The sequence below is a fragment of the Liolophura sinensis genome, chromosome 1 (assembly GCF_032854445.1).
Source record: "Liolophura sinensis isolate JHLJ2023 chromosome 1, CUHK_Ljap_v2, whole genome shotgun sequence".
Classification (NCBI taxonomy): Eukaryota; Metazoa; Mollusca; class Polyplacophora; order Chitonida; family Chitonidae; genus Liolophura; species Liolophura sinensis.
This window is the reverse complement of record NC_088295.1, coordinates 83,284,617-83,337,743: the sequence shown is the minus strand read 5'-3', so window position 1 is coordinate 83,337,743 and position 53,127 is coordinate 83,284,617. Positions and strand designations below refer to the sequence as shown.

Here is a 53,127-nt window from a genome sequence, read left to right as displayed (position 1 = left end):
AACAGTAGTGCAAAAATGTGCTTACTTTAACCATTCCGAAAGTGTCAGCTATGGTGATGAAGTACATGTATGTTATTCAAAATAAACGAACATGCGCAGAATGATGTTTGTGTGAAGGCCTAAATACCCTTTATAGGAGCGCATGCATTTTTTGACAATATATTATGACTGACTTAGCTATGGATCGTCAATTCATGTACTTTCCTGTACATTGCTGTATATGTATAATTGCTGTGTACTTGTAATTTGCTGTACATATGTAATGTTGTATATGTGACATTGCTGTAATACCTGAGAACATGACTTACCTAACATAAGTTATAAGCATCCACAAAATAAATATAATTTCATCGTCATCAAATTCGCATTTTCGCATATTCTGTATATATATATCGTGTGGTAAACAGTCCGACATGAAATATCTTTATTATATTGTATTCCTGCATAAACCAGGATTCTGCTGGTAGACTAAGCATCCCCGAGGCATTGTCCCTTTTTATCTTATTAATATTATTTTAGGTCAGATGTCATCGCAACACAGCATACTGAGTAACCCTAGACCAATGTCGCACGATATGGCTGAAATATTGCCGATGTGGCGTTAAGCCATAATCATTCATTCATTCCTAGACCAATGACATCTAATAAAACTTCAGTGCTGTTTTTTTTTTTCCTAATTCTTCTTAAGCCATGGTGCCAGAGGGAGTGTAATCTGTTATGACTTACTCAGTTCGGATAAGTCATACTTAGGACTGAGGTAAATTGATATGAGGCCGTATTTCACCTGTTACATGTGACCATTTGTCAGCTATCGCACTGTCGTCGCTGCTCTGGTTTTTTATCACTGTTCTATACGTCTTTAATTATATTTAACAATCTCTAATAACAAGATGACGTCAATATATAAGTGAACTACACAAAGCAGTTCGCATTGCAGTAAAACATATGGTTTTCTATTATAACGTTGCGACACTTGAGTATTACGTATCTGTTTTCAGCACACATACACCGAAAAGTGAGACTTGCTACACGAAAGAGCAAACATTTATTTATTGATTTATTTGATTGTTGTTTTACGCCGTACTGAAGAATATTTCGCTTATACGACGGCGGCCACCTTTATGTTAGGAGGAAACACTGGCATAGTCCGGGGAAAACACACGACCATCCGAATGTTGTTTACCACGTACGACCTGAAATGAAGCAAGCATGAGCTGGACTTGAACTCACAGCGACCGCAGTGGTGAGGGCCTCCTGAGTCACTGCGCCGCATCTATAATATATAGAAGCCCTTTACCGAGACATAAACTGAAAAGCACGAGTTCCTGGATAAAAACAACGCCTAAGAGATTCTTACATGAAGCTGAAGCCGGAACAGCGTGAGCTGAAGTCAAACAGGCGACCTGATTGGCCAAGGGCTTGACACCAGCAGGGAGCCATGTCAGCAACCGTGACTCCTTTCCATGACCGAATTTGTGAATTTTTGGCCCCAAACTCAATCATTCCCTTTGGTGATTGTTATTTTTACTTGTTCGGAGTGCTTGTCGTCTCTGCATCACTATTTTTTCTTCGTGGCGTCCAGACTTACAGAACATTGCTGTAAACAGCTGCAGGCCGAGAATATTGTAAGGTATCTTTGTTTTCCGTCGTGGGTACCAGCAGTCAAAGACTGGCGTGTGATTAACCAAAGACTACATCTGAAAGCATTGACAAGATATTCTATCATCATTATCATAATAATTATCATTTTCCAGGTCTTCTGATTTTCGCTTTGTACATGACAGTTTCCTATACCCCAGTCGCTCGTTTGTACAGAGTATACCATTTGATATGCTTACATGCGCGATATCTGCTGGTCAATCAGATGGGCGACAATGAGCTTTTATCTGTGGAAACCATCTAACCGGGCCTGTTAGCCTCCCTGTGTGGCAAGGTTTATCTTAATTACCGCGTTATGCCCAAGATTTAAGACTGTCAAACAAAGCGGAAATCGAAGTTCGCGCTTTGAAACTTACCCTGGAGTAAAGATGATGAATTGTCACGAATTCCCATACAAACGTAGAAGTCATTGGGAATCTCCGCTAATGATTTGAAACCTAAGATTAATCATTTATTGCCATGCAGCAAGAGAGGAACAGAGCAATATTGAATAACAGGCCACCTTCAAATCCGATTAGCCAGCCGTGCTTACTTAGCTTTGTTATAACAACATATGCAGAAGTGATTTTAAACTTACCATTTATTTACCCCTTTGTTAAATTATATTTAATGTCTTCACTTTTAATTTTATGTTTTGGTCCTCAGTGAAGACGCGTTTATTTGTAATCGTGATGTCATTTTAGTGAAGAGACGTGAGTTTGGTGCCAGATACCTCTACACTGTATACTGGATGAACATCACTCCCAAAACTACAGCTGATTCCTTCAGAGGTAAATTCATTTTGACTGATGTAGGTGGTTCTAATTCATTATTGACGGAAAACGCACGGTTCTAGACACTATAGTCTATTTCTTTTAGCGAGTCGCCTAGATTCAGGTTTCTGTAAAATCACCCATACTCGCTGCCAACATTGCCTTTGGTCAGTGACACGTAACAACGCAAGCTCTGGACATGAATATGTTGGAAGTAGTGAGAACTAAAAACCCTCTGGCACAAGCAAAATTAGGTAAATAAATGCTGAAATGTTAATCACAATTTATTACACTTCATTGGTCTAGAATTACTCAATTGTTGTGTTGTCATCACATTTGATAACATGAAACCATCGCAAAGACTACACGCCGAAAACATGTTTTTTTTTATCTCATCTTTCCGGTCTTTAGACGGTTCCCTTCTTAAGGCTAAGTCCTTGTTTTCATTTTGTTGGCATCAAACAGACATCTCATCATAAGAAATTCATCATAGGAAATATCAATATCACTCAGTGTCTTTCACTTTCACAGTAATCCCTTATTCGCCACACAAATTACACGTGACTTTTAGCTGCACCATCTCAAAATTACCAGACCTGTTTTCAACAAATTATCATTTCCTTTTCATAGATTTAAATTCCAGAAAAGTTGATTACAACTCTCATTTGACATGGAATCACTTGACAATTTCGCGAAGTTTTCTTAACAGCTAATCGGATCTGTGCTGTTTAACTTATTCTGATAATTCCTTCCAGGGACGCTAGGACGAGCCTGTGTACATAGCCATTCAAACCGATATTTCTTTTCAATTATTAATGGTTTTAGTGTGAAATATAAAATTTACTTTTACTAAAATTACATGATTCAATATCAGAATCATATATCATGTTATATTTTTTGTTATTTCATTGGAAGAATTTTAACGTTAGCCATGTGAAATATGTCATCATGCCCCACGGTCTTTTGTTCGCTATAGAAACGCGTGACTTGTTTGTCACGTGGTCAACGCTAAACAATTCTTTGTAGCAACTCAAGGCTGGCAGGTAGATAGAGGGATCAGCAGATCACAAAGAGATAAAAAATACAGAAAATCGGTGGGGTTCGAACCTGCATGGGGAAGATAAATAATTCATGTACAGGGTTCCTACCAATTACATCACGCACCCAGCCAGTGGTATCGAAGTGGCGTTTAGCTAAATTCATCCATTCATTCATTCACACATACATACGTTTCAGCTTTGAGGCATCCGTTACAGAGATGCTAGGAGTGTCAGGGCAGCGTAGTCACCCAGTGACCTTTCACCAATACGGTCGCTGTGAGTTCAAGTCCAGCTCATGCTGCCTTCCTCTCTGTCAAAAACCTGTGGATCATCGTGAGTTTACCCTGGGCTCTGTCCGGCTGCCTAGGGCGATAATGTTGGCCGCTGTAGTGTAAGTGAAATATTCTTGAGTATGACGTAAAACCAACAAACCAAATAAATAAATAAATAAATAAATAAATAAATAAAAGTTTAAATTTAAATAGATAAATACAGACTCTCGTTTCCTTTCAAAAACGACATGTTACAAATCAAGCAATTTATGTTTTTGCATTTTTCAGCCTAAAAACCCATCTTGGACCAAAAAGACTTTCAGTCAGTCAAAGATTATCCTAAGTTGTGCTTGCATGCTATACAGTGATTATATATCGACGCTGGGAGTACAGAGGGTCGCTGTGGGCATTACAAGACCCTGGACATAATCCAACAAAAGTGATCATTAAAGTTCACACAAATAAAAATAAAGAATAACCGTAACTACAAATGTACTGTTGTAAAGACTTATTTTCTAGAAACATTTTGGCTCAAAACAGTTGTTGAAGGCAAGTGCAACAGTTGTTCAAAGGCGCCACTCTTTAATGTCGGTTTTGGGCTATCATTAACCAAACAAAATTATTTGATTGATTAATAAAATTACGATCACAATAAAATCATATTACAATCTGTAAAAACTACATGTATATATAATTTTAAAGGAAGATTTTTTGCAAAAGTAGAAGTAGTCAGCAGATCCCATTGATGCGTTAAAGATCTACGTCTAATACCCGATGCCATCATATCCAGTATGTATGGTGTACAACACATCATGTTAAAGCAATGAAAGGTCCATCTTTGAATTATGCACAATCAGATGCATATTTACTTAGGATAGTGCTATAGATCTCCCACGCCATGACAATAAGGAATAATTAATGGTTGGTATGTTTGGCAAAATTGAAGAACCATGGCTTGAAAACGCGAGGCGACACAATTAGCATTGTTTTATGACGTAGACTGAGATCGACAATGTTAGTATAGACTGTAGTATATGCTTACACCATACGCAAGACTTTCTGGGATGTTGTCAATCATGAATGGGTAATTAACAGCACCCATACATCAAAGACATACGTCATTGTGCGAAGAAGACTACCATAGAAATAAATTAATATAAAGCTGACGTAGGTCATTAACACGGAGTGTTAACTTTACAATGCACATAGGTTAGATGGTGTCTCTGTTATGCCATTCTAAATGATAGCGTGACCAGGAGTCTGAGGTAATATTGCTCTGCTTCTGATCTGTATGTCCCTGATGCCATTTCTTACTATACATCTACTCAAAGAGAATTGTCTAAGCTCCCCAATGTCACCTGAATAATCGAGTGCCTCCATCCTCTTATTTCATATCGTTCCTACACTTAAGCGTGTAGTCACAGTTCCCTTCTTGTTCAGTCAATGGACTCAAAATTACCATCACGTGAGTGGGTGGATTCCACTGTGTTATTCAGATGGTGCATCGCTCACGAGTGTCTCTCTATTCCCACTCCTATTACAGGCCCATATATTTCTGTCTTCCCGTCTAAAATTAATTTCAATCTTGAACAGTACCATTTATGCCGAACCATTACCAGTCCATGTGGCAGAACTTCTGCCTGGTGACCGAAAAAGGAAAGTAAACACTGGAGATGTTTGAAGAAAGTATCTAAAATATTCTTAAACCATAGTCACTTGGAATGGGCCGATAGAGGAAAATGGAATACTACAATATATGGTGCCCTAGAATAGTAAATGTCTCAATCGCCATCTTGAATGTCACGAAAGCGGCATGCCCGCCTCTCGTTCATTGGTGACATTTGACACTTGATCGAATTTTTCAAATCGAACACCAGTATACACCTGGGCGGCTTGGCGTCTTATTCGCCTGGAATAAGCGTTAATTAGTCTTGGACGGACTGGACACTGGTCACACCCTTTATTAAGCCTTATTTAACAACGTTGTGCAGCAACACTCGGCTACCCTCGTACGGGCTAGCAACTTGGATGGCTTTTGATTGGCCATAAATAAAGACTACAATTTCCCTCCACTTTCTGTTACACTGAATGTGTACTGATAATAGATGAGGTCAGTATTGAGAACCTGGGGACATTTGGGCAGGTATGTAGGCCGGGTAGCCAAAATAGGTTTTATGGACATGAATGGCGTCACATTTGAACATAACAACCTGTTCTTTTAAAGATATCTATATCAACATGTACTGTATAATTCAAACATTATTAAATCTGGGATACTCGCCTTATTAAACAATATGCATGTTGTTGTATATAGAATATTTATCATTATGATCTTATTTGGCCAAGTGATGCATTTTCATGTCTTCAAGTTGTATTTCCCGCAAAAACAGTAGTCTTCATTTATCGCCAATCAAAAGCCGTGCAAGCAACTAACCCCTACGAGCGTAGTCGAGTGTTGTCGAGTTTTGCCGCACAACACTGTTAAGTAGGCTCGACAGCCTGGTGTGAGCAGTGTCCAGACCGTCCGGGACCGATAAACGCTTATTCCAGGCGAATAAGACGCCGAGGATGGTCATGAAGTAAGGATAAACATTTCTGGAGCTGTCCAGATGCGTACTTGTGTTCGATTTGAAAAATTCGGTGAAGTATCACCGATGAACGAGAGGCGGGTATATCGCTTTCGTGACATTCAAGATCGCGAGTGAGACACCTTTGGATTATTATACTTTCCTAGGGCACCATATATTGTAGTATTTTCTTTTGCTCTACTGATCGGTTCCAAGTTCCAAGTTTATTTTTTGCCTGTCATAGCACGTTGTAATGATTCGTTCGTTCCAAAAAATTATATGGAACACTAAAGTTCCAGAATTGTCACCAGTGAATCATTTCCTGATGTCTGCTAGAACTGCTTGAGAAACGGAGGCTGATTATTGGGCTAGACTATTTAGTCCTTTGCCATTGTCTCAACGAATCATTCATTCTCATCGTTCACAATGGCTCGTGTAAGATTTGTGGACTGTGCAGACAGCTGGCCATTCATTTTGACAGGTTGCGTGGACGGTTTGGCTGCGGTACACCGCGGTGAATGACGAAGTTCTCTATCAGAGTTTGGACTCTGACGTCTTTCCACATCTTTTATTGCCGACAATTAAAGTGGTTAGATGACGGATTGCCCGTTCCGTAAATGAAAAACGCAAATCTCCTGAGGGTCGATTGTCAAGTTATCTTTAGACATGTCTGCTGCGCAATGCTTTCCATCGAGGTCTTCTTTAATCCAGATGTTTTGGGGTTTGCCTTACCAGAGTGACTACCGGCTTTATGTAACTTTCTGACAGATTCCAGCACCATTCGGACATGTTAAGATTTGACACGTCCGAGTTTTCAGACAGAGAACACCAGCGTAAGGCCGTGACCATCACTCAAAAACGAGACTGTGCAGCTAGTGCCGATTCTTTTATTTTTATTTTTATTTATTTATTTATTTATTTGATTGGTGTTTTACGCCGTATTCAAGAATATTTCACTTATACGACGGCGGCTAGTACGGTTGGAGGAAACCGGGCAGAGCCCCAGAGGAAACCCACGACCAGACCTTCTCACTTACAGCCGGAGAGGAAGCCAGCATGAGCTGGACTTGAACTCACAGCGACCACATTGGTGAAAGGCTCCTGGGCATTTACGCTGCGCTAGCGAGCTAAATAGCTGAGTCACAGAGGCCCCTGTAATCTGTGTGGAAATACTTCAGCTCATTCTGGCTCCCTCCCCGGCCGAACGTGGGAGGCCTACCAACAACCTGCTGGTCATCGATTGTATAAATGAAATATTCTTGAGTATGGCGTAAAGCACCAATTAATTAAAAAAATAAATTATGTATGTATATGATAGTTGTATATGATGTCAAAAACTCTCCCAGAAAACATATACTGACGAAGTTCCCCACGTATGACGTACATATATCCCCTCCATACTGGTAGAAGACAATGACCTTCCGTTGACGTTTGACTGTGCAAACGGTCACATAAGTGTCACTGACCGATTATTGTCACGAGAACAGTAAAAGACGGGCGACACACGTTAAGAACAAACGAAGTCATCAGCTGGCTGCCATTATTCTCTGTGATGTTGCGAACCCCGTCTATAAACATTGTATTATATATTTACAAAAAATTTTATTTGTCATTGTCTGACCTACATTTTTCTCTTCGTGTACGTTGTAGCCTGTACTGTTATTCATTCAAGTGTTTGAGAGCAGTCGAATTTACTTCTGTTCACTGTGAAGGATTGTGCTGGGTTAGGAGATATCGGCTTTCACGCCATTCGACATTCGTCGTTTGTACTTCAATTTCTGTACAGAGCAACGTGAGCTTGTGATTCGTTACCTACTATTTTTGGAGACGTTATTTTGGAGCTTGTATAGCTCATTGTCTCTTTGTACGATTACGTACATTTCATTCCAGTTTACCCTGAAAATGACTTTTCGTATATTTCCCAGGAGTGAAACATACATCAACAGGTCGGCATCACGGACGCTACTGTCCATTTGGGGAATAAACCATTTATCGAACTATCATCCCTAGATTGAGGAATTTATCTTAACTGTAGATTCTATATTTACTTAGGCTGACTCGCCTTTGGAAGCCGGAATATTCCATCAGGATTTGGACATAATATATGTATTGAACTTGATAAAGCGTTTTCGTGTTGCTTTGTTTGTCTTTTGCAAGTTTCTCATCTTTACTCTCCAATAGTGGTACCTTACAGTGATGTTAGACGAACCAGTTAAGTTTATCTAAGAACCATCCCTGATATCTGAACTCCACATCCACGAGAAACCGGGAATCAAATTCTTACAGTGTAAGGAACTTTATTTCACTTTCTTGGTGTCTTGCACTGTAAAATCACGGTATTATAGCTAAGATTTACACCAAAATGTCAGTTTGTTCAGATGTGAAGGTATAGAAATGCATAAATCTATGGGTTTTCGCTTCATCCAAAAATCGACAAAGTAACAGTAAGCTGAAGCCTATTTATAATGAAATGTCATTTCTATTTATGAGCAATTTTCTTGCAGATTTTTCGACGAAAGCGACGTAGTCTGGGTAGGATATTAATTGAGATTTACCATCATCACAAAGAAAGTCTGATTCCAATAACGCTGTGGTATTTCTGGGAAGTGGAAATCAAACGGAAATTTCAAGCCATTGGCACAATAGTTCAAAGACTTATGCAACATGAAATTAATCATTTTTTGCCCGTGGGCTGGTTAATAATGACTTTATACTGCCTAAGTACATTCCAGTCAACAAAAACTTAAGGATACAGCGTGCTGTATCCGCAAAAAATTGTCTGCGTCAAATGTCCTTCAAGATTATTTCGGTGTGGGAAAATGATTGATTCTGAAAACTCTGTCTCTGCAAAATGCACTGGTAATTCATCATACTAACTTTCGAATTGCTCTTAAGTGTTTCTAGTTTATTTTCTTATCAAACTGCTTAATATGATCTTGTACCCGGTATGGAAAATCGCAGCTCCGGCTTCACAGTTAGATCAAGTCACTAATAAATAAGCCGAGTAACTTGGAAGAAATTCACTCTGACAATCTCAATATTTCGACATCCTCAGGTGAAATGTGCCAAGTGAAGCCCGTGTAAGTGTGGCTTTATATACATGTATACAGTAGGCTCCGAGAAATGCATCATAAACAAACTTGTGTAATAAGGTAAGACTGGTAATAAACATTTATAGTGTTGTTATGATGTCAATAGGACAGATTTGGCAGCATATGCACCCATGGATGGATTATAGTCATGGCTGTATAATGTATAGCGTGACATAACAAGCATCAGTTAACAGTTAATTGTCATTAAAATACGTAATAAACACTGAAAGATCATTGACAGCTTGCAGTTTGGTTACAACAAGCTAATGTACATGCTCATATAAGCATGCCGCAGGTTATAGATGAATCTTTGCTGTGTTCAAGAATTCAACAAGGCAGCTTTCAGTCTCCTCTGTGTAGTCGGAGGAATATCCTGATAGACGATGTCGCTTCTATATTGTAGGTCTTTAATGTTAACCATTTAGGGGATTTTCTTTGCGAGTGATAATTTTAACAGGTCTGTTCAGTTGGTCCTTTATCTTTGAAATGTATCTGCGGAAAATTAACCCAAATGAATGGGATGTCATCTCTGGGCATATCTAGGGGAGAGGAAATCTGTTGAGTAAACATAGATTGTCACATAAAGATTGGGAAAATCTATTGAAAGAATTGAGGCTGCTGTGTATCTAATGTGCTCTGGTGATGAGAGCTCTGATACAGGCAACTGCTGTGGATCATGGTTGAATCTGTTCGTCGAAACAGACATTCATATACCAACTGTCAAACCAAGATGGACTTTCCATGTCAATAATTCCAAGGTTATTTCCCAAAGCGACGTTTAACACAAACCACCAAAGAACTAAGAAAGTATTTTAAGTACGACATTAGGATGGAATTATGCAAAGAGAAGCAGTTTTCTTTGATGTTGGAAAGACGCAAAGAATTTTCTACACAAATGAATGAAGTCACAATTCAAACCGTGTACCATGCTAGTATAAAGAAGTGGTCGATAATAACGCATCCATCTCAGTTGCACTTTGATTGCAATTGTTCATATATCAAACGTGGCAAAACAGGGATGTAACCCTGACAAACTTGTGTTAGCAGTAATGACTTCTGACGTTGATTAAATCGTCGCACGATATCTACTAGGCGAGATATGTACACACCATATGCAGGACCATTCGGTATATTGCTGTCCAAGTAAGGATAATTTACATCGTCCAAATTGAAACTAAGCCTTTTGTTGTAAAGTCTGCGAGAAAGGAAACCGTTTTGTTCTTTGTACAAATGTAGGTCTAGATAAGATATACCATCTGGAGAGTCTACGGTTTCCTTCGAATCCAGCGAAGGTGGGTAAATATCTTTCACAGCCTTTGCTATATATGGATATATACCGTTTAGAACGCACATGATGAGGGCTACCCTTTAAGAGTTTCTGCAGATAATCACATTCATGTGAGAACAGTCACAGGTCATCCAACTCTCGCAGTTGATATACTGTCCGGATCGGGTTGGTTTGTTGTTGATAAATTATAGTCAAATTTGATGTCGAAGAAATCAATATCATAATCAGTAGTGAATTTCACAAATGTGATTCTAAGCTGGGTATGAAAAGAATTTAATGTACAGAGAACTCCAGGGAAATGACATGGCTTGGCTAAAACGAGGGTGTCATCTATATATTTCATGCGGAATTTTGTTGAGCTCTTCTGGAAAAGTTGGTGAACAATAGTCTTTACCATTCCGGTCATAATTACGTTTGCCAAGACCACGACAAGAGGTGATCCCATGGAAACACCGGCCGTTTGTTGATGAAGCATTGAATGAGAAGACAGATTTGGTGCCCGGATCCATAATTAGCTTCTCCAGGGTTAATTTGCGGGTGCTGTTCGTAATTGTTTGCAAACACAGTCTAGAATCACGCTGAGAGCTTTACGGAGCAAACAGTTTGTGAATAGTGATTCTATATCGGATGACATGAATCTGATTTTAGAATTTGCCATTTATTAGCATATTTAAGATCCAAACACACAGTGGCTGCACAATTAGCCGGTTCTGTGACCATATCCTAATTTGTACAAGGCCAGTATGTCAAGGACACTCGACCAGTGAGGTCGCAGGTTTGAATACAAGCCCGCTGGTTCGTCATCACTGCTACGTCCGGACTTTTGTAAGTTAACTGATCAGATGCAATAGGTCACTACCTACCACTGTCTGCCGTTTTTTGCTAAAACCATCGGCAGTGGAAGTCTATGACGGCAAGTCTATGGTGCCAGTCGGAAAATGTACCGTATCTCGTTATCATCCTCTATTCTATATCCTCTTCTAATCTGACACTGTGAGCTATTCAGTGTTCATTTTAAAACTACCAAGCACATTAGTAATTGTCCGTAAATTGAAAAGTTCGAGAAATAAGAGAGCTTACCAAGTTAACAATGTTTCTGCGTTCTGTATACAATATCTAAAAGGCCCTTTGTACCAACCCATTAGACCATGGAGACACAAAGGGATGATTTTTAACCAGTTTATCACACAGTTAAATCACAATGGGTTGCCTGTACAGTACCTGGAGAACATTTAGGCTAAACGACATCAGACGTATGGACTGGTATTAGAATTGGATATGTTACTTCAAGTCGTAGAGTATCATGCTCAGAAAGTGTGCGGTGGCCAAGTTCTACTCAACCTAGTGGAATGTAGTGCATGAAGTTCTTCCACCGATTGACTTCCGGCTGAAGGAATGGTTTTATGTGTATGGAAGAGATGAACCACTTGGCGTGTCTCTCGCTTGTGTATGATCTACGACAAAGTTTCACTAAATCTTCTGTTTTTAACCATCTTAATGGTTGAATAGTGCAATATTCAAAGAATTATTCCGTGGCTTGACTTCATATTTTTTAGATTAGTTTCACCTCTATGAATAATTGACTGGTATTGGTTTGACCAGCTCACACCCTATAACACTGCTCCCACAGGCATCATTAAGTGTTTAGCCTGTATAAGTAGGGTAAGCTTGAATCAATGCATAGGGCGGCATAAAGCCCCAAGTAAAGAAAGGAATAAACAAGTGTTGGCCTTGGGCTTAAGCCAGCCTGAATACCAACACCGTCGCCTCCATTATCTACCATATCACAAGGAATCCTCATTCTTCGCCATTTTAGCTACACTGTCTTAAACATGGAAACACAGTTACTATATTGCACACCATCAAAGAAGTATAAACTGTGAAGTAAGTAAGTAAACTTGGACAATAACAAAATAAACTGCAAATACTGCATAGCTGCAATGTTGACAAGGCGTCTCTGCTACACAGTACTGACACTAGTCAAGTGATTGGTAAATAGTTTCTTTGAGCCATCTTGCCATTCATCAAACAAATCTGAAAATAACTTAAGCTCGGCCCATTTACACCTCAAGGTTTCACGCAAAGCAGATGCAAAGGAGTTATCGTTGTTGATAGGAATTTTGGAGTACAGCACCAAGCAATTCGATCTGCAACAGATTGGCTCTATGGAAGTAATGCCAGCAATCTCAAGAGCTCTTTCCTAAGGTTCAGTATGAACAGACATTGCACTTACATTTAAGTGGTATCAAGTCATGGTGCACTTACATTTAAGTGGTATCAAGTCATGGTGCACTTACATGTAAATGGTATCAAGTCATGTTACAATAAAGCCTTGACTGAGGCAAACTAACCAGAGACCGTATTTCCCCGGTTGTCTGTGACCATTTGCCGGCTATCATACTGTCGTCGCTTCTCTGTGTTAACTCTCCATGCTGTACGCCTTTAATTATACGGAATGTCTGGAAAGCAAATGGGACTCACTGTTTAAGGGCATAATAACATTAGTGATTATTAAGTGAAAGATCAGGCAATTTATCACCACTTTTTAAAATAGTTTTCGCAAAAAGAATATGAAAGCTATCTCTAAGCTATAATTAGACTTGCTAGCCGATTCGATCTTGGCAGGGTAAGGGTGGTCACATCAATGGCAGGCTTTGGGTCCGGGATGTCTAATGCGTTCAGGGAGAGTACTCGGAATAGACGGAGTTGGTCTCACATCCTTCCCATCTTCTGGATATAATGGCCCTCATGGGTTATGGTGGTTGAGCACTCGGGCTTTGGGAGACTAGTACTGCATGGCCTCAGGGAGCGGTCATTAACTCATGAGCTAGTGATTTCTAGCATTGAGGTACATGGATGCTGATATAAGTTAAAGAATAAGCACGAATGGAAGGCTTGCTGAAAACCATTTCTAAAAGTGAATATTTTGAAATTAACTGACTCTAATGAAGTCGATTGTATCAATTCTGCGGTGGAGCTTATGGGCACATGCTGACACTTATTTCATCAAAATACACCATTTAATGTCGGAAGAGCTAGAATGCATTTGTAATTATTAAACGAGTAAATGACAAGGAATTTCACCCAAATGTAGAAATAAACGAGCAAAAAATTAGTTTTCCATCACATCAGCATTACCAAGCATAAAAAATTCAAGCAATTAAATGGTTTTTATTTAGTGAAAATAAATAAGTACAGGTAGTTTAGGATATAGATTTCAACTGCCCTTGCATTAACGAATGCTATTTTGGCGGGTGGGTAATCTTTTTTAGATCCTTTTCAGATCTAGCATTAATTTTCATGTTCGGGATGTCTGGAGATAATGGAAAAGTGGCATCGACTGTGTGAATTCACACATTAGAAATTCAATACGAAAATTCTTTATCGCCAAGAATATCCTCAACAACCAGTGATTAGCGCAACCTCTATACAGCAAACCCTACATAAACTCTCCCAGTATACATCAACCCCTGCATAAGTAACATCCTGACTATAACATCCACTGTATTCAGCAACACTTCCATACAGCAAGTTCTGTATACAGCAAGTTTTGTATACAGCAAGTTCTGTATACAGCAAGGCTTCTATACAAAAAACCCTGCACACGACAACGCCTGTATACAACAACCGATGTCACTTACCATTTTCGATACACAGCGTGGACTATTTCTCTGTGGTACATGGCGGCAAATCACTAAGTTCTCTACCACAGGCTAGACAAAGGCGTCAAATAATGTTTTATCGCTAGCAATTATGGTGGTTAGCTGACGAACAGTCCGTTTTGTAAATGGAAAACGCAAATCTCCCGAGGGTTGATTGTTGTGTTAGATGTGTCTGCTGCGGAGTGCTCTACGTCAGTAATTGTTCCAGTTCAGAGGTTTGGGTTTGCCTAAACAGCGTGGTTACGGGCTTTATGTAACTCACTGACAAACTAACAGCACCACTAGGACATGTTAGGATTTGACACGGCCAAGTTCTCAGTTAGAGAACGCTAGTGTTAAGCGTTCACTCATAGACACACTGTGGCGCTAATTATAATATATATTATTATTACTTTCTTAACTAGAATTAGGTGTATATACTCGGAAAGTAATAATTACATAACTACTGAATAACTAAATGAAAAAAGGTTTTTGGCATGACACAAATTCTGATTTTAGGCAGAACTGTCTGTGGAATCTGTACAAGGCACATGTAGACGTAGTTCACCATTTCACGCAGACAAACTACAGAAGCAGAAAAACGGTGAAACGCCGCCAAGGTAAAAGATTACACTCACTAAGGACAGTAACTACAAATACAGGAAAAGCACTAAAGTCCCACTAAAGTACTTCATATGGCGCAATGCTTGGCTACAAGTGGATAGACATAGGCCTAGATGCTTTAAATTAAGCTTAGTCTGCTGATACAAAAATATGACAAGCCTTTAATAACACAGAAAGCAAGTTGTGCCAATGTTAATCTTAAAAGTGAAACAATATTGATGCTTTTCCTGTTACGTGGTATCAAATATCCAGATATACGTTCTGTTATGGAAAATGCAGAAATCAGATATCGAATTTTATTGTTCGTGTTTTCTTTGAGAACGAGTTTATCGCTGCTAACGCCACTGCGCCAGAATGTATGGCTCTATCAGATTGCACCTGGATAATAGGGAGCAAAACTCTGTCATCGGCAGTTCAGATTATGAAAGCACTGGTTCCTTGCGACTGCCAGGCCTTTGACCTATAATGTCGAGGCTTAGAATTCAACTTTCAGCGACTTCGACAAGTCCACTGGTTGTCGACATTGTTTAGCATTTAGCATTAATTTGTAAAACATCTTGTCACTCGGATATCACAAATCATAAATATTGCTTCCATGACAATCCAGGCCTTGTGCCTCCTGAACTTTATGCCGGAGAAGCAAATTGTTTGTTTATAATAGACAAAATCCCTTTACCCTGGCATAAACCGGAAAGCACGAGTTCCTGTTGAAGGAAGTGCCTAGTCAGCGAAAACAGGTATGTGGTAAAATTGTATGAATGGTTTTAACAGCATGTTCTCGTCACAATATGGTTGAAATATGACCAATTTGGTGTTAAACCCCAATCATTCATTCATCCATCCAAACGTAAAACTTACAACTCGCTCTCAAAGAGTACTTTTTTCATTAATTGCAAAACGCTTCAACAAACTGATAGCAGGACCGTATTTGGCTCACTGTGGTTATCCACAGGAGTTGGTGTCACCACTGAATCCTTACTCAGGGTACATTTGACTACCTACATTTAACAAATAAAGGTTGACATTTTTATTTATTTATTTCATTGTCACACGTAACATCTGTGAAAGACAACAAGTCTCCAGCAAACCGCATATATATCGACACAAGGGAGCACCAACCGCTTCTTGCCAACATGGCCGCAAAATATAAAAGAACGGAAGTCTTAAAAATCCTCTGTCTGGAAATGAGATTGAACTCATATCTCTTTGGTTAGCACGGCGCAATGACCCAGAAGCCTCTCGCCAATGCAATGTCTGTGAGTTTAATTCCAGTTCATGTTGGCTTCCTCTCCGGCCGTGCGTGGAAAGGTTTGGCAGGAACCTGTGGATAGTCCTGGGTTTCCCCCAGGTCTCTGTCCGGTTTCCTCCCACCATAATCCTAGCCAGCTTCCTATAAGTGAAATATTCTTGAGTACGGCGTAAAATACCAAAAGAATTAATAGATAAGTAAATCTCGAGTGGCGCAACCATAACTGAAAAAAAAGTTTCAGGCTGTAATACCCACGCTCGTTGTTTGGTATGTATATAAAGTCAAGCTGGTAAGCCACTTAGCCCAGCTTACTGTAAGATTATTGTAACAACGCTGGTGGATTTTCAAATAATCATACCGTCAAAAGACGTGTAACGTTTTGTCTGCGAGTATATATACAGTCAATCTGAGAACATAAATCAGATATTTTCCGCATAGCCTCAGAGGATACTTTCCCTTATTTAACAGCAAACAAAGTATGGGTAAGTTTGTCACCCGTAAACACCTTCCTTTTTCTGCATTACTTTTCTGCAATATCGGAGACAAACCAGGTTATTTAAAGAACATCCCTAATCTCTTTGGCGGCCATCTAAATTTTTATAGTCTTTTGACCTTTAATTCATTTCTAACTTTCTTTCACAAATAAATTTGCGATATCGTAACTAACATTTTCAACGTAATGTCTCTCATATGTGAATGTGAAAGTAATGCACGAACCTCCCGTTTTGCTCTTCATCTAAAATACAAAGTAACAGAAAACTTAAATTTATACCTTTACGAAATGTCATTCCCATTTACGAGGAATTATCTTGCAGACTTTTAGATGAAAGCGACGTAGTTTGGGTGGGTTATTATTTGAGATTTGTCATCACCACAAAGAAAACCTGATTCCATAGACCCTGTGGTAATTCTGCTAAGATAGAATCAAACAGAAAATTTAAGCCACAGGCACAATAGTTCAAAGACGTACGTAAGTATCTTATTGTCCCGCGTATAGGTCATTACAATGACTTTAAACATTGTCAAAGCAGTTCCGAGACGGCTTTAGCATACATAAGTCTGAATCCGTGCAAAACTGTCTTCAATAATATTTTGCTCTTAGAAAATACATTCTTTGGGCTAAATGTACTGGTTATTCATCAAATATTGACATTCAAATTGCTCTTAAGTGGCTCAACCAATTTATTTTCTTATCAAAGGTCATATGGGAAACGGGAGGTCTGTCTTCATACATATATCAAGCAATGGATATAGAAAGACGGAGGTTTTTCCCACTTAATGCTAGGTGAATCCACCACGTAAAAGTATGTTGATGGCTCTTGGTCATTGGCGTGGTTTATTCGAATCTAACTACAGCTGGCTTCATCATCGACAGGAGCTTTATAAGGTATCTGGCATGGTGAGATGCAATGGTTTCCCAGGGATCTACCGGTTTTCCTCCACCTGTATATCTTGTTATCGCGTATCATTTCGCTCGATCTCTCCAACCTTTCCGGCCTTCGAGGAATACATTTTGTTTTATTCAGTGTTGCCTCGTCAGTGGTTTTCTGAAAGAGATAAATATGACAGGCATTGTCTTGCTGTTCCTGTGCGTATTTAAAGTTGACCTTTTCAAATGCGTCTTAGGCTTTCACCACCAGCCCTCGACGCTGCTCAAGGCGTGCACACTCAACAATGGCGTCAACTTTTCTATGCAATAACTCAAAAGCCCTTTGTGCTACTCCATACATGTCTTAAGACAAGAAGGTTATGTAAGTTTGGTTTTCATCCATTTTATCATTTAATCTTAATGGCATGTTAACATTTATTCCGTGTAACAAAGACTTTTTGTTCTTACGCAGCGTAAGAAGTGTGTTGTGCAATTTTTCAAGACAGATTCAATCCACTGGACTCCTATTGCTCTGACCAATGCACACAAAAATGATACTGATACCGCCGGCATCTGTGTATGTAACATCAGAAGTCCGTTACCTAGAAGTATGCAACTTTCCTACAGCTAGCCCTCTACGGCACAGTACACATGTTACGTCAGCCGTAGAAGCTCAGCTTCCTGGTGTAGAAATATGTCAATCTCTTAAGTGGAAATCGTGAGCTGAATCATGAAAAATCTGATCATGAACAGCTGCCACAAGAACTGGCCACACCTTGAAACCGACTCCATACTTAAAAACCACGATTTCGATAATCATTGTTTTTATGAACCCACTGAAAATTTTATATTTCCAAGCAGCTCTAAAACAATTACTATCAATTGTTGTCCTATTACAAAACCCTCCATTGTCGTAATCTTTTAAAGTTTATTTCAACAAAACCGCCTTTGGACCCCACCATGCATCAGCCGTTTCTCAAACGTTAGCTGCGCGATAGACAGATGAAAGCACATGGAAGCGCACATACGTCAGATAATGTCTTAAAGAAAAGTGTAAAGTGCCGTGGAGATTAGCTATAGGGAAGTTGCTTACTTCTAGGTAACGGGCTTCTGGTAATATGTTTTTAAGTAGGTAAGCTTTAATAAACACTAAAAGCGACGTAAAACCCCAAGCAAGAAACCGACAAACAAACCATGTCCAGGAGCTTCAGCAACCTATACATCAACACCGACGCTGACATGATCTACCCTATTAAAGCAAGTTTGTCTTGGTTACCATAGCCACAGTATGGTTAACATATAAACTTATTTGAAACATTACTCTCCATTAACGAAGTATAAAATCTCAAGGCCACATTTTTGGAAAACCATGGCAAAATCGTAAGACAACCATAAAAAGAATATCAAACTGCAAATAATCCATTGCTTCAACGTTGCCTGGAAAGAAAAATCGCTGCTATAATGTAGCCATAATTGTACCTTTAATTATCAGCATGGCACCTTGCTCATATCGTCAATAGATTTTGCAAAACAAAATGAAAGCAATCTCCTTTAATTAGACTTAATAGCCGATCAGGTGTTGTCTGTGTAACGGTGGCTACATCAGTGTTCGGTTGACAGCAGTCTGTCTGTCTGGCCCATTGGACCCGGGCTATTTTCTCTCCTTGAATGAGAGAGCCTTGGCCAAGACGAGTCTTCCTCCTCTTGGAATAATGGTTTTATAGAATAAACTCGTCTTGTGCCACGGCAATGCTAAATGCATCTTGGACAACTTGATTAGTAGTATATAGCCTTAAGGAGTGGTCATTAACTCACGAACTTGTGATTCCTGTGACTGATGCATATATATGCAGAAAACAGATGTAAAGTCAGTCAAGCCTCATACTCAGCCTAACAACCAAGGAATCAGGCAGTCAGGTAGATTTCCTAATTAGGTAGGTAATTGGACTGCCAGGCAGACAGATAGAGACAGCCAGGAAAATAGGCAGCCAGGGGTCAACCTAGCAGGCAGACAGACAGGTAATCAGGAAGTTAGACTGCCAGGTGGTCAGGAGGACAGGCAGGTAGATAGACAGACAGACAGACAGACAGACAGACATAGAGACAGAGGCAGACAGCCCGGCAGCCAGGCAGCCAATATGCCTAGCAGGGAGACAGCAAGGCAGCCAATCGACTTAGCAGGCAGGCAGGTAACCAGGAACTTACACAGACAAGCAGCCAGTTCGACAGCCAGCCAGGCAGACAGAGGCAGTCTTGCAGCCAATCAACCTAGCAGGCAGGCAGGGAGGTAGGTATGAAGTTAGACAGCCAGGCAAACAAGCAGACAGGTAACCAGAGAGTTAGACACCAAGACAAACAGGAAGACAGCCAGGTAGACAGACAGGCAAACAGGTAGTCAGGGAGTAAGACAGCAAGACAAAGAGGAAGACAGCCAGGCAGACAGGTAGCCAGGGAGTTAGACAGACGGGTAGACAGCCAGGTAGACAGGCAGACAGGTAGCCAGGCAGAAAGGTAGCCAGGGAGTTAGACAGACGGGTAGACAGCTAGGTAGACAGCTAGGTAGACAGGCAGACAGGTATCCAGGCAGGTAGCCAGGCAGGTAGATAGGCAGACAGGTAGCCAGGGAGTTAGACAGGAAGACAGGTAGCCAGGCAGTTAAACAGACGGGTAGGCAGCCAGGTAGGCAGCCAGGTAGACAGGCAGACAGGGAGTAAGACAGCAAGACAAAGAGGAAGACAGCCAGGTAAACAGGTAGACAGGCAGACAGGTAGCCAGGCAGGTAGATAGGCAGACAGGGAGCCAGGGAGTTAGACCGACGGGTAGACATCCAGTTAGACAGGCAGATAGGCAGCCAGGTAGACATTCAGACAGGTAGCCAGGCATGTAGACAGGCAGACAGGTAGCCAGGGAGTTAGACAGACGGGTCGACAGGCAGGTAGATAGCCAGGCATGTAGACAGGCAGAGAGGTAGCCAAAGAGTTAAACAGACGGGTAGGCAGCCAAGTAGGCAGCTAGGTAGGCAGCCAGGTAGACAGCCTGACAGGGAGTTAGGGAGTAAGACAGCAACACAAACAGGTAGACATCCAGGTAGACAGGCAGACAGGTAGCCAGGGAGTTAGACAGACGGGTAGATAGCCAGGTAAACAGGCAGGTAGGTAGCCAGGCATGTAGGCAGGCAGACAGGTAGCTAGGGAATTAGACAGACGGGTAAGGCAGGCAGACAGGTAGCCAGGGAGTTGAACAGCAAGGCAAACAGGAAGACAGGCAGACAGACAGGCTCACAGGTAAATGGGTAGTCAGGGAGTGAAGCATCTAGGCAAACAGGAAAACAGGCAGACAGTTTGTCAGACAGGCAGCCAGGCCAACAGGCAAGGTACACAGGCAGCCAGGGAGTTTGACAGACAAGCAGTCAGGAAGACAGAAAGACAGCCAGGTAGACAGGCAGGTAGGCAGGCACACAGGTAACCAGGGAGTTAAATAGCAAGGCAAACAGGAAGACAGAAAGACAGACAGCCAGACAGGCAGACAGACAGGCTTACAGGTATATGGGTAGTCAGGGAGTGAGGCATCCAGGCAAACAGGAAGATCGGCAGACAGTTTGTCAGACAGGCAGCCAGGGCAACAGGCAAGGTACATAGGTAGGCCAGGGAGTTAGACAGACAAGCAGTCAGGAAGACAGATAGACAGACAGACATGCAAAGATGAAGACAGACAAACAGACATATAGGCAGACAGGCAATCAGGCAGACAAGCAGTCAGGCAAACAGGTAAACAGACAGAGAGGTAGACAGGGAGCTAGACAGACAGGCAAACAAGCCGACAGGTAGTCAGGGAGAGGCAGCTGGGGCAAACTGACAGATATGTAGTGAAGGGCTCAGGCAGAGAATGGTCCCCCAACTTACTCTAACATACAACCAGCCGGTGAGTGAGAGGACATTCCCTTCGCATATCGGTTAGTTAGTCAGTAATCAGTCAATCAGGTAGTCAATCAGGAGCACTCACATATTTAATTAGGGGTTCAGTGAGTGAGGTGCTAATTTACCCAGCCAGTAACAACTTGCCAGTTTTGCAACAAGGTATAAAAATTAATTTTTGAAATTTTTTATTCTTTACTCTCGTGCCCTTCCAACCTGTAGATATCTTTACAGGGTAACCGTGCTAGATGATGATAGGGTTTCCGATTAATGACACAGAGATATCAAATATGTGTAACTCATGTTACAATTATCATTATTTGCAAACCTGTAGAGAGAAACAAATAAAGGTTAATTATCGAATTTCATGAACTCACAAAATGTTGTTTCTTTTATCTTATAAATTCTGTAATTTAATTTTAACAGATTTTTTTCTACAAGAGCAGTTTGCTATAGCAAGGAACTAAAAAAATTACCAGAAGTGATTTTTATTTTCTGTAGGTCAAATAAAACGCCAGTGACGCTAAAGATAAGACAGAACATTGCTAGCCAGTTTATTAACTGGCGTTAATATTGAAATCTACACTGAATGGATTCTGACTCGTGTCAGGGGTGAAACGCAATTCACAACGCACCACAAACCTAAAGGTATAAAACAAATATATCGAATCTGTTGTACTAATTCTTATTGATTTATAGGATAACAGTTTACCACCACTAGGAAGATTACTGTGAAAGTACATGAACCATGTTGTTCTTTTGGAAAACGAAAAAGATACATTTGCAACTAACCGACAGACAGTTAAAAGAGCCAAAGCAGCACGCAGTGCTAGTAACCACCATATTTTGCATTTCTTTTAGGGCTCCATCACAATGCAATCCCTCCAGGAGACTCTCAGTATTATAGGGTTTACTCATCAAAATGAAAGTAAATCAATTTTCATTCACCTAGATTGAAAACAATGTTACATTATGACGATGTCAGCCACTCAATATTTGCAATTTAGATTTTTAAGATTTAGAAATTAAGGATTTACGGGAAAGTGTTGTGGAAGCACGTAAATGGATATGTGATACTTCTGTAAAAAGATGTCTTTTTAACAACCACGGTTAAAGGCATGTTCATTAATGCGTTAATGCTGTGTTGTTAAGAGCCGGGTAAAGAGATGTTGACAGCTTTGTGAATGTATTGTTAAATAAGAGCCACGTCTACGTTAAGAAATGTTGACAGTCCTTATTAGTGAAGTCCAGTATATCATATGCACAGTGTGACAGGCCGTCAAACTGAAAAAATCCGACTTCTTCATTGAAGATGTGATACTTCTAAAAGCTTTGCTAAATGGGTATCATTGCGCTGAAGGGACGCTCTCATCGCAGCTTAAAGAGTGAATTCGCGTGTCCTCGCGAATCGAGTTCTTGTTAGTCTGTCTGCAGTTGTAGCTCAGGAGGTGCGTTGCGTGTCCGGTGTGTCACTGAGTGTTGTTCAAGAATGAGGTCACGTTTCCTCCCTCATCTGGCCTCCCTAATCAAATAGATATATAAAATATTGAGATGTCTTGACACTTAGATTTTGTGGTATATACACTGTGACCGGTGATGGCGGACACGCATGATACCTAGCTGCACTTCGGCCTATACACTGTGACCGGTGACGACAGACACGCATGATACCCAGCTGCACTTCGGCCTATATACTGTGACTGGTGACGACAGACACGCATGATACCCAGCTGCACTTCGGCCTATACACTGTGACCGGTGACGACAGACACGCATGATACCCAGCTGCAGTTCGGCCTATACACTGTGACCGGTGATGGCGGACACGCATGATACCTAGCTGCACTTCGGCCTATACACTGTGACCGGTGACGACAGACACGCCTGATACCCAGCTGCACTTCGGCCTATACACTGTGACCGGTGATTGTGCACACGCATGATAGGTTACAGTGCAGATTATTTGACAGTTTATGGAGAAAATTGCAATAGCAGAGACTGATTGATGGGGTGAATTGTGATATTAAGCACTAACATGAAAACAACGTATCACTTACATGCATAACGTTCCCAAGCGGCCGTGGTCTTACATCATCAGTAACATGACCAGAATGCCAATTAACCCAGTTTTGGAAGTTTTTTTTGTAGAGTGGGCTACCCCAAATTTCATCCGGTATTTGTTTACACGCGTATAGGAAAAGCGTCATACATTTTACTGCAGGTTCAAGAACAAGAAATCATTCTGAAAGAAAGATACTATTTATTTTAAGAATGAATATTCTGCATTCTCCAGACAGCTCTCATCCTACCATCCGTGCCGAGAGAAACTCGAAGATTTGTTTTCTCACAAGGTTGTGTGATGTAGTAGAAAAGTCAGATATTTCTGGTAGAAAATCAATTCCATGGGCAGTATTGTCTTCTGTTAGATGTAACGTAACTTAAAAAGCTAACCATACTGCTTATGTAGTAATTTAAATGCACGAAAACGTCCTGAAGAATAAGTACACGAAAACTCTAGTTGGCCCAATTCATACATGATGTACAACAGTCACAGACTACACGAGAAGCCACTGTATGATGGCGGCCTTTTTCTTGAGACAGTATACTGCTCACTAACAGGTATAGCTTGAATTTTACTCTTAGGTACTTAGGCAGGTTGAAGTGGGGAGGGGGGGGGGGAGAGCGGAGTCATCCATATCAGTCTCATGTCTCTGCATTAAAGAAATAGGATGAACATACGACAAACTGACAATAGGCCCTATTTCACCGGTTACCTGTGACCATTTTTCAGCTACCACACTTTCGTTGCTACCCTGGTTTTGCTGTCTGTGTTATACGTCTTTATTTATATTAATACTTCCATTTGGTCCTTGCGGTCAGCTTTCTGTGCGAGGGTTGGAAGCCATATCTCACTAACTCAACACAAAAGTTACTCAGGTTAAGGATGTTAATCATTTCTTTCACGGAGCGGATGTCGGCTCCGTTGAGATACTTTACCCCTCTTGTACAAAAAGGTGATCTTTAAAGTAGATTGCACTGGCGTGACTTCTGTATGAATGAGTGAGTGCGTTAAGTTTAACGGCGTTCTTCACAATTTTTAAGTGATGTGACGAGGAACTTCTTTGTGAAGAGCTCTCTTTTATCATGTTCAAGTGGGTTAGATTCTGTGTTGATATCCCTCCACTGGCTACGAATTGTTGCTTAACTAATAACGGCCTTTATTTATCACTCTCACTCATTTCAGTATGAAAGTTCTTTCATCATCATCTGATCGAGTCTATCCGTCTGCTCCAACAGTCTAGCCTCTACGGTGACAGTTTAACTCTCAAGTCATAGAATGGTCTTCTGACGTTAGGTAACGTGCGAATCAAACGTGTAGTATCTTTACAATATCTGAGTGGATTATTAGACACACCGATTTTTGTAATTTCATGAGACAATAAAATCATCCAGGTCTTTATATGAGATAGAGATATATTCGTAGCCCAACGCAGTATTTGGAGTACATTCTGTGTAAGTATCTACGATCGCGGATTGAAACTGTGTAGTCGCGGTAGAGTGTGCTAATTTCCAAGGATGTTGAGTTCAGCGGAGATAAGCCACCTAAGACTAAGGTGAACTTGAGAGCTATGAATTATCCATCATTTATCCAACCACGGTCATTAGAATACATAGAGTTCGGCGCAAGTGGTAATGAAACAATTTCTTGAAAATGTTCGTTGCAACAGAAATGAGGAGTAGTAGACTGGCTATGAGCCTGAGGCACACTAATATCTTTGGGACAAAATTAATTGTTAAAGCACAAAAGAAAACCTCGTTATACGTGACAACATTTATGGATAAAAAAAACCTTTCAATTCTACGGGTCTGTAACACACAACAGACTGATGTCAATTCCCAGTGCCTGTGGTGGTTGTAAGCGGCCGACAACCCAGTTTATGCAGTCTAATCTACTTTCATCGAACACCATTTGTCTTCCACCAACATGGTGTACCGTACAAGTCAGAAAACGAGTGTAATGGTTGAGGATATCAAGGGAGATAACTGCGTCAGTGAACTGAACAGATGGTGGTGGTGACAGCAAGGCTGCAACTCGTTCAGGACTTTCTTCAACAAAAACCACGCCAAAGCTTCTTACGTATGTCTGCCTCCGACACATCCCATACATCACTGACGTAAATCAGCTGTGGGTTAATAAAACCTCTCACAGCTGGGAGTCATTATTATTCGCCTCATTTACACTAGCTTCCTTATATAAAAGTGAGATAGACTTAAGAATTGTACGTGTTTTTTCACATGATTCGCCACATGCGTCATGTCATACGATCTAGGCATGCTTACAGTCTCGGCGTATGGATAAAACCTCCCATGCTGAGGACCTACATCAACACTCCATTTATTTAGACATCATGGTAGGAAATTGCTGTTGGCCTGTTTTTATAACTTACATAAGGAGAAATAATTTTTTTAAGTAATACGTTACAACAAAGGATGTTTATTGTGGTTATAAAACTATATTAAACGCCAGAGAATCCATCAGTATTGAAAAACTTGAGCTTTTCGTTTACCTGAGTAGTTTCCAAGGAAACATTAAGGTGTGAATAGTACGGAGATCGATTCGCTTTTTTTACTGCGTCAAAAGCATAGAGTTTTAAGTGTATTATGCATGCTCGGCATATCTCAGGACGCCGAATTAAAATGCGCCCACATATAGAAGCAAAAGAAGAAAAGTGGAAAGAACAAGCAGAGTGTTACAATTCTTCTGTGAGTTTTGACCATCCTCACATGAAACTGTTCGGCACCACACTCAGGCTGGTTGAATTAAACCTAGATATTGTGACCCTTTGAACATGTTGCAAGCTTTTCACCTCGAATCTCAGATTTAAACTTAAGGCAAACATAAAGTGTGCCTCTGATTGCCTTGTGTGGAACACTGATTTCAAGGGTTGGAGTTCTGTCAGATGGTAGGGGATCAGACTAATCAATTCGGACTCCGTCATCAGTATGGTAGGGTTTTTTCCCCCAGGCCAGTGTGATACTCACTTTCATCGCGGCAAAGAACCACATCTGTCGAATTAGATGACCGTATAGATCAAACATCCGGTCTACCTCGCGATCGCAAAATGGCAACTGTGGTGCGAACATTGGCAAGATAATTACAGACTGAATCTGATCTTCTTGATAAGGTCAGGTTCCATTCACTGGATTCATACCTAAAACACGGTTAACCTGAAACAGCATTTCGGTTTATAGGACTGCCATCAATCTAACTTACTCTCATCAATGTGACTTACCCTCATCAATGTGACTTACTCTCTTCAATGTGACTTACTCTCATCATTGTGACTTACTCTCTTCAATGTGACTTACTCTCATCAATGTGACTTACACGCATCAATGTGACTTACTCTCATCAATGTGACTTACACACTTACGGCCGGAGAGGAAGCTAGTGTCAGCTGGGCTTGAACTCAAAGCGACCGCATTGGTGAAAGGCTCCTGGGGTCCTAGCGCCGTGCGTGCTGACCCTCTCGGTGATGGAGGTCCTTTACCAAATTTGCCTTTCGTCATTGACACGTAACATTACAAGCTTCACACGTATGTTGAACACTGGTATTATTGCAAGAAAAAAAATTAAGAAAATAAAGTGCAGTTAGAATACTTCAATTTCGTTAAGTTAAACCGTATTAGCTTGTTTTCGAGATGTTTTTTTACAAAAAAAAAGAGTACGCATGCTATATAATGGTCGAGCATACTAATTACCATATTCTGTACAACGCATTTCCCGCTCTCTATGAACGGTGCTTTCAACTGTCACCACTACATGCAGCAAATTTTGCACGTCATGAACAAGGCCAAGGTCAAGTTGACGAGGTATACGAGGAAGTGATGTCAGAAAACTCAAACTTTGACTCAAGATATAAATGTGTACTCTCTTTATCTAGAGTATGGGCAACATGATTCTAACAGCCATCTAAAACACTTGTATTGATGAATGCCAGTTATAGGTCGGCGTGAGGATAATGGTGGTGGGCCTATACCTAAACACGCCTAAGCGCGTCCGCAAGCTCCAAAGGTCCAAAGCTTGTCTAGTAGTGACAGCGATATAAATCTCGTGTTGCATCCCAATCGGCCAAAACTACCTACAAGCAGTAACTAAGTCTACATTTCACGTTGAATGTGTATGGCACTGTATGACAATATATGACATAAAATAAAATACTGGTAGTAAACCTTGAAAACAAAAAAAAAATATGACAATGTTAGAAACAAATCTTAAAGTAGAGTTAGTCATATATCAGGTAAGTAAAGAAGCAAGAATCTCAGTCATACCATACCGCACACACTTTCACAAGCCTTTGTAAAATCAATTTTTAGTCATTTTTCTCTTAAATCAAGTCATCGTATGGCTCTACAACCCTGATGACATCATTTACGAGTACAAAATTAAGAGAAAGTTGAATTTGAAAGTTTATTGAAAATGAATTAAAGCAAGTATGGTGGTGAGTGGTTTTATAAACATAGCTGAATATTGGCGACAAAGTTGAAAGAAACAACCCATCCTGTCGGTGAGTTTTACTCGGCTCAAAACACTTCTGCGCCGGAATTACTGTCGTGAGCTTCTTGTAAATAGAAATCCAGCCTTACAGCAAGGTATACTCGATTGTTTTTTAACACCACACTCAAGAATTTTTCACAGGCACGACGGTAGTCAGGTGTTTGGTTAGAGAAAAAGACAAGTTAACTTCAGCAGCCCTTAGACTGCATTAACGGCCACATGAGCGTCGACGACCGCTTATGATCACTAAGAGCCCACGAGTAGAGACAGTAGGGGAAATGCACAAATTCCCTGCCAATCGTTGGGTTTGAACCCGGATCTCGTCCTTTGTGTTTGCATCACGTTATTAATATAAAAGGCTCCCTCACTGAGATCTTCGGTTATGAATACAGAAAAGTGACGGGAATTTCATGAAGCTTCAGGGACATATTTTAGAGCGAGTATTGTATAACCCGCTTACGCACTCAACTGTATACTTGTAGATGTGCTGTGAAGTTGTGTCTTTCGGACCGAGGAGGAAGTTCGCAATATTCAAACAGATGAGGGAGAATATACTGATTCGTGCAAGCCTGTACCTTCTTATCATGTTATCGAGTTCCCAACCAGCGTTACAGCCGAGCAGTTTACAAAATTCGCTTTCATCCTAATTGAAATTACGTTGCGGGAAATTGGAACGTCTCGGCGGCTAATTGCATGTGTCGTGTTACATTCGGGAGCGTCGTGTGAGTTCACCGTGATCTTTGCCGCGAAGACGCAACACATCTTACACATCCTGGACAGTCGCTGGGAACGAATGGCCTATTTCGGGATGTCCAGACGCCCAAAGTACCAAATTGAAGTTTTTCTCATTGCCACATAGCGATTACGGATCCGCATCGTTTTGGAGACATCGATGGCTTTATGTGGCTTATCCAGAAAAAACACTTACATTCGCAGTAATTGTAGCGAAGCCTATCTCCAGTTTGTATTTCCATTCCATCAGGTAATGTAAGCGTCTGTGTTGAAGTCGATTTCAACACGGTGCCATTAGGTGATTGACTAGTTACGCCAACAAAGAGAGCTTCACAGGATCAAACACGGGTCGTATTATACCAAAATTGTGCTTGTTGCTGCCTCGCCAAGCGCTCAGCGCGGAGAGGTTAGGGATAGGAAACGGGACTTGTTGGTCCGGTGTCAGTATTATGTGATTGGGTTGGGAGTCATCTCTGGTGTCTTCGCATGATACTTCAGTTGTACAACGTAAACACCTAAGCATACATACATATATATGACACAAAAGAATATATTACACTAAGTCCATATTGCACTAACATTATGGAGGTCATACCCTGGAGTTCTTTTTGGCACCGGCCAATATAGTGCATAATAACTGAACAATGCTTTGATGAACATACCAAAATCGTTTACACTTGTATAACAACAACTGAACAATATAACATCATGGTTGCAGGTGATATGATAATTACATTTTATTAGATTTAATCCCTAATTAAAAGTTTATTGTTTCAAGAAAACAACATTGTTATACTTTTGAACCACGCATCATTTATAGCAATATCACAATAGGATAAGACAAATTCAGACAATTTTGTAACGTGCTAGGTATAAGAGAATTCGCTTTTAACCCGTTGACACAAGAGAGTGTTTCCGTGGCCGAGCAGTAAGCTGGCCAGCGCGGAGCAAACACTCAAGAGCCTCTCATCGCTGTGAGTTCAATTCCAGCTCACCCTGGCTTGCTCTCCAGTCGTTAGTAGGAGGGTCTGCCAGCAACCTGAAAACACCAATCAAACAGAGGCCTTTCGTGGCCCTCAGTGGTAAGAGTGCCCGTGCGGCGCAATGACTCGGGAGCCTCTCACCTATGCGGTTGCTATGAGTTCAAGTCTAGTTCATGCTGCCTCCCTCTCCAGCCGTACGTGGGAAGGTCTGCGGATAGTCGTGAGTTTCCCCCGGGCTGCGAACGATTTCCTTCCACTATAATATTGATGAATGCCAGTTATAGGTCGACGTGAGGATAATGGTGGTGGGCCGCCGTCGTATATGTTAAGTATTTCTGGATAAACACCAGTGTAATAAAACAAATAAATATTTATTTATTTATTTGATTGGTTTTTTACGCCGTGCTTAAGAATATTTCACTTATACGACGGCGGCCATCATTATGGTGGGTGGAAACCGGGCAGAGCCAGGGAGAAACCAATGACCATCCGCAGGTTGCTGGAAAACCTTCCCACGTACGACCGGAGAGGAAGCCAGCATGAGCTGGACTTGAACTCACAGAGACCGCATTGGTGAGAGACTCCTGGGTCATTAGCACGCTAACCAACTGAGCCACGGAGGCCATAATAAATAAATAAATGACACCAGAAATAAAATATCTAGACAAAGTGCTCATACTTATTTAACCTGGGTTATGGTAGAGTAGGAATCATGTCACGTTGCGGGTTAACTTAACAAAGAACATCCTTGTTAAATATGATGGGTAACCTAGGTTGCTCGTTGAGTGGGATTAAGAGAATTCTTCACAGTGAAACACATCGGAAAATTCACGTCATATATCTTTTTTTACATACCACGTCCTAATTTTGAATCGTTTAAATATATTTTATTACATTTGACCATGAACACTTGTCTTGTCGTTACCCAGCATTCTTCAGTATAGTACGAAAGAGCACAATTCTAATGTAGTCTATGCTTTGTGTCTGCGTATGTGACAAAACTACAAAACAACCATGATTTACTACAGGAAGTTCACTGCCAGTCTTGTAAAAATAGTCCATATTTTTGTTGTAGAATAACCAGTGCAGTTTTCACCCTAAACGATTTATCTTACAGATATTATTTTTACTGAACTAACATCTGTGGAAGTTAGAGACTTAACAACAGAAATGAGCTGGTTCAACGCTTTTGTTTACAGCAACATTGATTGATTTGACAGGACAAGAGGATTTGAAGGCGGAACTCATCGGTAGAGAGTGTAAGCGTTCTCAGGTGATACATTAGCTTTTTTCCCGGTGGTGATTACATCTTTCATGATAAGTAATCCACAGATTCGTTGTATTATATGGATTTGTGTCATATGTATAGCCCATGATTATTTTTCCGTCCGTTGATGCACGGGGTTTTGATCAAGTACATCGGAAATTCCTAATCCATCTAATTTGAATAATTACAACTGTGGGAACTGTTTATGGCATTTATTATTTATATGTAAGGTAAATGTATCGCTCTGGTTGTTATTTGACGAAAACATGACTTCCAGGCAACAGCTAATGATTGTTTGAAAATCTAACATATCTTCTAATACTTTAATAACAAAACCAAAGTGAAACCAAGTGTGCTCAACTTGACAACACATGCACGCCCAGCGTGCACGTCAGCAAGATTGTTTTATTTCGTTGCTAAATATGAGGTCTGGATTTTGCTGTTGGGACTTCTGGTTTCTTCAGTTTTGACATTTTCCGGAATAAAAGATAATATGACTTTACATATTGGTTAGCCAGTTCAGTATAGAAGTTAATGATTTGTTATCAAAGATTGATTAATTTTTCTTTGTACAATACATAAAAGAATGCATAAATTACAGAATTTATTTCACACTCCTGGCATGTAGTTACCTTACTCCATAACAACAGAGCCGTAGAAAGATACATACATGTATAACAAAAAGAGAACAGCAGTTGTTTTTAATCCTGCTTTTTTTAAAGCATAGCTTGACATGTTCAAAATCATCTAGATAACTAGAGATCCACGCTATAAAGCGCAAGGCCAATTCCCAAAAGAACGTTCAACACAAACCACCAAAGAATTGTGTTGAAAGAAGGCATGGGGTGTTCTAGGTGAGTAAATTAAAACTCCACATCGTGTACCATGCTAGTTTATAATTTGATGATAATCAAAATATGTGTCTTAGTTGAGCTTTGTTTGCAGCTGTTCGGGTATACAAGATAGCGATATAATTCTACATGAGGAATATACGGAAGTGAAACTATGAACAGGCTGCAAAAGAATGTGGACTTGATTGAAATCCGCATATATCAGTGAGGGGTTCCCAGAACATTATGCTGCGCTAGCACCCCACCCCTCCCTCCAACCGTAAGGAATGGTCTTGGGGGCATAAACTGCGATTTTATCCAGCCCGATGGGTATACGTCCCCTAGCCCTGGGTTAAGTGAAATTTACACAATACACATTTTTATATCATGGTGCTATATATATATATATATATATATATATATATATATATATATATATATATATATATATATATATATATGAATTCCTGGTGCTATATATATCATGGTGCTATCTGTCTGTCTGTCTATATATATATATATATATATAGACAGACAGACAGGGTCTAGCAAATGCTTCAAGGCGAGATATGTACATGCCAGTAAGACCCTTGGGTATATGGCTATCCAAGCAAGAATAATTAAAAATGTCAAAATCGAATCCATGTCTGATGCCACAAAGACAGCTTGACATGTGATGTTTAAACTTACAGTAATGAATCACGTAGCGAATTTACTGGATTCTATTTCAGGTGATCAACTTTACTTCCAATTACAATTTGTTTGGGACAAATATAGGGAAAGGTGACCGGAAAACGTTGTTTTTCCCACATTTTGATAGATCTTTTGTATGTGTAATAGAGTCTTAGCTCGCCATTTGGCAAATAAAGCACAAATCAACCTACGGATGAAAAGATTTTATCTTTCTAATGAAATACATTTCCCTAGTATTATTAACGATACCACGAACAATACCAAAACCCAGCCTCTGTAATCACCTGGGATGTATTAGAGTCTTGGATACTATCTGGCTGACACAATTTCCAAATCCTTAGCCTTGATTTCTTGTACTTTTTGTGCACAAAACAAGTCACCTATACGTGCTTTTCTGGATAGATGTTTATGTAGGCCACGTAAGCACTATATAATGTTCAATATAGCAATCTTTAACACATCAGAGCTTTACTCGTTTATCTCTTGTCTGAAAGCTCTATATAGGAAGCTAACAAACTGTTGTTTAAAGCACAACGGAAGCCAAACGACTGGGACTATATAAGTCAATTTATTATGCGCATTTCTCGAACCAGGTCAAGCAGTAATTCATTTCCGGTCATGGTTATAAATGTATCAATTATTTCTGGCTGTTAATACCTTGGATCCCCATATACCACAAGGAATTCATGGTGCTGTGATTGGCATTCAGCTGGGAAGAACAACATCTAATTCCAAGCGGTGGGGGTGTTAACTTAGATGTTGTTCCAGCTGAATGCCAATCACAGCACCATGGATTCCTTGTTGTGTATAGGGATCCAAGGTATAAACACATCTAGACAACAGTTAGGGAACATTGAATTCAAATTCCAAGCGGTGTGGGTGTTAACTTTGAATTCAATGTTCCTTAACTGTAGTCTTGATGTGTTTATATATAGATAACCCAAGCACAACTCCAGTATATCAGATCTGAAAGCCCTGAATGCAGGTTAACTTTTGTGTCATGTAAATAAAGTTTTAGAGTAAGTTTATTTTCTTGTTTGCTATATGCACAGGTTAGGTTTTCGAAAAACTTTGCTTCTTTGTCTTTTCAGGAGAAATAGCAGCATCAAGTTACTGATGACTGCAGAATAAAATATCTAACGATGTGATGTATTTCTGAGATGAAGTTTAAGTCTCAATCCTCTAGCTTTTTAACAAAGCGGTCTAATCGAAAGAAAATCTAGCTGCATTTGTAGGTATCAGCCTAGCTCAGATGGCCTTGTGTAACGAAACGCAATATGAGTATAAACAGCTAGCGAACAGCACAAATCTGACTGTGGAAGATAGAAACACCGAGCTCCGTTCATACATACTATGCACTGTTACTTTAGTGAACAGTACCTATTATAGACCGAGAGATCAAACCACAACATGCCCGAATACATCAAGAACTGCACTGACTATGAACTATATAAATATGGCGTTGTGAACGGTGACCATATTTATATACTAATTGACTATTACATTATATCTATCACGGTGGCAGTCTACCATGAAAGATAAAGCAAATAAATACAAAATACCCAATTTATTTATGTATTTATTTGTTTGTCCCTTATTTCACTCGGCCAAGGAGTTTTCTGCCTTGATATTATGGCACTCCTTCGAGAACATACCAGCACAAGCTATGGAAAGCCGGCCAGAGGAAATAAGCTTTCAATGATGGAAAGCTGACAAAAAAAAAAAAAAACCAAAAAAAAACTTTGCCATGGCGATGTATAGCTTGTCCCTGTAGGATTCTTATTACCTTACATGCCAAAATACTTCATGTTATCCTCTCCTGAAAGATCTATTCTTGCTAAACATTGATTTTTTTATACGTATTTAGAATCCGTAAGAAAAGCTTGACTCGTGAACTTTACATTGCATTTTTGCAGGAAAATTTGATTCCTTTATAAAATGCAAAGTATAGCCCAGAAAAAATTATCTACGGAAAGCTACCCGAACACATCTGCTATTGCATTTCACGTTCTACGTCGATTGGATGTCAATTAATGATTAGCTTCACTATAAAGTATCATCTATGGCGTCATCGTGATGTACCAAATTAAAACAAAGCCTTGGTGAACAACAGAAGGCAGTTTTACATATGGTGTTAAAAATAACAGTCAGTTATTAAACTGACACCTTATCTTTAAGCGGCGCTTCACAGAGACATGAAAAACGATATCAATACATCATTTATCGATATTAACACATCATTTATAGGTATGGATAAATGAAGTATTAATAATATTTATCAATTTACATAATTCAGCATTTTATCCCTCTGATTATTTCTCTTTTCTGACATCTCACAATAATTTTCACTGGAAGTTTAAACATTTTCACAGGACTGAGCGAAACAAACTGAGGGAAAATTGACAAAAGTAGCTCCGTACCTGTTCCGTCCCTGTGAATCCAACCTTGGTCCTTTGTGAATCCAACACTGGTTCTTTGTGAATCTAACAATGGTTCCAACCCTTATGTTTTGTGAAGCCAGCTCTTGTCCTTTGTGAATCCAGTCCTGATTTTCTGTAAATCCAGTCCTTGTCCTTTCTGAATCCAGCCCTTGTTCTCTGTGAATCCAACCCTTGTACTTTATGAAGCTAGCTCTGGTTCTTTGTGAATCCAGCCTAGGTCCTTTGGGAATCCAGCACTGGTTTTTGGTGAATCCAGTTTCCATCCTTTGTGAATCCAACCCTGGTCCTTTGTGAATCCAGCCTTGGTCGCTAGTGAATCTAGCCCAGGCTCTCTGGTTTGTGATTGATGTTTCTCACTGTAAGTTATAAACATGCTGACAGTCAAGTAGTTTCATTTGACGGAAATGAGAAAATGTATGTTTGGCTCTTGCTCGGTGTTGACAATGACTGGACAATACATTTTCTGGTTATATTTTGATAAATAGTGTTTTCAGACTTTCAAGTACTACACATTGCACGAGCTGCATTCTGTCAAATATGGTGTTGAGTATTGTCTTGGAATCTTGTGCTAACTTCAACGAGCTCAGTTATACTTCATAACAAATGAGAGAATCCAGCAAAATCACTGAGCTTGCTTACGTCAAACGTCTTCAAATGTGTGGTATATTTTAAGAATAACTGTGTTTTTTTGAACTTGCCCTGGAGTGTTGCTATCTGTTAGTGTCACATTATTTCTAAATTGCAGTGATGTAGTATGGATTATATTTCAGATGAAAATGTCACTGCGGGTGGATAGTTACAACCCCAGAAAACAGCTTCAGTGATACAGCAATCTTGATTGGTAATGTGTATTCTTTGTAAGGTTTCGCGTTGAAGTCGTGTAAAACACCAAACGGTAACATTTGTTCCTTTGAACTAATTCGATGAACTTCCAGGGGGAATGTAAATTTATATTGTTTGCTGATTTAATGTGCATGAATACAAATCTTCAAAAGCCAGTAAATGTCAGTAAAAATTCAATACGAGCGATTTCCCTGACCACATGCTGAATATTGTGCAAACGGGCCAGGCTCGCGTCATTTTCTACACGCACGGGTGTAATAAACGTCATTGGGTTTAACTGAAACCATGAATAAGACACATGATAAAAAAAAACAAAAAAAAAAACAAAAACAAAAAAAAAAAAAAAACAGATTCACGACACGTGCTAGAAACGTTAGAGAGAGGAAATTATTCAAAATGTAAATTTTCATGTCTCTACGGGTGTGAGATTATCGATGTGAGTGGATAGCGACTCGTTTGCCATTTGTAGAACACACCTGGCCTGAACCACAGCGTATGGATACGCCTTCACAGATCGCAGTGGACGAGGCTGCTAACTGCTCAGTCAATCTTCAGATAGAGACCGGGAGAGCCGGGGCCCGACTTCAACCAGACTACTCTCCGTCCTGACACTCAAAGTTCATTGATGAAAGGGACTACAATGAATGCAAGCGAAGAACCTTGTGCTGACAACAGGGTAGACTGCGGCCAGTTTGAGACCCCGACCTACTTCCTGGTGTTAATGACCTCACTGAACGTCGTCATTTTCCTGGCGGGACTCTTGGGTAACGTGGCCGTCATAGGGGTTTTGTTGAAGAATCGAGGGTTGTTTGAGACAACAGGAGTTTTTCTGCTGAACCTAGCTGTAGCTGACTTGCTGGTCATCCTCATAGCCCAGCCCACAGCTCTCATGGATCTGTTTACACAAGAGATCTGGTATCTGGGAGAAGTCATGTGTGAGTCCTGCTTTCCTTTGTCTCGTTTTTAAGGATGATGCTATTTATACATGTTTTTCTTTTGATGCATGGCTATGTAGCAGTTGGTTTCTTAGAATGACCAATACAGAAACTACAGATGCTAAATCAATAGCTTGTTAAACACAGGCTAATTTGTCTGCTGTTCTTTTCTTTGCAATATTTTTGTTTCCAAATATGAAATAACCAAGAGATTTCTACGAAAAGTGAAAAATGTTAAAGATCCCACTCTATGGGTCTCAACGCCAACAGCGGACAAAGCACACTCCGATAACTTCAAACGAAAAACGATGTTTAAAATAGTTTATCTTCTGTTAAGATTGCGTGAATCGTTTATGTTGATGGGATGAATGGATGATTGGGGCCCAACACCAGTTCTGCTGTAATGCATTGATATCGTGGGAATATGTTGATTGGACCGGCTTAACAAAAACTGATATTTAATATGGGTTGGCATCAGTAATGTCAACATAACATACATGTTTCTCTTACACTGGCGTTGCAATCATAGCGAAACGTGTATGTTTTTATCCATGAAAGGATGGTCCGTGATCTCCAGAACATCTGCTGGAGAAACCGATGGTTTGACACATCACGGAGAAACCCATCTTATCACCCTGCACTTTTGTGACCTTTCTAAATGTAAGAAATGCCCTAATCTTGTTATATAAGAGGGATATAGGGTCTGTTTGTTTATTGGATTGGTGTTTTACGCCGTGTTATGAATATTTATATTCATATTTATATTCATAAGTTATATTTTATAACTTAGAATATAAAGCGTAAATGGAAGCTAAAACAAACTTTTGTACACTGAATATATATACATATAGCCAAACATAACATTATGAAAGATTTACTAAACAACTATACCGTTACAAAGCAGCGCTGATGTTCGTGGTGCTCCAATAAAGCTCTCAGCATTATTGGTTTGTTCGATGCTTTTCTGTGCCACTGTGGTTAAGCACACCATTAACTTCTATCTTCTATATAGTTATCGGATTGGCTGAATGATGCGTGATATAAAGTTCTCTGAACTTTGTCCCGTCATCAAACGCTCTACTCTGTATCCCATTACTTCATAACAGGTATGGAGAAGTTTCCTGTCTGACAATTACTTGAGGTTGGATGCTGTTTCTATTTATTTTCATGTAGTCAATCTATTTTGAGTTATTCCTGTTACCTTTTTATTACAACCAGTATGCATAAAACGTCATGAACTTTGCTTGATTACAGTTAACTGTTGTCAAGAAACCTTTCACGAGTTAACATGATAGGTTAGACAGCGTGTTGTTTAGATCAGTACTGAATGTTGCGTTATGCTAAACAAGATCAATACAATTTCACTTTCGCTATTACCCCGTAGAAAGATAAAACATTATGTTAGAGGTAAGCGAGAAACAATCTGGATGATTTGCGTGTTGGAACATCGCCATGGCAGAAGGATTTGAAAAGTTTTAGTGAAACGTGCAAAACTGGTGATATTGTCAGTTTGGGAGTTTTCCTGTATCTTTTTAAATTTTATATCTATTATTTTGCTTTTGGTATTAAAAGAATGACATCATTTTAGGAGCGTACTTGATGTCAAAGTCCTTTTGAAAAATTTTTTTGAAAAATTTTTTTTAGTGGTAGCATGGTTTCCTGCAGATTTAAGCCGATTGAAGCCGGTTGCGGATCGCAAACTAATCATCTAGCGCTTTATTCCGAACAGTAATGCATCGGAATATTTGTTTCCGGAAGCTATGCTGAAATTTGCCATTCTGTTTTTTATTGTGAAGTTCAAGGAAAATATGCACTAAAAATGCATCCCATTAAAAACGCACCCTTTTTAGTATAACCCATTTTGTATCTTTAGCTAATGCATTTTGTTCTAATTTGAAATGACAACTTTTCCTTACACTATATGATTTTTGACAGTGTACGGAGGCGGAGCACTGACTGTGTGTGCACAGCTCAACCTGTTACCTGACTCTCCCGTTGTATTATCATACTGGTTGAAAACATGATCCCTTGATGACAGCTTTGTGTAACGTCGCAGCTACAACTTTGGGGCAGGATACAAATACCTGCAATACAAGGAATAAGAAGGTTCTACCACTTAGTGAAGTGAAGGCTAATCGGTTGCTCTCGGGTTTGGAAAGGAAGCTGAAAAAAAAAGCTTATCTGATATACCTTGGCTACTTCGTTGACTAAAAACTTTTTCGCAAAGTTAACGTAAAGGGAACGATCCAGACAGCTCACATCAGAAACCAAGCATTTATATTTGCGCCACGAGATGATATAAAATAACAAAAAACTTACAACACAGAGTTTAAAACCATAGCAGTGACGACAGTGTGATAATTGGCAAGTGGTCACACATAACCGGTCAAATACGACCTCTTGTCGATTTATCTGTGTTAAGGTTTTGTTCAAAGTGTTCACCTAAATGCTTAATTAGCACCAAGTTAAACTCCTCACAGACTGATATGACTGACCATGTCCAAAATCGTAACTCTTTGCATTGATTTCATCTTGCTTATTAAGTGTGATGACGACTCAGCCTTTTAAGTAATCCTGGACTTGTGACGTCTGATAAATTGCTGCCCAAACTAACTCCCACACCCACCTTTTTTTTACCTATTTCTGCTTTAGCCAGGGAGATTTGGGGGTATACGTTGTCACTGTTTAAGCATTTACATGTATGTGCGTGTGTATGTGTGCGTGCGTGTGCGTGTGTGCGTGTGTGACACCAACCATGACACCATACTTAGTAACATTATACTGACACCGGGCCAACCAGTCCCGTTTCATTGCTGTAACCTCTCCGTGCTGAGCACCAATCGAGGCAACAATAAGTACTATTTTTCAAGTCTTTCGTATGACCCGACACAGAAGCATTTACAAAAAAGTTAGAATAAAACCATCAGGTAACCAGACAAGAGGCCTGATTTGTCACATTGTTGTCGCCGCACTACTTGGCTCTCTCTGCTGTAGTCTTTTACACTGAATAAGCAGAGCGTAGCTAGGTAAAACCATCTCCACTGTACAGAAAACAGGAGACTGTCAGGAGCAACACTCATTGGTAAGAAATCTATTGGAAATATATACAGTATGCATTTTCTTTACAAACAAAATATGTATAACGGGCTTTGGACTGAAGTATCTTCTATGTTGCTCTGTTGTATGTATAGGAATCATTCACAAGCATCTGCTAAGTACGGAAATGGCGTTCGCAGAAATGTGCGATCGTCAGACAAATGTCGTTATATGGTGTTATAGATAACTATTAGTTGATAAAACCCACTACCAATAACCACTTTCTACACAATACGCCTGTGGATATTGTCAACGGCAGGGGTAACCGCTAACCTTCCCTTGTCATAGATCATGGCTCCGGTACCCACTTTTTGGATGTGGCTTTGCCAGACCATGGGGTTTAGGAATGATGTAAGATTGGTTACCGTTGTTCACACAATCCGTAAAACACAATGTTTCACGACATGAAGTGTTATATTATCCCTACTTTGTCCTGGTTAAGCCAAGTTAAGTAAATAGAGTTTTGAAAATAGACCTATCGTGTATCTGGTTTAGTACGTCATGAAATAAATGTAGCCTTCGTTAAACCTAGTCTGTTGTCAGAGTTTAACTATACGGACTAAATAAGCAGCCTACTAACTCTGAACTCAGCGTGAGCTTATGCCCAAAGCGTGAGCTTATGCCCACATTAGTAATCTCGGACTCTATTGGACTCTTTTTCGTCGTAATCTTCTAGTATCCGCGAACGTAACATCATCATGAACCCAAATAATCGCTGTTCCATGGTCTTATGTAATACATGCTATTACAGAGTGCAACACTTCCTAGAAAACGAAGGGATTATTTTGACATTAGATTAGAAGCCCCATTTACGTGGGCTTTCTAAAGGTGTCGTTAATCAAGTTTGTATCGACATATGTCACTTAACTTCCCCTCCATCGCTAACCACTCATAAAACGTGTCCGTGTATTGTGCCACTCTTTATTAGCAAAAGTCATACAATGGACGAGGGCCGTCTTATAGCTTCTCAGAATGTACAGGCCTGTGTCATAAAACGTGATTGGAAACGACTGCAGCACACTGCATAACGTAGAGGGAGGGCAGTCTTTATATTCTAACCCTGCAATATTCCGTTGCTCTGCGAGTTTAAACATAACCGTCAATATTGTACCTCTGGTACAGAAGGAAAAGATTTGGCATAGTCTAAAATGTTCATGAAAAACTCTTTTATAAATGAGAATAATAGTTTGACTTCTCCGCATTATTTTATTTTATGAATCCTACTGAAATGTCAAGGTAAGCACTTATTTATGCCAGCCCCTTTATGAAATCCCACAAACGCTGTGCGTCATTTATTGGCCAGCGTTCAGGCTCAAACTAGAAAGTCAATTCCGAGTAAGATATTCACCCGAGCAACACCGGAGATGGAGGATGTATAAACATCCGTATAGGACACTGTGATGGGGCGTCTGTTTGATTACGCACTGCGGTTTTACTCCTAACTTTATTGTCTATTTTTCTACCACGAATCCACAAATCCTAACAGACCTAACACAAATTCTGATTCAAGGTAGGCTCCCCCTGGACAGATGTCGTGTTTCCCTGGTTTTCCATTAGTTGGTCAGCAGATCAGTCACACTGATATGTAGAAATTGTGAAAACTGGTCTATTATAGGACAGAATAACAAGGTCGATAGCAATTCCTTGTGGCCGAATCTCTCTACACAACCCAGAGTATAAAAACCCAAGTTGTAAAATGCACCGTGGAGTGCAATTCTATAACCATTATATGTTGTTCTGTTTAAATCACTTCGTGTTTATCTGGCACAGTTAACAGCTCTGTGATATGACCCCTTCTGTGGCATCAAGCTGGAAATTTACTTTATAGTTGGCAAAGTTTATATGTGCTTTAAAGCACTACTAACCATAATACCCTTGACCAATGAGGTCGAGTGTTCGAATCCAGCTTTCGTTGCTTCAGCTGCGGCTTTAAGCTTGTGAGGTTTGTGAGGAATCTGGGGGAAGGTAGGTGGTTCACCGCACACATTCTGATTTCAACCTTCCATAAAAATGAGTAAATAAAATGCTAGAATACGACGTAAAACACCGATTAGATAAAACAACATATATGAATGTATTGAAGGTTTTGGGGTTAAAACGCACAATGTTATTAATACGAACGTGACACCCATCATAAGCAGGAAAATTTGGGTTGAAAATTAATTTAAGAATCCAGTGTGAGTGGGCTGTATTTAATCGGCCACAACTTACGAAAGCTCTCGGGTCTTTTTCACAGAATGCCTGGTCACACTTTTACTATTATTATTTCAGTCAAGTAAAACTTCAATAGTAAAACTCTTGTACCTATTTCACTTTAGTCAATAAGTAAAGCTTCAAAAGTAAGACACACATAACACGTTAACGTCGAATTTGCTTTCTCCTATAGCCACTTCCTGAAGTGACAAAGGATTTTGGAGAACAGTCCAGTATTGATGTCAGAGGCACTTGTACACCTTGTCACAGAGAAGGAGGCAAGGGAACTATTATCTATCAAGCCTGTTATTGGTGTTTCAATCCATAGATATTTTGTTCTATCTTTATCACAGCTGTTGTAATTACTATTATTACTATTAGTGTTATTATTATTACTATTTGCTATCATTTCTTCGATAACACAGTATTTATAATCTGCTCAAATCATCTTATATACTGAATGAACACAAACGTAAAACTAATGTAAATATGGACTAGTAAGTGTGTAAACAAAAAAAACAAAACAAAACAAAGAAATGTAATATGTATTAATAAAAGCACTGATTTGACGGGCCACGATATCGGAAAGGGAAGTGGCCCTAAAACCCGCATTTTAAATGTTAAACCAAGCATAGAAACATACATAGATAACTCCAGTGCATATGCCTATCGCTTTTTTTTCATAACCACAATGTACATTCGTTGAATGCACGATCGTTTTTGATAACTCCAGTGCACACGTCTATCGCTGATCGCACTGTCGTTTTTCAAAATCACATTGTGTATGTCTATCATTGATTGCACGTTCGATTTTATAACCCCAATGTGCAAGTATTTCGCTTTTTCTAAATCACCATCACGATGCCATTCTGAAGAAGCCCCTCATTGACCCTTTGCAATGAGAACTGCGTGTGTGTTCCAGGTAAAACTCCTCCCAGGCTTTATCGCCCTGCCAAGCGATGTCAAGATGTTTGTGATCAACATATCACGGGTAAAAGAGCATGTTTTTAGGACACACATCATAGGAAAGATTGAAGTATCACGACTGTTCACGCATCCATTAACGTTTGATTAATGCCTCAGCCATATTTTCTGACAGTGGCCTGTATGCATTAATGATACTTCTGGGATCCGAGTGTCTTATGTAGTCGTTTATTAGGCATCATGTGATGAGAACAAACCGTTGAGGGGATGTTGCTCTCTAGCTAAATTATTGATGGCCCGGGAATACTGAGCAATAGTTTGTCTAGTGGGAGAAGGGCAAGCCGCCAATGATGACATTGCACAGAGATCAAGTGTCTCACATCTTCGATTATTTCTTCTAGGCAAGCCGATTTGGTCTCCAGAACTCAAATTCTCAACAAATACAACCAATGATCGTCAATGATTGGTCAAAGCCAGTGATAATCGAAAATAGCGGTATATTTAATCCATTCCTCTATCTCGTACTTAATTTCACTTATCATGCGTATTCAAATGCCATCAGGATAAAGTGAGGAGAAACAAGACTCACGAAATGGTGTCAAGCCGTCACATAGCTACCAGGAATGGATGCCTTGACTTGACGCTGTTCTAGCCATTTGACCCCCCAAACAAAGCTAATCAGAGGTGTTTGTCACTTGCGTTTTAGACCAGACGCTTCAAACGATTTACATTTATAACACTTCAGCGCCATTACTTTATTACTTACTGGCTGTCTGCAAATTTCTCTTTAAATCATGACAGCCTTGTGTATGCAAAGAGGGTAACTATTTCTAGGTTAAGATGATGGGAAATCCCTCACTAACATGGCCATACATCTATCAGTTTCATTGTTATTAGTTTTCACCCAGACCTAACGTTTGTCCTTAAAACGGAAATAAGATTATCAACAAACAAGAAACGTAGAATTTAATTTCATCAATGGCAAACAGGCGGATTAGTTGAAGTTGTGTTTGGATAATAATTTCCAGCGAGATACAGAAAAAATCTCATTTTCGAAGTTCTTCCCTAACTGAAAAGGAGAAAACTGCCTGAATTACTTTTCGTGTGGGGGAGGAGTGAGGGGTCATGGTTGTATTTCCCCGTCATATTTACATATACGTCACATCTGAAAAATTGTAACAATTTCTAACTTATCGCCCCGCCTACCCTTTTTCAGCGGTCTCATGCATGGAATCACGACTTTGTCCTTCTTTGCAGATGTTCATTATGACAAGTAGATGCTAAAAACACGAATTTGTGACGTCATTCCCGAAGCCCCGAAAAAGTACGTCCCAATCTTCATGGGGCGTGCACCTGTTCATATATGATCGTGAGGGTCTGTCAGTGCATTAGTGTGTTTGCGTGTGACGTAATCTTGTGACCACGCTATTGTAAAAACTAAATAAGTAAAACTGTTCACATTTGGTACACACTTCCTTACCACTACATATGTCAGGATATGTTTAATTTATGTTTTTATTTTTTCCACATTTTACAGATACTGGTTTTTTAATACCCCATGAGCACGTCTTTATATGTGTATATGTTGGTGTGAATCTGATTGACCACAAAGGGGCAGGGGAGAATATGTGCATTTAAATATAATAAAAGACTTCAGTTATAGCACGGAGAGTAAACAAGCTGGCAACAACGACAGTGTGATAGCTGACAAATGGTAACGACGTCTTGTATTTTAAGCTAAGCTTATATGCTTGGAAACAATTTCTTGCCTATTTTATCACTAAAAACTTCTAGTTGTTTTCTCCTATACTTGTGTGCAGTTGGCCTGTGTATATAACATTTTCATATGTTACGCTGGGTGAGTTTTGTGAACTTCGTGTGTATTATTATTAGACCCATTATTGTTAATCAGGACTGATCCTACTCTCCGGTTGGCGACTTGCATTATCCCACCACCCACAGTCGCCAACAGCCCTATATCGTCTGCTGTATTCGAGGGCCCATACAGCCTATTACAAGGATTCCTTTCCTGTAGCTCCATCGTTTCTCTGCCCATATTGTCTTGTTGTACAAGGTGTAATTTGTCTTTGTCCCCCTCACAGGTCGAGTCATCCCTTTCTGGAGAACACGGCGACGACGGTGTCCATTCTAACGGTATTGGTGATTAGCCTAGAGCGTTATATTGCCATCTGCCACCCATTCCGCCGATGTAACACCTGTCTGCGGGACCGACAGCTAGCAACGCTGCTCTGTCTCTGGACTCTGGCCGTCTTCATATGCCTGCCACTTGTCTTCATCACAACGCACAAACTATCCAAGTTCTATGACGGCAGAATGGTGCCCGTCTGTAGGGTGACTATCGAGGACCAGTGGAAGCAGGTGTACATCGTGGGCATGGTGGTTGTCATGTACCTGGTTCCTGTCATTGTCTTTGCTTACCTTTACAGCGCTCTAATTCGCCGTTTGTCCAAGGACATTACTCCGACAGGAATGGACAATGATGATTGCGTTTTTGGAGACGGCAGTTCAAGGCCTTCTGTGTCACGAGCTAGAAGGAAAGTGATATTTATGCTGATCGCTTTGATTACTTTGCTCTTTATGTGCGTACTGCCATTCCGGATTGTCAGTCTCTGGATGATTTATGCTTCTAAGAAAAGTCTGCTTCAGCTAGGAATTGTCGGTTATCTGAGCTTGCTGCGGTTTCCTCAGATCCTAGTATACCTTCACAGTGCCGTGAATCCTATTGTGTATAACGTCATGTCTCGACGTTTTAGGCTCGCATTGCTCAGACTGCTGCCAGCTAAACCGCAATGCTTTCAAATTCGAGACGAGAGCAAAAGCAGAGTGTAAGATTGAGAAATGAACACATTGAGAAAAGAGTGTCAGTTGTTCCATCGATCATCGTATATATATAGTGGGATCTTGACACCCTATAATGGGACGGCGGAGGATGGCTGGTGTCTGGTCATTACCATTGTAGCTTGCGTGTTCTGGTTCTTTATCGAACCAAACTCCAATGGAATCTTCGAACATCAGCGGAGAAAAAAAATGGTACATTTTACAGGTTCATGTCATTTTTTCAAAGCGTTTCTACTCATTTCATGCGCGCGTTTGGCACACACACACGCATATAATCTGATCTTCTGACACATATGTACTGGTACATGTAACATGTCAGGCTAGAAAAGGAGACCTTTGCGTGACATGATTTTTAAAAACGTCAAAACGTCAAACAAATTGGGTTGTGTTTCCTTACAGCACTCACACGCCCAAATAATGGATGAATCGGTCCCAAGCTTCCAAACTTCCTATGCTTTACATGTTGTTGATTTTGTAGAAACATAAGCCACCGCCCCTCCCACAGAAAAAAGAAAAAAGCAAAACAAAAAACAAAAACAAAAAACAAGAAGAAAACCCACTCGTATTTATACAACTATTACACCCAGTTGTTAATCGTCGTCCATACAAAAATGTTACAAATACATGTTAGATGATTTCATCAGGACATTCCATTTTGCTATATAACAAGATTGCGTCGTTTTCTCTCCTTTCCACACAAAGTTCTAGAGATGAACAGGTCCTCATTCCGTATTTAATGTCTTAATGTAATACTTCTACATGTTTATTTTCTAACTTTTCTCATCTCTTCATTGTGAGTTATTTCCTTTTAAAAATGAATATAAACGAAACCCTGTTTTATTAAATTAGGTAATATGGCGAATATTTAAAAAATAATTGGTGTTTGTTTATAAAAATTCATTTATATTTAAATATTTATTATGGTGGAACATTGTCACGATTTTTGTACAGGTGTATGTAGTCTTTAAAACCCTTTTTCAGCCTAGAACATGATTATTTACACTAAGCCAGTCTTTTACAGAATGTAATTGTTCCTGTAACCTAATTATCTTGCCTTGAGACAGCAGATAGCATGACCGGCTGATGGTCCTCCTTGCCCAAATAGGTCGAGACTTCGAATTGGTGTGTTGGGGCTAATTTGTGTCGGTATTAAAATTGCCTTTAGTCAGTGACACGTAAGAAGGCAAGGTCTGCACGTGGATATGTTGGAAGTCCAATATTATTGCAGCATAAACAATATTATGTTGTTAGAATATTTTTTCTTATTCATAGTGTTAAACGGCATAAGCTCGGTTTCGACGACAAGAACTCATTGACTCGGATGACGTCAATTACTAAAAAAAAACAGTGGCATGCCGGATATTGGGCAGAGTTCAATATGTATCGACAAAGGGTGACACCAGTTACCTAAACAGCGCTCCACTTTAATTTAAACCATGTTCAGATACTGCAATTCTTGACATTGTTCGCACGTTTATAATATGTTCCTCATAAATGATTTTTATTTTATCTTTTGTTGCATAGGAGCTAATGGCAGTCTGGTTTTAGAGTTAAATATCTGGAAATTCTGTTATATAAAACAATGTAGTCTATTCCCTGAGACAGTAGTATAGGCTGTGTTACCGCGTGGAGTTTGTTCTAACCGCATGTTGGAGCCGCTATCGTGGAAAATAAAATACTCTTCACGCCCATTGTCCAGCGTGCCACTTCCTTTTGAATAATGAGTTCTTGCCGTCAAAACCAGGCTTATGGAGTTTAAAAACTTTTAGAGAAAGTACTCTAACTACATTTTCCTTGCAGTAAAACAGACCTATGACATATCAATGTGTATAGCTTGCGATGTTACCTGTCACTAACGAAAGGCGATTTCGGCAACGAGTATGACTGATTTTACGGAGAGCTGATTATCAGCGACCGGCTATAGGAAACAGACTATAGTTATTTGCACAGATCGATGTTTTTACTCCCATCAAGACTACCAACAAAGTTAAAGTTCTGTGTAAATAAAAAAGGTGAAATAAAATTGTTTCGATCTGAAAAAGGAGGTGAGTACATAAAATAAGAGAAGAATAACGCGCAGTGGTCAATGCGCATTATCTCAGTGGAGATGGTTGTAAGCCACAAATTTGTTTATTCCTTCAAGCTATTAAGGCGGAGTTTTGTAATCACTAGTGTATTCCAGGACATACGTTTAGAGTAATTTCCTGTTATTTAGTTACGGTATATATTTGACCGAGGATATGGTTTACGGAAACATCTAAGTTGAGTAGCTTTTACCCTTTCTAACACCCAAGACAAACTGTTGTACAATGGCAGTAACATAGGCAGTAACAGCCGTGATTCTTCCTTATTGGATAAACTCTGCCATACAGGGTTCTATCCAAAAGAATGTTACAAACGAAGGCGTTTGCTTTAGACTCAGCATGCAAAATGTTATACACTCCTCTGAAATCAGGTAACCATGCTGTTTATCATGACACAAGAGACAGGCTGTTATACTCTCCTCTGAAATCAGGTAACCATGATGTTTATCATGACACAGGAGACAGGCTGTTATACTCTCCTCTGAAATCAGGCAACCATCATGTTTATCATGACACAGGAGACAGGCTGTTATACTCTCCTCTGAAATTAAGTAACCATTGCAGTTTATCATGACACACGAGAAAGGCTGTTATATTCTCAGCTGAAATCAGCCAACCATGCTGTTTATCATGACAAGTAACCATGATGTTTATGATGACACAAGAGAAAGGCTGTTATACTCTCCTCTGACATCAGGTAACCATAATGTTTATCAAGACACAAGAGACAGGCTGTTATACTCTCCCCTGAAATCAGGTAACCATGCTGTTTATCATGACACAAGAGACAGGCTGTTATACTCTCCTATGAAATCAGGTAACAATGCTGTTTATCATGACACAAGAGAAAGGCTGTTAAACTCTCCTCTGAAATCAGGTAACCATGATGTTTATCATGACACAAGAGGCAGGCTGTTATACTCTCCTCTGAAATCAAGTAACCATACTGTTTATCATGACACAAGAGGCAGGCTGTTATACTCTCCTATAAAATCAGGCAACCATCATGTTTTTCATGACACAAGAGGCAGGCTGTTATACTATCCCCTGAAATCAGGTAACCATGACGTTTATCACGACACAAGAGGCAGGCTGTTATACTCTCCTCTGAAATCAAGTAACCATGATGTTTATCATGACACAAGAGAAAGGCTGTTATACTCTCCTCTGAAATCAGGTAACCATGCTGTTTATTATGACACAAGAGACAGGCTGCTATACTCTCCCCTGAAATGAGGTAACCATAATGTTTATCATGACACAAGAGACAGGCTGTTATACTCTCCTCTGAAATCAGGTAACCATGCAGTTTATCATGACACACGAGAAAGGCTGTTATATTCTCAGTTGAAATCAGGCAACCATGTTGTTTATCATGACACAAGAGGCAGGCTGTTATACTCTCCTCTAAAATCAGGCAACCATGATGTTTATCATGACACAGGAGACAGGCTGTTATACTCTCCTATAAAATCAAGTAACCATGATGTTTACCATGACACAAGAGAAAGGCTGTTATACTCTCCTCTGAAATCAGGTAACCATGATGTTTATCATGACACAAGAGACAGGCTGTTATACTCTCCTCTGAAATCAGGTAACCATGCTGCTTATTATTACACAAGAGACAGGCTGCTATACTCTCCCCTGAAATCAGGTAACCATGCTGTTTATCATGACACAAGAGACAGGCTGTTATACTCTCCTCTGAAATCAGGAAACCATGCTGTTTATCATGACACAAGAGGCAGGCTGTTATACTCTCTTCTGAAATCAGAAAACCATGCTGTTTATCATGACACAAGAGACAGGCTGTTATACTCTCCTCTGAAATTAAGTAACCATGATGTTTATCATGACACAAGAGACAAGCTGTTATACTCTCCTTTGAAATGAGGTAACCATGCTGTTTATCATGACACAAGAGACAGGCTGCTATAGTCTCCTCTGAAATCAAGTAACCATGCTGTTTATCATGACACAAGAGACAGGCTGTTATACTCTCCCCTGAAATCAGGTAACCATGCTGTTTATCATGGACACAAGAGACAGGCTGTTATACTCTCCTTTGAAATGAGGTAACCATGCTGTTTATCATGACACAAAGAGACAGGCTGCTATACTCTCCTCTGAAATCAGGCAACCATACTGTTTATTATGACACAAGAGACAGGCTGCTATACTCTCATCTGAAATCAGGTAACCATGATGTTTATCATGACACATGAGACAGGCTGTTAAACTCTCCGCTGAAATCAGGCAACCATGTTGTTTATCATGACACAAGAAACAGGCTGTTGTACTCTCCTCTGAAATCAGGTAACCATGCTGTTTATCATGACACAAGAGACAGGCTGTTATACTCTCCCCTGAAATCAGGTAACCATGCTGTTTATCATGACACATGAGACAGGCTGTTATACTCTCCTCTGAAATCAGGAAACCATGCTGTTTATCATGACACAAGAGACAGGCTGTTATACTCTCCTCTGAAATCAGAAAACCATGATGTTTATCATGGACACAAGAGACAGGCTGTTATACTCTCCTCTGAAATCAAGTAACCATGATGTTTATGATGACACAAGAGAAAGGCTGTTATACTCTCCTCTGAAATCAGGTAACCATGCTGCTTATTATGACACAAGAGACAGGCTGTTATACTCTCTTCTGAAATCAGGTAACAATGCTGTTTATCATGACACAAGAGACAGGCTGCTATACTCTCCTCTGAAATCAAGTAACCATGATTATGATGACACAAGAGAAAGGCTGTTATACTCTCCTCTGAAATCAGGTAACCATGCTGCTTATTATGACACAAGAGACAGGCTGTTATACTCTCCTCTGGAATGAGGTAACCATGCTGTTTATCATGACACAGGAGACAGGCTGTTATACTCTCCGCTGAAATGAGGTAACCATGCAGTTTATCATGACACAAGAGACAGGCTGTTATACTCTCCGCTGAAATCAGGCAACCATGTTGTTTATCATGACACAAGAAACAGGCTGTTATACTCTCCCCTGAAATCAGGTAACCATGCTGTTTATCATGACACAAGAGACAGGCTGTTATACTCTCCTCTGAAATCAGGAAACCATGCTGTTTATCATGACACAAGAGGCAGGCTGTTATCTACTCTCTTTTGAATCAGAAAAACCATGCTGTTTATCATGACACAAGAGACAGGCTGTTATACTCTCCTCTGAAATTAAGTAACCATGATGTTTATCATGACACAAGAGACAAGCTGTTATACTCTCATTTGAAATGAGGTAACCATGCTGTTTATCATGACACAAGAGACAGGCTGCTATACTCTCCTATGAAATCAGGTAACAATGCTGTTTATCATGACACAAGAGAAAGGCTGTTAAACTCTCCTCTGAAATCAGGTAACCATGATGTTTATCATGACACAAGAGGCAGGCTGTTATACTCTTCTCTGAAATCAAGTAACCATACTGTTTATCATGACACAAGAGGCAGGCTGTTATACTCTCCTATAAAATCAGGCAACCATCATGTTTATCATGACACAAGAGGCAGGATGTTATACTATCCCCTGAAATCAGGTAACCATGATGTTTATCACGACACAAGAGGCAGGCTGTTATACTCTCCTCTGAAATCAAGTAACCATGATGTTTATCATGACACAAGAGAAAGGCTGTTATACTCTCCTCTGAAATCAGGTAACCATGCTGTTTATTATGACACAAGAGACAGGCTGCTATACTCTCCCCTGAAATGAGGTAACCATAATGTTTATCATGACACAAGAGACAGGCTGTTATACTCTCCTCTGAAATCAGGTAACCATGCAGTTTATCATGACACACGAGAAAGGCTGTTATATTCTCAGTTGAAATCAGGCAACCATGTTGTTTATCATGACACAAGAGGCAGGCTGTTATACTCTCCTCTAAAATCAGGCAACCATGATGTTTATCATGACACAGGAGACAGGCTGTTATACTCTCCTATAAAATCAAGTAACCATGATGTTTACCATGACACAAGAGAAAGGCTGTTATACTCTCCTCTGAAATCAGGTAACCATGATGTTTATCATGACACAAGAGACAGGCTGTTATACTCTCCTCTGAAATCAGGTAACCATGCTGCTTATTATTACACAAGAGACAGGCTGCTATACTCTCCCCTGAAATCAGGTAACCATGCTGTTTATCATGACACAAGAGACAGGCTGTTATACTCTCCTCTGAAATCAGGAAACCATGCTGTTTATCATGACACAAGAGGCAGGCTGTTATACTCTCTTCTGAAATCAGAAAACCATGCTGTTTATCATGACACAAGAGACAGGCTGTTATACTCTCCTCTGAAATTAAGTAACCATGATGTTTATCATGACACAAGAGACAAGCTGTTATACTCTCCTTTGAAATGAGGTAACCATGCTGTTTATCATGACACAAGAGACAGGCTGCTATACTCTCCTCTGAAATCAAGTAACCATGCTGTTTATCATGACACAAGAGACAGGCTGTTATACTCTCCCCTGAAATCAGGTAACCATGCTGTTTATCATGACACAAGAGACAGGCTGTTATACTCTCCTTTGAAATGAGGTAACCATGCTGTTTATCATGACACAAAGAGACAGGCTGCTATACTCTCCTCTGAAATCAGGCAACCATACTGTTTATTATGACACAAGAGACAGGCTGCTATACTCTCATCTGAAATCAGGTAACCATGATGTTTATCATGACACATGAGACAGGCTGTTAAACTCTCCGCTGAAATCAGGCAACCATGTTGTTTATCATGACACAAGAAACAGGCTGTTGTACTCTCCTCTGAAATCAGGTAACCATGCTGTTTATCATGACACAAGAGACAGGCTGTTATACTCTCCCCTGAAATCAGGTAACCATGCTGTTTATCATGACACAAGAGACAGGCTGTTATACTCTCCTCTGAAATCAGGAAACCATGCTGTTTATCATGACACAAGAGACAGGCTGTTATACTCTCCTCTGAAATCAGAAAACCATGATGTTTATCATGACACAAGAGACAGGCTGTTATACTCTCCTCTGAAATCAAGTAACCATGATGTTTATGATGACACAAGAGAAAGGCTGTTATACTCTCTTCTGAAATCAGGTAACAATGCTGTTTATCATGACACAAGAGACAGGCTGCTATACTCTCCTCTGAAATCAAGTAACCATGATGTTTGTGATG

The 53,127-nt window shown here is 39.9% G+C and overlaps 1 protein-coding gene across 1 annotated transcript; it reads left to right on the top strand.

The window, feature by feature from the left end:
* The first annotated feature begins 36,455 nt into the window (after positions 1-36,455).
* Positions 36,456-45,813, top strand: LOC135464817 (neuromedin-U receptor 2-like). Its single transcript, XM_064742385.1, has 2 exons — positions 36,456-36,730; positions 45,066-45,813. Exons 1-2 carry the CDS (start codon positions 36,456-36,458, stop codon positions 45,811-45,813), a joined length of 1,023 nt encoding a protein of 340 aa, XP_064598455.1.
* Positions 45,814-53,127: the final 7,314 nt, after the last annotated feature.

What these genes read in the sequence shown, in the direction of transcription:
- LOC135464817 (XM_064742385.1), top strand. Translation starts at nt 36,456, where the DNA reads ATGAATGCAAGCGAAGAACCTTGTGCTGACAACAGGGTAGACTGCGGC. An exon ending in CTGTTTACACAAGAGATCTG is followed by an intron (nt 36,731 to 45,065) that starts GTATCTGGGAGA and finishes TCCCCCTCACAG; the next exon opens with GTCGAGTCATCCCTTTCTGG.